Source organism: Aedes aegypti, chromosome 2 (genome assembly GCF_002204515.2).
Source record: "Aedes aegypti strain LVP_AGWG chromosome 2, AaegL5.0 Primary Assembly, whole genome shotgun sequence".
Taxonomy (NCBI): Eukaryota; Metazoa; Arthropoda; class Insecta; order Diptera; family Culicidae; genus Aedes; species Aedes aegypti.
The window spans coordinates 182,191,811-182,263,899 of record NC_035108.1 but is presented as its reverse complement, the minus strand read 5'-3'; the positions used below and the strand labels follow the sequence as shown (position 1 = coordinate 182,263,899).

Here is a 72,089-nt window from a genome sequence, read left to right as displayed (position 1 = left end):
AGAAACCGCAAAATAGTAGTATACGCTACAAGTCGCAGAATGATGATTCGTACATTTATCCAACGAAGCTTGCCGAGTTGAATAATTCCGACGAGTGCTACTAAAATTGAGTTCTGCAACGAGTTGCGTACAACATTTTTTTTTTTGCAATTTTATAGAAGACCACTTGAGGGTATCAGAAATCAGATCGGAATGCCTTCACCATTATTTTACAGTTTCTGGAAACATGTTTTGTAATGATTCATTACGCAACGCAAACTCAGTTGCGTAATGAGAAAGCGTTGCGCAATGAATCAATACAGCACTAGTTTTAGTTGCGTAAATGCTATTACCGCACTGCATAATTCAGTGCAGGAGAATAGGCCATTTCATGACAGATTGGCGTGATAAAAAACAGCCTATTGTGATGAGAAATTGCAAAATAGTAGTTTACGAAACAAGTTGCAGAAAGATGATTTTTACAGCACGAGTCGTAAAGGATAATAACGACGAGTGGTGTAAAAATCGAGTTCTGCAACGAGTTACGTACACATTTTTTTTTTGTAATTTCGTAGAAGACCACTTGAGGGTATCAGAAATAATATCGGAATGCATTCACCATTATTTTACAATATCTGAAAAATGGTTGTGTTATGATTCATTACGCAACTCAAAACAGTTGCATAAGGCGGCGTCCATTTATTACGTAACGCTAAAATTGGAAATTTTTGACCACCTCCCCCTACGTAACGCTTTTTGTATGAAAATTTTTAAATTTTTGTTTGAGCCGTAACGCTTGAGCCTACTTCCCCCCTCCCCTAGAGCGTTACGTAATTTGTGGATGCCGCCTAATGAGAAAGCGTTGAATCATTACAGCACTGGTTTTAGTTGCAAAATTACTATTCCCGCACTGCATACTTCAGTGCCACGCAGAAAATTCTTGCACGATTGACATAACTTTTCCGATAGTTGCTTTAACATGCCTGGATTCAATTGTTACAAGCATATTTTCGGTGCTTCTAAACTGACAGTATGGTTTGCCCAATCGCTTTTGCGTTTGTTTCTGTCTTCCATCACATGATTATTTCAATTATATTACTGTTGAATTAGCTTTCCGCACATTTTTACCTTGAAACATTATGAGCTGTACCGCGAAAAACCGCTGTTTACCAACAAGCGATGTTGTAGTAGATGTAAGTTAATGCGCTCTCACTCTCAAGATAGTTGTTTGAATTCCTGCTGCCATATTTATTTACATTTTGTCGCATTTTTGCAATGTCGATAAAGAAGATTCATGCCGGTTTTGACTCCACAACATCAACAATAATACCATTGTCATGATTGTATATTAATGTTGAGTCAATCATATCTATGGTTGATTCAATTATTTTGTGTAGCTGAACCAATCATACCAAATAGTTAAACCAAGCATAGATATTGTTGAATCAATTTTAATGTATGGTTGACTGAAATCCAATGTAAAATATGATTGCTCTACCAGCAAATATGATTGACCGGACAATTATTTTTTCTCCGTGTGCAGGAAAGTATGCCGTTTCATGACAGATTGACGTGATGAAAAACAGCCTATTACAATGAGAAATTGCAAAAAAATATTTATCAAAACTGAAGGTTCCCAGTAAACTTTTTTACAAATCTTGAGTTTAAATATTTTTTTTATTTTATATATTTATTTATTACCACCCTTCTCGATTGTTCGAAGGTTTATGGGACAAAATCTCAAATAAAAATTCGTATCAGCCGTATTTGATCCTTGAGATACACAAAAAAGTTTTTTTTTTTTGTTACTCTGTGTTTTCATCAGTGTTTACTAACAGAACTTTTATCAGATTCCAAAGCTTATACCTTATCAAAAGCTCAAATCGAATTGGAAGTACAAAAACACTCAGCTCACCTAGAGCAAGGGCAAATTAAGGTTACCGAACCTTCTAGAATCAATAAATCAATATTGGCTCTTCCTCGTTTCAATGTTCCTCGTGCACTTTGACTAGACACCGGAAGAGAGCATTTTCATCCTGGATCACCAGCAACATTTTCGCTCGATTTCGCTCTATATTTTCACACAAACAGTTACAGTCACCACTAGCACAAACATTGCCAATGTATGTTCGCCAACTGCACACATCCGCATGTTTTGTTCTATTTTACGAGGCCTACTCATAAATTACGACGCAATATTGCTTCCTCATACCAGCTGCTCAATATCGAACCAAGTAGGCAATGTCGCCCGTCATTCCGATTTCCCTTTGTGTCTGTGCCATCCGAGCGTCCGTCACGCCGTCGTTATATCGGATCGAGGCGAAAACGACGAAAGCAAAATAAAAGAATCGGCTCTTTTCGCTCGTTTTACGGAGCAACGAGCGTTCACGAGCGCATGCGTCGTGCTTACGCGTAACTTTTCACCGTGCGATGTGTGTTCCTGGCAGCAGCAGCCGCTGTTGAAACGCTGATGTTGTGAAACCACGCGCCCAGCATTGACGGTACTGTACTTTTGAGGTTTTAGTAACGCGGCGTCCGCTGAAGGCGACGAACGCCCGTAAAATGGAGGACGGATGGGAAGTCTTCGCGGCTTGAATCCGAAAAAATCACAGAAATTGCTCTTGGTTCATCATATAAACATAACAGGTTTTTTTTTATTTTCCATAAATGGCATCAACGATAATGTATCGTTTTACTTTGCCAAGTAAACTGATGGCCCTCTAATTTGCCCTGCGTACTAATAAAGGGCTATTATAGAGCTGTTAAAGTTCAAAAAGGCTGCTTATGATTATTGGCTGCATGTTACATAAATACTTATGAAAAGCAATTAGGCTTGTTCTGCAAGACGGACGAATCGAGACTTGTGGGAAAACATAAAATATCGAAACTTTTCTTGCAGTAATCTGTTATTGGCGTTGCAGTCAGTGTAAATCAAAAGCTGATTCGTTTCAATTGTCCGACGTTTCGATGTATTTAACACCTTTTTCAAGGATTAGAAAAAGGTGTTAAATACATCGAAACGTCGGACAATTGAAACGAATCAGCTTTTGATTTACACTGACTGCAACGCCAATAACAGATTACTGCCAGTTTCCCTCAGTCGATAGCATTCCTCCGAAACTTTTCTTGTCATTCGATTACTTTCATCTCAATCAGCTCGCAAAAAAAAAAACAAGTAAGTTTAAGTTGATACTCTATCACTTTGAAATTGCGAGCTGCAAAGCCTTAATGTACTACGGCAATCGATTTAAATCTATTGAAGCCATCAAAACTTCTTGCAAATAGCGATATCCGCGGCGGTGCTATGGTTTCAATTTGGTCAAGGTGTAATAGAATTATGTAAGGCATTTTTTTATTTTTCCACGGTCATTTTGTATACAACTGGGAAAGGGGACGAGAAGTCATTAAAATGTACCTATGTATCCCGAAGACTAGTTCTTCATTTAGTTTCATTAATATTTGAATAAGTTTATGAGTATTTGTTTAACACAATAGCTTAGCGTTTTCTAAACACAACAAAATGTGTTTTTTGCACTTTCAGCACTGTTTTGTAACTCATTTGGGTCAGTTTATTTTGATCGAAAAAAGTTGGTGTCAAATTACAAAGAAATTTTCTATTCTAATTTTCTTTCCATTGATATCATAACATATATGTACTAAAATGTGCTCAGCACCCTTGCCAACCCAAATAATTTATTGTAGACATGTTTACATTTAGAATAAGGTAACCGTTCCTAAGGTAGACTGTGATTGGTAGCGGTAAAAGTGTAGTTATTAAGAGAGATTTTGTTGATTGTGACGGGCAAGGTCGGATTCAGTTTTGTAAGGGGGGAGGGGGTAGTAGGAGACAAAAAGTCTTCCTAGAAATATGAAGATAGGGACCCGGATCTTATTTTTGACACTTCATATTCACTTCGGCAGTGGGTTTTTTGAAAACTACTGAGCTCATGTTTTGCCACAATATGCGTCGTATTGATGTGCTTCTTATTGTAAAGTTTTCAACAATTCGACCAAGAAAAACCCCTCATGCCAAAGTGAATCATGGTTGTGCCCAAGTAGCTCTGCACCCTATGTATCAATTTACGTAGTAGCGAGTCAAAATAAAAAAAACACTCAAACATGAGATGTCAATGTTTTGATCAGTTTCAAATCCAGCCAAGCTGGTAAAGAAAGCGAGCAGTTTATAAATGTGTTAGTACTTAAATTAATGTCAGTATTCATGTTAGGCTAAGAATTTAGTTATTTAGTCCCAGAAGGGACGTAAAGCCAAAAATCAGAAGAGGAAAAAACAAAAGGTTATTCTACCACACACAAATTTTTCAATTTATATAAATTGTAATAACTTCCCAGAGATCCTTTATACATTTAAACAGTGGTCTCCGATGAAACATCTTAGGGTAAAAAAGCCGGTTTCTGACCATGTTCGCATTTTCCATGGTAATTAATTTAGCGACAAAGCTGATTTTCTTATGTTGAGCTTCTTGCTAGTGCATATGACTCCGAAAAAGGGCACTGCTGTTTGTGTTTTTTTTTCGTGGGATTCGTGCCATTCAAGTTTAATACAATATTCATTTTGCATTCTATGATGTGTCACCCGATTTATATTACCTGGTCTTAAAACTAATCTGGTCTTAAAACTAGCCTGGTCCTTAAACAATGAATGCGACGCAATGCTTTGATTAGTTGGTGAAGGAAAACAAGGACCGTAGAGTTCATACCGCACAAACCAGCTTTGGCGCAGGCGACGAAAATATTTTAACGTACATATGATAACTGAAAATTGAATTTACTTATTATAATATACAAATAATAAGAGTAATAATACATAATAGTCAATATATAATAGTCAAATTTCCAAAACTCAATATCAACTTTCAGATGTAAATTTGGCCATGTTTAAAATAACCTCTATGTTACAGTCAGAATTGCTTAAACAACCGAAAGGTTTTGGCTTTAATTACTGTGGTACGTTCATATTGACATATAGTGGTTTGTTTGTATGAATACTGATGTTACGTTATTCGTCAAATAGTTGAAATTACTCAGTATTGCTTTGGGAGCAGAACTTGAATATACTTATCAAGTACCGCAAAGTTCATACAAATAAATGTGCCGTGTATGTTGCAGGCTAAGTTCTTGAGGGTGAGAGATGGTCAGACCAAAGCCAAAAATTTCGAAAACTTTGTGTTGACAAGAGTAGTAGCAGTAAAGACAGTGTCCATTTATTGCGTTCTGCTAAAAGTATGTTTTTTTCTAATTTTGGATGAGACGTCATACAAGAACGTACCCTTATCTTTTTCTGCATTTTGCTAAATGCGGATGCTAATTATATGACAACGAATGGTTATGCCATATTTCAACACCAATTGATACCTAAAATTCCTACCAGTACTTGTTTTGATAATCAGAAATAAAACTCCTTAAACCAGAATGAGGTTCGAATAGGGGGCGCTAAAATGGCGGTGCGCCAAGGCCAGGCGACGGCTTCGCTGAAGAGAGACCATTCTTCATTATACCAAAAAACATAACCAAACTAAGTTTGTTAATACTCAGGTCTATTCGAAAAATTGCACACTAGCAAGAGAGAGAGATGGTATTACTTCTTATCTTTGTCTTGCCTGTGGATGAGCTGTCACTACGACCTGAGAGTGGTTATATTTTTTATGTTTTTGATTAGAAAACAAAACATGACATTTAGGAGTCTATTTTGTATATCAAGTAGATTCATGTGACTCGTCCGAAGCCATAGATCGTTGCACGCTTGACCTAACCTCGAAACTCCATATAAAAAAAATGTCAACAATTCCAGCAGTGAATGTCAAAGAGCAGGACAGTCAATTGAGCGTGATGAAAGAGGGACAGAGAAGGAGAATTTTTCGTGACGTCACCATGCACTCTTCTATTGTCGATCAAAGTAAGCACACGCAAACAAATTTTGTTGTATAATCTACCGAATCCATGGTAGAATTAAGAACTGCACCAACGATTTTCAACCGACTACAAGAATCTGTTAAGTTTACTATAATCTGGTAAAAATCACTGAGCCGTGTAGTAAATGTGACTATGTCCATAGTAGCCGCGACTACAAAGCATTGTATTTCAATCCGTGACACCCACCGTACAACACAGTATGGTGAAAAGTACAATGCCAAACTTGTCAAATCTAGAATGTTTCTAGCCATAAATACTACAACTCTGGTTAAATAAACAGAATATATTTTCTTGTTGACTATGTTATGGTAGAGTTAACAGATTAATGTAGTCGGTTGAAAATCGTTGGTGCAGTTCTTAATTTTACCATCGATTCAGTTGTTTCTACAATAAAATTCATTTCAGTGCATGCATATTTCAGATGTCACCCGTTGACTCCCATACACGGAGAAAATGAAGTACTCAAAAGTGAGTTCATTCCACTGAATTTGGGAGGGGTTAGTGCGTTAACCTAATTTTGAGTTGATGGGTTAGATGTTGTTTTTATTTGATGACATGCGAAAAAATACCTACTGTCTAAGTTCTTTTCACTCTACCGGCAGATTGAATAACACAACTCCCAGTACTATGCCATTTACTCAAATCTGAGGTAACGCACAAAGGTTCGGGTTTTGGGTTGTTTTGCTCTTCGCTTTCTGACAACTATAGAAGGAGCAAATGAAATAGGGAGAGAAAAATAAGTTAAAAAAAATACTCAAATATGGGTTTTCCGTTTGCTCCGTGTGGTAATCCAGTCACACAGAGTGACAACTGTTGAAAAACTCGAGTAACAGAGCCGAGTCGAGCGAATATTTTCGTCGACAATGACTCTACGAATGTATTTAATAGTAGGGGAATACGCCCATAGGGGGCAAAACGCGCCACCCTCGATTTGGACAAACGGTGTGGTTTAGAATACTTTTTTCACCCTAGGTTATAGAAAATGGATTAAAACGCTTTTCTTAATATATTTTTATATGTTTTTCTCAAGAAAATCGTAAAAAAAAACGTATAAAAACGTGTTTTGCTATTTTCGTTGCAATTTTGTGCGATCTTCAAGGTCAAATTTTAGGTCGATATATAACCAAATTTCTGAAACTATCGCCGGGAGCAAACTTGTGCACTGTCATAGTTTGTTTAACATGCAATAAATATGTTGAATTTGTCCTTTCAAAGCTTATTGAAGGACCTAAACTTTAATCAACTCTGGGGGCAAAACGCCCACCCCTATTTCATAACACCAAAACAGCCGTTTGAATTCAAATTCTACCAAACGTAATGCCATATTGAAGTTACGCGTAATTTGGAACCTTACAAATGTACATTTTTCGCATCAGCATGTATACTATTATTGAACAATAACATCTGAACAAACGCCCGGATGTATGCAACCTATAAACAAGCATGATTGTGTGCGTACGTTTACAGCATGAGTAACGCCGAACTGAAGCGGGGCGTTTTACCCCGCAAAACGATACATATGCAGTTAAGTAAGCATTTTTTAAAACATGATTTATAAAACCCAGAAAAGCTAAAATGGATAGCAGTTTCTACTATTTGATAGAAAAAATGTATGTTTATCCGATCATCATTTAAAAAGAGTTTAAGGACATATAGGAAGGAATCCATGTCATGGCAGTAGACATGGCTTCCTCACACATACAAGCACATTTGTGTACTGTGACACAATTTATCTAAATTTATAGCCCTTACCTGTAATTAATCGTCGTCAAACTGCTAACCAAACATAACAGTTTATTCAGATTCCTGTTTTTACTTTTAAATTGATCACTTGCTCCCTGAATCTCCTAAACCGTGCTTGTTTCTTACATGGAGGGCGGAGATTTCTGTGAATGTTTACATTTTCACCCGCGGGACAAACGACACTTTTCATTCAATTCTTACGCTTTTCACTTCACATAGCACATTCAACAGCATTTACTTGAATTCTTTACACAATAGTTATTAGGTGCTTACGAATTTTCCGCGAAAAACTGCATAAATCGCGAAGAACCGTGGTAAAATTATTCGCTCGATCCCAAAATTGGTGTTTTTTTATTTTTCTAAATGATAGTCGAGAGCGCGCTGTTCGATGCACCTGTTGCTGTATGCTTATACTGTACAGTGTTGTTAGAATCGATAGATGGTGCGCATAGCATATTTCTTATGTCGTTTTCATATATCTTGAATAAACAATAAAATGACTGGCAACCAAGGCCTACTGATGTGTTTTTCACTAGCACACATGCATGAAGGCACACATATACTTTAATACTAATATTTTTGGATTCAACGGAGTTTCACCTTAATATAATGTTTTTACATATAAAAGCGCTGTTTTCCTTAACATGGGCAAACTACCCCCAGTCCCCCTATCAGTTTTTAAAATCTTCTTCTGTCACTTTCCATCAAAATGTGTGGAGGGGGGACAATAAATAATAAAATAGGAATTCAGGTAATTTACCATTTTTTATTCTCATATGCTGCAAAACCATGTTTTTGCAACATATACCCGCCAATCCAAAAGTGTTTTGATCTATTATCACCTCATTTTTTTCGAAACATTGATCGTACATATAACATTTTTGATATTGCAATTTTAGGGAAAACTTTCCGTCTTACGGTTTAACGAAAATCTACCGCAAATGTCACATCACTGATTTGCACTGATAATCATCAGTAGGCTTTAAGGGGGCAGGATCCATCATTGATTTCTGAATTTTCAAAAGCAGTTTTTTCGTTCAAAATCAATGAAATTTACAGGAAAATATATTCACTGTATTCTATTCTCCAACAGAAACACAGTGAACACATTTTCATAGAAAATTTGTTAGTGTTGAACATAAAAACTGCTTTTGAAGTTTCAATGATAACGATGATTACGATGACGAAGCGTTGAACGTTAAGGCCGCACGGGACGTCATCATAATCACCCTATCCATTTCAAGAAGCAAATCCCAAGAACCACTCCATATATCGATGCGAAAATGTATCACTATGATTCTATATATGTAGTGCACAACCTGATAAATTTTCAGCTTCATCGGTTCACTAAAACTCGAGAATTGCTTCCACAAAGTTTTGATGATTATTGTTAGAGTGAGACGAAAGATAGGGAAAATAACACGGTCTCCCGTGTCCCCTTAACAACCGTAATAATTTGAATTGTCATAACAACAATCTTTAGTTTTTTGACCCAAAAAATACTTAATTGATAAAATCAACAAAAGCAATCTTGAAATTGTGTTTAGACCAGTTACAATATTAAAAACACTGCAAAAATGTTGCACTTAGAACTTAAAAAAAAGACACGGACACCGTCTTTAGCCATTTAGCTACACAGACTGTAACTTAACACTAGACAACGGACAAGCATGCTCCAATGGTACAGCTGAGAAACATTCCTCACGAAAAGTTTCAATGGCTGCAGCGGGAATCGAACCCACACCCCATGAAACGATGTACTCAATGCCTGACGACACTAACCGCAAGGCCACGTAGCCCACAAGTTGACATTGAATTTAGATTGTTTTAATTTGATATGTACGCCATATTCGTCCGGTTGTAAAAATATATTACTAGTTTTGAATAAAATTGAAGCAAATTGGCAATGTGAGATATGTTGCCCTTCTACGCCCACTTGTGCCATGTTCTTTGCAAACCTTAGCGAATGTGTCTTGAAAAGCAGCTTCGATGGCACTTTGTTTACATTCAGTTTTTATATTTATGGACCCATTTTCCCCATATTTTGATTATATTGTTTAACGAAAAAAAAAAACGATTCATATCATTTACACAACACAATGAAGACAAAGTATAGTAACACATTTGATACGCAGCTTGTGGTTGATGATTACATCCAGGAGAAGAACCCTAGGAAAATATGTATTCAAATAAGTTTTATGGACCAATTGCTGTGTTGATTTAACAAGATGTTCTTTGAAGCTTTATAGAAATGATAATTCATGTGAATCAATGAAATATTCTTCAAGTTAAATCTCAAACCTATTGGCATCAACAAACAGATTTAGGACTTATAGACCAATAACACCTGTTATCTCATGTAATATCGTGAGGACGAAATACAAAACAAGCAAAAACATGAAATATAGTGAAAACCAATACTAAAAATAAAACATTTTATTTATTTCCCCCCTATGACTTTTTGAAAAATTTCAAAAACACTATCACTATCATCCTAATTTGGTAAAACAAATTTAAGATTTTATTAACATTTTGTTAACAACATATAACATTTCATTTGCCGTATCAGTTCAGATTTTTTACAGGTGAGTTGATTTCACCTGCTTATAAGAGAAAAAAAACGCTTTAAATATACTTAACCTAACTTAACCTAAACATATAACGCATTAATCGTGGCAATAGAAGATTGTAACGATTTTTGCCTGAAATTATTTATTATTTTATTTGACATTTGTTCCAATGTTTCTACATTGGATATTCTATGTAACTCATTGGTACTATACCAGGGAGGAAGCCTCAGAATCATTTTCAAAATTTTATTTTGAATTCTCTGCAGAGCTTTCTTCCTGGTATTACAACAGCTAGTCCATATTGGTACAGCATACAACATGGCTGGCCTGAAAATTTGTTTGAATATCAAAAGCTTGTTCTTGAGACAAAGTTTTGATTTTCTATTGATAAGGGGATAGAGACATTTTACATATTTATTACATTTGGCTTGAATGCCCTCAATGTGATTTTTGAAAGTTAAATTCTTATCAAGCATGAGCCCTAGGTACTTAACTTCATCTGACCAATTTATTGGAACCCCTCTCATCGTGACAACATGTCTACTTGAAGGTTTCAAATAAAGAGCTTTTAGTTTATGTGGGAATATTATTAGTTGAGTTTTGGAAGCATTAGGAGAAATCTTCCATTTTTGCAAGTATGAAGAAAAAATATCCAAACTTTTTTGTAATCAACTACAGACGACACGCAGGCTTCGACCTTTAGCGGAGAGGCCTGTGTCATCCGCGAACAAAGATTTTTGACATCCCTGAGGTAACTCAGGTAAGTCAGATGTGAAAATATTGTATAATATTGGTCCCAAAATGCTGCCTTGAGGAACACCAGCTCTTACAGGAAGTCTTTCAGATCTGGAGTTCTGATAATTAACCTGAAGTGTACGATTTGACAGATAACTTTGAATTATTCTAACAATGTATGTTGGAAAATTAAAGTTTTTTAATTTTACAATCAAACCTTCATGCCAAACACTGTCGAATGCTTTTTCTATGTCTAGAAGAGCAAGACCAGTAGAATAGCCTTCAGATTTGTTGAAACGGATCAAATTTGTTACACGTAAAAGTTGATGAGTGGTCGAATGTCCATGGCGGAATCCGAACTGTTCATTGGCAAAAATTGAATTTTCGTTGATGTGGGCCATCATTCTGTTCAAAATAACCTTTTCAAAAAGTTTACTGATGGAGGAAAGCAAACTGATTGGACGATAGCTAGAAGCTTCTGCAGGATTTTTGTCTGGTTTTAAAATTGGAACAACCTTAGCATTTTTCCATTTGTCAGGAAAATATGCTAATTGAAAACATTTGTTAAATATATCAACTAGAAATGATAAGCTACTTTCTGGAAGTTTCTTGATGAGGATGTAGAAAATTCCATCATCGCCAGGAGCTTTCATGTTTTTGATTTTTTTAATAATAGTTCTCACTTCTTCCAAATCAGTCTCCCAGGCATTTTCCAAAACGTTCTCTTGATTGAGAATATTTTCGAACTCCTGAGTAACTTGATTTTCAATTGGACTAGTAAGTCCCAAATTAAAATTGTGCGCACTTTCAAACTGCATAGCAAGTTTTTGAGCTTTTTCGCAATTAGTTAGTAATAATTTGTTTTCCTCTTTCAATGCCGGTATAGGCTTCTGAGGTTTTTTCAAGATTTTAGATAATTTCCAAAAGGGCTTAGAGCCAGGGTCCAATTGAGAAATTTTATTTTCAAAATTTTTGTTTCTTATTTCAGCAAAACGTTTCTTGATTTCTTTCTTCAAATCCTGCCATAGAATTTTCATAGCAGGATCGCGAGTGCGTTGAAATTGCCTTCTCCTCACGTTTTTAAGACGGATCAAGAGTTTAAGATCATCGTCTATAATCACGGATTCAAATTTTACTTCACATTTTGGAATTGCAATGCTTCTGGCTTCAACAATGGAATTTGTTAAAGTTTCAAGAGCATTGTCAATATCAAGTTTAGTTTCTAAAGAAATGTTAACATCAAGATTAGAGTCAACATACGTTTTATATATATTCCAGTCGGCTCGTAAATAATTGAAAGTGGAGCTGATAGGATTGAGAATCGCTTCTTGGGATATTTGAAATGTAACAGGGACATGATCAGAATCAAAATCAGCATGAGTAACTAATTGGCTACAAAGATGACTAGAGTCGGTTAAGACCAAGTCAATCGTAGATGGATTTCTAGAAGAGGAAAAACATGTAGGGCTATCAGGGTATTGAATTGAGAAATATCCTGAAGAGCACTCATCAAATAAAATTCTGCCGTTGGAATTACTTTGAGAATAATTCCATGATCGATGTTTGGCATTAAAGCCACCAATGACAAAACATTTTGACTTATTGCGAGTCAATTTTCGCAAGACAGTTTGGAGCAAATTAACTTGCTGTCTAGAGCATTGAAAAGGCAAATAGGCAGCTATGAAAGTATATTTACCAAACTGTGTTTCAACAGAAACACCCAAAGTTTCAAAAACTTTAGTTTCAAATGATGAAAACAGTTGATGTTTTATACGCCTATGAATGATGATTGCAACTCCCCCACATGCCCCATCAAGTCGATCATTACGATAAACAAAAAAGTTAGGATCTCTTTTGAGTTTAGATCCAGGTTTTAAATACGTTTCGGTAATAACTGCTATATGCACGTTATTTACCGTAAGAAAATTGAACAGCTCGTCCTCTTTACCATTCAGAGAACGAGCATTCCAATTTAAAATATTTAAATTATTATTTTGATCCATTAGAAATCCAATAACAATTTGATTTGTAAATTTTACACCTACTTGGACTGCTTCAGTCATAGTGGTGGCTTTGAACATTGCATCAATCATTAGATTCAATTGTTCAGTTAGAAAATTAAAATCAGAGGCAGACATGTCATGTGATTTCCCATTAGAATTTCCGGTAGACGAAGAAGTGGAGTTACCTGTGGCGGTAGGGTTTTTTTCCATTTGATTTAAAACAAGTAGAATGAGTGCCCATGGATCGAACAGGGGAGGAGTTCGAATTTCCTGCTACGATATCGGCAAAGGATTTACCGTGGGTAGATACATTCGAAATTGAAAGATTCGAACGGCTACACGACGGATTAAAATTAGTTTGTGAATGAGCATGATTATGATCTTCCTGATGGGTATGATTCATGATCAAGCGATCGTTAACTGAAAAATGAGCATTGTTCGATACTCTACCAGGCAAATTGCGGAAACGACCGTTATCGTAACGGATATTATCTTTCATCTGCCTGGCACGAGCCTCAATGACCCTTTTGCGAGAAGGGCATTCCCAAAAGTTAGCTTTATGAGGGCCCTTGCAATTGGCGCATTTAAATTTTCTGGTATCTTCTTTCACAGGACAGACGTCCTTGGCGTGAGAAGAACCTCCGCAAATCATGCATTTAGCATCCATGCGACAATTTTTTGTACCATGACCCCACTTTTGGCACCGACGGCACTGAGTGGGGTTCTGGTAATTTCCACCAGGTTTCTGGAAATGTTCCCATGTCACACGGACATCGAACATAATTCTTGCTTTTTCTAAAGCTTTAATATTATTTAGTTCTTATTTGTTAAAGTGAACTAAATAATATTCTTGAGAAAGCCCTTTCCGAACAATGCCAGATTGGGTTCTCTTTTTCATAATGATTACTTGGACTTGGGAAAATCCAAGTAAATCATTTATTCCATTTTTGATCTCTTCAGGTGACTTATAGAACCTATCGTGGCGCCAACATTGACTCCGACCACTACCTGGTGATGGTGAAACTGCGCCCAAAACTATCCGTCATCAACAATGTACGGTACCGACGCCCGCCCCGGTACAATCTCGAGCGGCTGAAACAACCGGATGTCGCCAATGCGTACGCGCAGCATCTTGAGGCAGCGTTGCCGGATGAGGGCGAGCTCGATAGGGCCCCTCTTGAGGACTGCTGGAGGACAGTCAAAGCAGCCATTAACGACGCTGCCGAAAGCGTTGTCGGATATGTGGAACGGAGCTCAAGAAACGATTGGTTCGACGAGGAGTGCCAAGAGGTTTTAGAGGAGAAGAATGCAGCGCGGGCTGCAATGCTGCAGCATGGTACGCGGCAAAACGTGGAACGATACAGACTGAAGCGGAAACAGCAAACCCGCCTATTCCGGGACAAAAAGCGCCGCCTGGAAGAGGTTGAATGCCAAGAGATGGAGTTGCTGTACCGTTCTCAAGAAACGCGGAAGTTCTATCAGAAGCTCAACACATCCCGCAAAGGCTTCGTGCCGCGAGCTGAGATGTGCCGGGATAAGGATGGGAGCATCTTGACGGACGGACGCGAGGTGATCGAAAGGTGGAAGCAGCACTACGATGAACACCTGAATGGCGCAGAGAACACAGGCACAGAAGGTCAGGACAGCGAAGGCGATGGCTACGTCAGCACAGCGGATAGCGGAAATCAACCAGCTCCCACGATGGGGGAAGTTAAGGATGCCATTCAACAGCTCAAGAACAACAAAGCCGCTGGCAAGGATGGTATCGGAGCCGAACTCATCAAGATGGGCCCGGACAGGTTGGCCGCTTGTCTGCATCGGCTGATAGTCAGAATCTGGGAAACGGAACAGCTACCGGAGGAGTGGAAGCAAGGCGTTATATGCCCTATCTACAAAAAGGGCGACAAACTGGAGTGTGAAAATTATCGTGCAATCACCATCCTAAACGCCGCCTATAAAGTGCTATCCCAGATTCTCTTCCGTCGTCTATCACCTATAGCAAACGAGTTCGTGGGAAGTTATCAAGCAGGTTTCATCGACGGCCGCTCGACAACGGACCAGATCTTTTCCGTGCGGCAAATCCTCCAGAAATGCCGTGAGTACCAGGTCCCTACGCACCATTTGTTCATTGATTTCAAGGCGGCATACGATAGTATCGACCGCATAGAGCTATGGAAAATCATGGACGAGAACAGCTTTCCCGGGAAGCTCACAAGATTGATCAGAGCAACGATGGACGGTGTGCAAAACTGCGTGAAGATCTCGGGCGAACACTCCAGTTCGTTCGAGTCTCGGCGGGGACTACGACAGGGCGACGGACTTTCGTGCCTGTTGTTCAATATTGCGCTTGAAGGTGTCATGCGGAGAGCCGGACTCAACAGTCAAGGCACGATTTTCACGAGATCCGGACAATTTGTTTGCTTCGCGGACGACATGGATATTATTGGGAGAAAATTTGAAACGGTGGCAGATTTGTTCACCCGCCTGAAACGCGAAGCAACAAGAGTCGGGCTAATGGTGAATGCGTCGAAAACAAAGTACATGCTGATTGGCGGAACTGAGCGCGACAGGGCCCGCCTAGGAAGCAGTGTTACGATAGACGGGGATACCTTCGAGGTGGTGGACGAGTTCGTCTACCTCGGATCCTTGTTGACGGCTGACAACAATGTTAGTCGGGAAATACGAAGGCGCATCATCAGCGGAAGTCGTGCCTACTATGGGCTCCAGAAGAAACTGCGGTCAAGAAAGATTCACCCCCGCACCAAATGCACGATGTACAAAACGCTCATAAGACCGGTAGTCCTCTATGGGCATGAGGCGTGGACTATGCTCGAGGAGGACTTGCAAGCTCTTGGGGTTTTCGAACGCCGAGTGCTAAGGACGATCTTCGGCGGCGTGCAGGAGAACGGCGTGTGGCGGCGAAGGATGAACCACGAGCTCGCTCAACTCTACGGCGAACCCAGTATCGTGAAGGTAGCTAAAGCTGGAAGGATACGCTGGGCAGGGCATGTTGCAAGAATGCCGGACAACAACCCTGTAAAGATGGTGTTCGCCACGAATCCGGTCGGAACAAGAAGGCGTGGGGCGCAGCGAGCTAGGTGGATTGATCAGGTACACCAGGACCTGGAGAGCGTGGGTCACAGTCGAGGATGGAGAGAAGCGGCCATGAACCGAGGGAATTGGCGAAATATTGTTGGCGAGGCTTTATCAAGATGATTGATGTAAAGCCAAATAAGTAAGTAAGTAAGGTGACTTATAGTCACCTGAGAGACCTTTCAAGACAACTTTGAACAAACGTTCAGTTTTGTCGTCATAAGTAAAAAATTTGTGCTTCTTCTCTTCAAGATGTCTGAGAAGAAGTTCACGATCTTTAAGAGTTTCCGGCAAAACGCGACAGTCTCCTTTCTTTGCGATTTGGAAGGAAACCTTGATTCCCCTAATGGAGTTCAAGATCTCCTGCCTAAATCCCCCAAATTCGGAACAACTGACCACGATAGGCGGCACTCTTTGTTTCCTCACTTGAATCAAAGAGCCTGAGCTAGAGGCTGCTTCGATTTGGTGTTCGGAAAATTTGTCTAGAGCATCGAACTGATTGCTCATTTCGATACAATTATTCATTTCACCCTTGGAAGAAAGTTCGCATTCCGGGGAAGCGTCCTTTTTTCCATTCTTGCCACGTGTAGTGACAGTTTTAAAACCCACTTTTTTGGAAGGAAGTAGAGAATTCAGAGATTCACCCTTCCTTTTGTTAGTTGTTGATACTATGTTTAGTTAACCCTCTAATACCCAAATTTTTGTACTTGATCTAAATATAATTTTTCGTTATCTAAAATCATTCTAAACACGGTTTGGGCAATGATATATTTTTCTTCGCAAATTTATGAATTTTGGTTTTTGATTTTTATTATTTTTATTTTTTAAAAATCCCTACCCTTTTCAATTTTTTCTTGAAGCCTCTTCTGGTTACTGATTTTTGACAATAATAAAAATTAGAGTTTTTACTACACTTTTGAAAATATGATTTTTTCTATTTTTTTCTGGAACATTTTTTATTTTCCGTGTAACTAACGGAAAAACAGATTTCAAATCATTTCAATACCATCAGGCTCTTCTTCTGTGATAGGTTGATCGTAGAAAAATATAAAAGGTACGATTTTTTATAATACACGTTAAATGAATCCCAGGCATTTGAAGGTTGTATAAGAATACAATTTTTCAAACAATTTTCAATAATACAAAAAAGTTTCAAAAATCATAAAAAACTTTTCTTATATGCATGTTATGAGTCAAGGTTTAAGTCAAAAATAAAATCATTTTAATTTCCGAGCTACGAAAAAAATACACAAAATTCCAAAGTGTACCCCGTCTAAAAGCGGGGTTGGGTATTAGAGGGTTAATAAACGAAAGAAGACGTGACCTTCGAGAGGGTTTTTCCCAAGACGGTGTCCAAGAAGGATTACCACCGCTAGCTTTCGCCAACGGGTCCAACGAAAAATCGAAGGCACGGGTCCAAACAAGGATCGTAAAGGGATCAATAGTAGAAAAAGTAGTACTGAAAAGTACTGTTTTAGTAGCACTGAAAAGTACCGTTTTTAATTTTAGCACTGAAAAGTACTGTTTATGTAGCACTGAAAAGTACTGATTTATTGCTTTAGGTAGTTTTTAAGAAAACTTCCAAGAGCAGAGAGAATTCGTGTACGCACAGCACGAAGGTACGATGTGCACTATCCCCCTATCAGTGTTGTTCTAATTCTCAAGAGCACGCCATTATGATAAATTGAATTCATTGTTCGCTTTTCCCATAGTATTTCCCATACAAACTTTGTAGGGCTTGTGCAGTCTCAATTTTCATCCAAATGAGCTCAAATTTTTGGAGGACACTCAGAATTGATTTAGAATCATATGAGCACTGCGGAGCAAAAACGATTTTTTGAACCACTATAATGATCATTCTATTCCGGAATTAACAATTCCTTAAGGTTTACTTTAACACATTTCTATTATCAAACAGGTGACACACTTGCCCCCAAAGAATAGATTTCAATCAAACAGAACAGATTGTTGTGTATAAAACTATCTGTATCGTTCGGATACCACAGCGTCATCACATTTGAAAAGTTGCACGATATTATATACACAGTATTAAAAATCCATGTAAATTTAATCTATTTCTAATGCACATGAAGGGAATGCCACACATAGCGTGAAATTACGCTCGCAATCAAATTTACAAGCTTTGATTTTGTTGTACACGTGAATTTTAATCAACGCGTAAATTTACATCTTGTTGTGTTTGGGGGCGATCCATTAATTACGTAAGACAATTTTCGGGATTTTTGTAAGATTGTGAAAATCAATTTTCTGTGATTTCCGCAATTCCAATCCGTTTAATATTCAAATTTTTTTTCTGTGTATTAAAAAGTCCATTTATAACCTTAGACCTTATTATTCAAAAAACAGCTTATATCAACACACGAACCTTGAATTTATGAATAAACTCAATTCGGAGACCAATAGATCAATTAACATCAAATAAATTTTGAAGTATATGCGGTAAGTTGATCTTACAATCCTTGAGTGAGACATCTCCTGACCCCTCTCTCTTCTAATGGTAACGGAAAAAGCGTGGACAGGAGGGGTGCAAAATTGGTTTCAAACGGATATCTCAACATCCAAATGAGCTAGAAGGTTGGTGTCTTCGGCAAAGCTATTCAACAGATCCAGGGCTATCTGTCGATAAAAAATCTAATTAAGAATTCACTAGGTGGCACTAGTGACAAGTTTTATTCGATCATCTGTATCTGAAGATTCTTAACAGCTAGAAAGTTGGTGTCTTCGGCAAAGCCATTTAGCATTTCAAAGGCTATCTGGCAATCTGATCTGATCTGATTGGAAATTGATCCGTTTGGTGGCGCTAGTAAAAATAAATCTTCAATCTTCTCTACCTCAAGAGCCTTATCAGCAAGAAGGTTGGTGTCTTCGGCAAGGCTGCTCGGCATATGAAGGGCTATCTTGCGGTGATTCGAAATTCTTTAGATAGAGACAATTGAATACAATGTGATACTACCTTCAATAGGAATAGAAATGGTTTGTGGAGGTCAAAAATCTTTTCGATAATTTATTTATTATATGGGTGATTATGATGATGACGATAGTGGTCCCGCCACATACCCCTACAAAGGTTTTGAACAAGGCAATATATCTTAAAGATAATTCATTCTGATAATTTTAACCAGATTTGCAACACGGTGTGTCAGAAACCGTTATTAACAGAAAAAAATGTCCAAGAATTCGGCACCTACTATTCGAAAGATATAGTATTCAAGCAACTTCTCCGTGAATTTGAAAATATTCTAACGAGAGAATCGAAAGTTATAGTGATTTGAAGGTTTTGAGCTATTTTGCATGGGATATTCACATGCTTATAAATATTCCTCAACGGTGCATCATTATTATTTTTGTAAACAAGCCAAGTATCCATCAGCTTTGCATTAAGCATTCAAAACATGTGATATCGAAGTATTTTCCCTGTAAATTTGAAATCATTACGCTGAGAAAATCAGAAGTTACAGTGATTTGAATATTTACCATTATTTCTATGAAGTTTAAATTAGAGCTTTTTTATAGCTTTGTTATATTAATGCACAGATTTTACAAATAAAAATGTCCATACGACTGCTACTCGGCATTTAAAAGATGTATTATTCAAGCATCTTTGCAGTTAGTTCGAGAATACTTTATCTAGAGACAACATAACTAAAGTACTTTGAAGTTTTGGAAGTATATTTTGATTATTAAATTACCATGTTCAATGTTTCAACCACTACTAATTGCAACAAATTCTTATCAATATGTTGATCAATGTGATTTAATAGCGTGAATGACCGCCTACTGTTGCTTCTCCGTTATTACAAGAGCAACTATACATGCACAAGGAACCAACGGATGCTACTTAGGATTAATCGCACCACTCTTAGTGTGTAAGTAATAAAGTTCTCATTCCTTGTAATAAGCAGGACGCGGTACTGCTGCGTCCGAATACAGGTCAATTGGGGTTATGGAATAAATATTTACGTGTTACTATCTTTGAGGAAGCCGTTGAAATCCTCTGCACTTCCACGATAAGTCAATGTAGTTTGGAAAATTGGAAGACGTTATATTAAAGTTGTCTTGGTAAACAAAACGCTTAATTACAATAGTCCTAGGGATCATCACATCATTTTCTCTGGTTATACCCTGTTATATATCCCTCAAAACATAATGAAGTCAACAACATAATGAATATAATAAAATAAAAAGTAACCCTTTTTATGCCCAAAACATGACTGAAGAATCAATATTAAGATACCTTTGATGACGAACCATTCAAAGATTTTGCATGATGCAAATCATGCAGCATCAATCCAAAAAATAATCTATCAGTATATAAAAGGAAAAGTCGACACTTACAGTACCGATTAATTCAATTAACCAAACAAAATTTATATTGTTGTTGGCTTGTTGCATTTACATATTTTGCAAAACATGAAACAAGGTTAATTTCTACAATAAACTCCTACTGACTATTAATTGAGCAAACACTTATATAAACGTATCCCCTTCGCTGTCATGAATAAAATGTGAACCATCATATTTAGCTTATTTAAAACACTAGAATAAAACGATCTCACCAGTTGATAATCCAAACTCGACTGAGCAAAAAGGTGCCACTTTCAAATTATTCAGTTTCACCAATATGCTTATTTGGGCCATAACGAAACACTGCCCCGCCAAACGCGCGGAAATGAAACAAAATTTACAAAAACGAACCCATTTGCTTGTGATTCAATGAAGCATTGGATTTCTTCAATGAAAGATACAAGTTGAATGCAAATCTGTTAAGCTAATTTGTGACGAAATTATTAAAGTAAATATAATTATTATTTAATCAGACGATTGAAAAAAAAAATCTTAAGTACTCCTAAACATCAAAGTACTCTAGTTATGTTGTCTTTTTATAAAATATTCTCAAACTAACCGCGAAGATAATTGACTACTGTATCTTTTGAATGCCGAGCGTCAGTCCTTTAGACATTGTTATTTGTTAATTATGTACACTTTCATAACAAAGGCATATAAATCAGCTCTTATATAAACATCATAGAAATAATCATAAAAATACAAATCACTGTAACTTCAGATTTTCTCAACCAAATGATTTCAAATTTGCAGAGAAGGTGCTTGGATATCACATGTTTTGAATGCTTAATGCAAAGCTAGAGATAATTCGGCTGGTTTACAAGTTAATAATGATGCACCGTTAGGAAATGTTTATAAGCATGTGAATATCCCATGCAAAATAGCTCAAAACTTTCAAATCACGATAATTTTCGATTCCCTCGTTAGAATATTTTAAAATTCACGGAGAAGATGCTCGAGTGATATATCTTTCGAATGGTGGGTGCCAAATTCTAGGACATTTTTTTCTGTTAATAACGGTTTCTGGCACACCGTGGCAAACAATAAACGGTCTGATTATTTTTACAAATACACTACTGAATTTACGAACTAGATCAGGCGTTTGTAAATTGAGTTGGTGCGTAAATTGAATCAGTGCGTAAAACGAGGAATCTCAGTTCCTTAAACGAGGTTTTGCCGTTTGAAGTCTACTTTTATGAAATTAATTTATATTGTTTAGAAAAAAAATACATATGCTCTTTTAGCTCCATTAACATATTATTAGTACATTGGGTTCTATATCAGGCTAGAATGTGTGCAAGTTAAGGTCTTTCAAGAACCCTTTGGAGTTTGGGCATATGATTTTACATGAGTTAACGGAGATCAATTTATCATTTCTATGTAGAAGAATGTCTCACAAAACTGGACCCTAGAAGATTGTTATATTTTTAAGAAGCGTTTGTATTGTCAGATCCAATTTTTGGTAATTAAGTGAGTACAACAGGTGTTCTAGTTCATCAAAAACTTCCTGGAATATATACCTGCAATGAACTGGCATATTTAGCGATCCTTTGATGTTTTTTTTTTATATGGAACAGGCTCATAGTAGTAAAATAAGTATGTATGTTTATAATTTGTGCCGATGTCCTAGGTCCTCCAAGATCTATATCGAATATAGGTCTTAGGATCTACAAGCGTAACCAATTATCAATAGATGCTTATTTGATATGGCACAGGCCCTTATCTATATGTATCAGTAACATGAGTATTAGAGTGGTTCAAAAAATTGTTTTTGCTCCACACCGCTCATTCGATTCTAGATCAAATTCTTAGTGTCCTCCCAAAATTTGAGCTCATTTGGATGAAAACTGAGACTGCACAAGCCCTTCAAAGTTTATATGGGAATTATGGGAAAAGCAAGCAATTCATTCAATCGGACGCCTCAGTAATTAGTTATTGATTTATATCCTGTCACAAATTCTTCAGCAGTGCTCATTTAACTTCTGAACATGCAACATTGCTGCACCTGGCGTGAAAGATAGTACGCACAAATCGTGGCTACTATGTTTTACTGCATATATCCAGTGGTGCCTGAAGAACACCCCAATAATTATAGCCAAAGTTTTACAACTCATTCCAAAATCAATAACTAATTACTGGGGCGTCCGATTCAAAAACGGTCTTCGGCAAAGTTATAGCTTATTATTGTATCTCACAGTATCAACATAGTTCTAATCCCCAAGAGCACATGGGCAAACACTATGACCGATTGAATGAATTGCTTGCTTTTCCCATAGTAATTCCCATATAAACTTTTAAGGGCTTGTGCAGTCTCAGTTTTCATCCAAATGAGCTCAAATTTTGGGAGGGCACTCAGAATTTGATCTAGAATCGAATGAGCGCTGTGGAGCAAAAACGATTTTTTGAACCACTCTTATGAGTATTGTTATAATTCGTACCGATATCCTAGGTCCTCCAAAGACTTAATTGAATATAGGCCTTTGAATCTACAAACGTGATCAATAGTCTATAGGTATTTTTTTTAATATTGCACAGTCTCTTAACCATTCATTTAAGTCAACGGAATATTTTATTGATTTATACGGATGTTTTTGGTGCTCCAAAGACTCCATTGAATAAAAGCCTTTGGATCTACGGCCATAATAAGTGATTAGAAGATAGTTTTCGAATACTCCCCTTACCATTCCTGTGGGTAAACGGTGTATTATATGAATGTGTGCGGATGTCCTTGGTCCTCTAAGATCTCTATCGAATATGGGCATTAGGATATACAAGCGTAACCAATCATCAATAGATAGTTCTTCAATGTTGCAAAGGCCTTTTACTGTCCATATTAGCAAACGAAGTGTTGTATTGAGTTGTGTCGATGTTTTTGTACTTCCAAAGACTCCACGATATATAGGCCTGAGTATCTACAAACTTAAGTAGTTGAACATTGATGATTTATAGCATAGAATCTAAACTCTTAATATAAGCAAATGGATCAATATACTGATCTGTACTGATGTTCATGAATTTACTTCGTTAAACGAGTGACGTCAATTGAATTTGCGTAAAAACAGACTTCGTTAATTGAGGTTTTGGTGGATTGAATTTAAAAATGGCGTCAGACATCGATTTTCGTCATCAATATTCTCCAACCGGAGGTCGCCATCTTGGATTCCAAAATGGCGTCGGACATTGATTTTCGTCATCCCCTAGTCGTGGCCGTTCCGAAAATACCTATAATGCATGAGTTTCCTACGATTTTTTCAAACCAGGGGTTGCCATCTTGGATTCCAAAATGGCGTCGGACATCGATTTTCGTCATCTCTTCGTCGTGCCCGTTTCGAAAATACCCATATTGTATGGGTTTCCAGTGGTTTTCCCAAACCAGAGGTCGCCATTTTGGATTCCAAAATGGCGTCGGACATCGCTTTTCGTCATCCTTTCGTCGTGCCGGTTTCGAAAATACCCATATTGCATGGGTTTCCAACGATTTTTCCGTACGAGAGGTCGCCATCTTGGATTCCAAAATGGCGTCGGGCATCGATTTTCGTCATGCCCTCATCGTGCCCGTTCCGAAAATCCCCATGTTGTATGGGTTTCCAACGGTTTTCTCCAACCAGAGGTCAATAATTCCCAACAGAATTGTCAAAACTCAATTTACGCACTGCGTAAAAAAGTGACGTAAATTGAGTTTAATTCGTAAAAAAAGTGACTTAAATTGAGGTAGCGTAAAAAAGACTTCGTAAATTGAAGTTTTAGTGTTTAGTTTCTATAGTACAGGTCAGACTCGATTATCCGGAGTATCGATTTTTTTAACTCAAATACTTCGCATAATCGAATCACTAAAATAAAAATTAAAATCTGCGATGAAAGAACTACCGATAGCTTCATTTTTTACCGTCAAAAAAATATTCGAATCGCGATAACTTTTTAGTTTCTTGATAAATTTGCACCATTTTTTTACAAGTTCTCCAACAACTCTTCTAGTCTTGGAATCTGTGTTGAAATTGATCTTTGGTCATTTGGATCCGGAGATATTCCAAAATTCCTTGGGGACCGACGCGTTTACCATAACCCACATGATTTCTCAGGCTACAGATTCTGTATCGTATTCGGATGTCCACTCCTCGGAATGATACATTAATTCGAGTATGTTGTGAAAAAATGAAGCAATTTGGTGCAGCCGTCTTTGAGTAATGAGCATTTCTGTTTCTGGTACCGTAAAATGGGGTGAAGTTGATCACTTTCTAGCGATTTTGTTTTGTGACTCCTAGTAGAATTCATGTATTATTATCCAAATATTCTTAAAACATGTACTGATTGGATATCTATCGAATTATACAAACGAAATTTTGACGAAATGTTGACTTAATTACAAAAACATTTATTTGAAATCAAAAAGTGAAGTTTTTGATTCCGGGGTGAAGTTGATCAATTATTGCGATAAGTTTCCTAAAATAAAGAAATATGCTATTCACTAAATTTGGGGTCACTGAATCTGGAACAAGTCCCAAAAATCTTACAACTTAATGATTTATCGGTCAATTTTGAATTTGAATGTTGGAAATTTCAGAACACACCACATTAAACGCCTAAAGGTATGCAATTTTCCTTGAAATTAGCAACTTGCGCACAAAAAATACAATTTTACTCAGAAAATGATTGTTTATCCACAATGCAAATTTAAAACTGGATTTACAGAACACATCTGCAATGTAAGAAATAGCTTATTTAAATGGTGTCTTTATATAGCCTTGTCAATAGTCGATTGTTTGGAGAAGAACATTTCAACAGTTCATCGAACATTTCATAAAAAATATGTTTTTCCATTGTATTATTATCTTGAATGTCAAACCGAACTTAGGAACATCAAGAGCAGCCATCAGGTAATACGACGTCACAGGAATTGTGCTAATTGAAATCAAATCATAGCTCTATTGACAGTTTATACATGTGGGTACATGAATGATCAACTTCTCCCCACTGATCAACTACACCCCGAATTACGGTACCACGCTGGCCAAATAAAGATCTTGAAAACTCTGCAAAACCTCACATCGTAATTTTAAGATTTCTCCAAGAATACTGAACCAATTTGTATGATCCTTTCAGAGTAGCTCCTTGTTACCTGGCATTATATAGCCCACATTTTATTTTTTTCGGTAAATTGATGTAAAACAAAATGGCCGCCTTAGACATTTTATTTGGAGAATGTCGGTCCCCCAAGGAACAATGGAATATCTTTAAAGCTAGATCACCAATTATCAATATCGACACGGATTCTTGAACTAGAAGAATTTTTTGAGAACTTTTCAAAAAATGGTGCGAAAATATCGGGAAACAAAAAAGTTACCGCGATTTGAATTTTTTTTTCTTGTGGTAAAACTAAAGTTGCCGGTAGAGAGGTTAAATATTACAGTTGACTCTCCACATCTCGATTTCATCAGTCCCTTCATTCTGCATACAATTATCCTCTACATATCACAATACCTCCATATCTCGATGCGATTTTCATTCCCTATTGTTTCTCCATGTGTCGATACGCCCATTATCTAAGGATACTAGACCAAATTTTCGTGAATCTGAATAATGTAGCAAAACGGAATGACGTGTGATTGTTTATTATTTTCCTATTTTCCTGACAACAGAGCGGTTTTCAATCTAGTATTCAATAAACTGTGTTCTATGTCTCGATCTCTCCCTATCTCGATGGTCCCTTCGATATTGGGATGTGGAGAGTCGACTGTATCTTTTTTCGTTGTTTTTTTTATATGATGCAGTGGCGTAGCCAGTTATTATTTTTAGGATCATTAGGGGTCTTGAAGAGAAAAAATAATTTTTGATCAGCATACACAAACATCCCATTCTTAAAACCCCCCTTTTCTTACCTAAGTCCAAAACAGTTAAACCAATATTATTGTATAATGCAATACTAAATTATTTCAAATTTATGCATAAAAACAGAAAAAACCAAAAAACAGAAACAGAAATATATACTTCGGATAATTGAGTGAAAAATTCCGGATAATCGAATTCAATTTGTATGCAACGAAAATAAAAATGGTAAAACATTGCTCGTCTCAACCACAAATTTGCATACATTTAACGAGTAATAATACCAGTTGAACAAAATCGAAAACTTTGCTAGAATTGATAACCCAGACCTGATTTCAAATCTGTAACATTCGCATTTTCAAGAAATTACTGACATTCGACCAGAAAACTTACTACTGATGCATAAAATCATCCAACTGACAGCCTAAATATTCAATTCAAATTATAAGTATACCATAGTATAAGTATATTATAGCCAAATTATTGTTTATATCTGTGTACCGCGCGCTGAACTCAAACCTTTGTAGACTACACACAAAAAGGAATAACTTATAACAACGTCTTCAGTGTCGTGTATTAGTTGAGTCTAGTACACGGCACTGAAGACGGCCTTACAGATGAGGTCGAAATACGCGTATCTGTCAAAGGATACAAACTCTAGTTTAATAAAAATGGTTTAGTACTCAATTTGGTTTTAGTTTATTTATAGACATATCAATCAGCTCTAAGACTAATTATCACGTCAAGATATTTAATCTCGTGCACGCGATCAATTGTTTCCTCATCAATTTGTATTGAAACGTCTACAATGGTCCGATTTCACGAAATCAATATAAATTTAGTTTTACTTATATTCTATTTGAACTGTTTGTACTTCAACCATTTACTTGTAATGAAGCTTGTAACGCATTTTATTCAATTGCCTGTATCACAAGAATTTCGAATCACTGCCAGATAGCCCTTCATATGCTGAACAGCTTTGCCGAAGACACCAACCTTCTAGCAAATAAAGATCTTGAGATACAGACAATTGAAGAAAATTTGCCACTAGTGTCATCTAGCGGATGAATTGTCAGTCCGATTTTTCATCGCCAGATAATCATTGATCTGCTGAATAACTTTGTCGAAGACACCAACCTTCTAGCTCATTTGGATGTTGAGATATCCATTTGAAACCAATTTTGCACCCCTCCTGTTCACACTTTTTCCGTTACCAATAGAAGAGGCAGGGGTCAGGGGGATGTCTCACCCAAGGATTGTAAGACCAACTAACCGCATATACTTCAAAATTTATTCCAAGTAAATTGATCTACTGGTCTCCGAATTGTAGTCATTTAAAATTTCAAGTTCCGTCTCGGGCTTTTAAGGGTTTAAAGAATCCATTTATATTTCGTTAGTTATACAAAAATTAATAAAAATAAGGATAAAATATACCAGTTTTAATAATATTTTGTACAATGTATTCAGACTTATAGAGGCGCATGTAGTTGAACTCAAATAAAAACACACATTTACTCGTTAAAAATGAGGGTGGCCTACTTGCTCCAACTGTCATATATTTTGACAAAAAGTATGTTTGTAGTATTTGCAAGTATCATAACTTTGACAGCTTCAACAAGTGTTTTTGATATTGATTATTAATTTTTCTAATTATTTAAAAAAAAAACGAGGGTAATAACAATAGATAGAATGAGAAAAACAGTAATTTCAAGACCACTTTTTCAATATGGCGAATGTAACATTATGCTCACAACGAGAAAATCGATGCTGAAGTTTCGAGTTTAATTTTTAATTCCTATTTACCAACTAAGCCATTAAATGTTAAGTGGATACATTTGATCAATACAAAACAACAACATTTATCATTGTAGCAGATTCTATATGCATTTTCTTATGTTTAAATTGTGTTTTTGAGTGAAAAACGATTTCAAGTCATTTTTCCGTTTAGAAACGACTATGCGACCTATTGATAAGTCGTTCTGAAAACTATCTTGTTATTTTCGTCGGGTGCGTTACGACGTGTTACCAAAAGTTATGTTGCTTTCGTCAAGTTTGTTACGACGTATTGACAACCGATGTGTTCCTTACGTCAGGATGCATACGTCAGCATAAGCATAAAACAACAGATAGGACAGGTGGAATAATGATGACAAAGATCACGAATACGGATGTTTCACAAAGTTCTGTGTCAAAAAACTTCTGCGCATCTTGACCTTCACAAAACTGTAAGTATTAACTCGGTATATTAAGCATACTAACAACCAAAACATCTTAAAAAATAATATTCACAGATGTTGCGGATTTCATCGAATGGAAGCCCTCAGAAAAAGTGAGAGAGCATAACCGGTAAATGCATTGAGGATATTGTGTGAAAATGCTTTACTTGACATTCTTGCCAATTGACAGCAACAGCAAACGAACGTTGAAATTAATGTGCAAAGTCGCCAGCCAAGATTGCAGTTTCATAACATCGTTATTAAATCTACGCCACCTCCAGCTCGTGGACACCTCCTTCCTACCTCGCAGGCAACCATCACTCACCTGGCCGTGCTCACTGTGCTCCCGCTGCTAATACTGGCCGGATTTGAGGCGACAACCATCTTTGCAAGCTTGTCCGGCATTCTAGCAACATGTATCACCCAATGTATCCTCGTAGCGTTTGTCATTTTTGCAGGCTGGGTTCACCGTAGAGTATAGGCGAGCTCGTAATTTATGTTTCGATGTCACAGAAAAATGTATCAAAATATTTGTTTTACACTTATAACTTGATTATAGGATTATAGCCTCCTTAAGCTTGCCAAATATTTTTATATAAAGTATTTCTAATATAGAAAAACTACAATCCAATGAACAGTAGATTTCTCAATAAAAGTAAAAGAAACGAAAACAAAAGGAAACAAAAGATTACTATATAAATCAAGATGGTAATAATCTATCAAAAAACGGGATTTAACGTGGTGGAAGTGTAAAAACTTGATTCTTGCAAAACTGAAAGCTATAAGCTCAACCCATTTGAAAATATTGTTGTGCACCAGTAGCTGCCATAAAGTGGCCGTTCTTCGTGCCGTTACTGATAGACATATAGGGTGGCTGCTCCAGTGGTAGTGTGTTGCCCAATAATAGTGGTAGTGTGGTTTCAAGCATGACAGCTACTGGTACACAACAATATTTTCAAATGGGTTGAGCTTATAGCTTTCAGTTTTGCAGTTGTTAAAATAATATGAATGTGTATAAAAAATCTTGGAAATAAGTAAGGAAATAGTAGAAAACCAATGGGAAATCAATGTAAACCACTATTATAGGAACACAAGTTAGTAAATACCACTATTACTGGAACATGTTCCAGTATTGGAGAAAATGCTTTTATGAAAAATTCAATAATTTTATCGTTCTTAGATATTTTTTTACGTAAAATAGAATAAAAAAGCTTTCGAATGGTGTATAAAGATATGAAAATCGAGCTTTCGTTATTTCCTGGCATTTTTTTTATTCCTCATACCGTTACTATTGCCTCTATAACTGGTACAGTCGCCCTAGCACAATTTGGTCCATAATTTCATACTTGCAAATAGATAAATGAGTGATGTGTGCTGTAATGATCAATATGCAAACAGTACCACAACGATAACAAACTTTTCTGAATCAATTTTTGAGTATTATCATCGTTTGACATTTAATTTACATCCATGCGACATTTCCCAATGAATATTAAAGGAATACTTACCAAGAAAGTATTACTTTTTGTTTTACAGTTTAGTAAAATCATAGTAATCGTTCCATCAGCTAGCTTCTTAATCCTGGAGTTCGAATGATATTCCAGCTGGGACAAAACCTGGTACTCTCTGTAGTTGTCAAGAATCATAAAAAATTCCTGTATGACATGAAATTTTGCGGATTTATGAGTGAAAAATGTCAATGATATTTACGGATGAATAGATAAAACAATAAAATTCTTCCTTACTGTTATAGTAAAATACATTTAACATAGGTTAATTACGTTTTATTGTTTTATTCGTGTTTTCGATGTATAAACTTAACAATACATTTCTTTAAATTAATTTTGTAGTAGCAATATTCAATTTTTATTTAATATATCAATCAGTTAATTTCAGCTTATTGAACCCTGCTTGGCTGTAACGTACATAGCGAATCATGAATGCGTTCAATCAATATCTTCTTCGTCACTTCCAGGTTTATCGTAAATGTCGGATTCAAAATGGTCTTCTATGTGATTTTTTGGCCTTCTGCCTCGTTTAGGTTCTTGGAGAGTTTTCAAAAATGCGGAATAGTATTCCTTTTGTTTGATGTATGGCATTAAATTTTTCAAATCTTTGAGTTTTGCTTCTGGAAGCATTATAGGATGATCTTCGATTGGATTAAGTACAATATGATCAGCATTGGGGAGATTATCGTCCGTAGCAAGCGACATCGATTGAAAACAATGTTCTGACACATCTTTCTTATATTCGACAATCCGAGGATGATCAGTGGAGTACTTGAACACCATAATTTCTTTAAATTTGATACGTTCACCGGTTGCATTATTTTGAGGAATTCGGTAGCGCTTAGACAGATCACTTATTGATTTAAATTCAGCTTGAGTCATTTCATATACCTTAAAAGGTATTGATCTGCGAACGGATGCAATCAAAAACACCCAATCTCTTGGAGTTTCGATATCAATTGAAGTTTTTCTTTTTGTCCTCTCTATCGCAGCATGGATTGTGTCTACCTCCATATGTGAGTGCCCGGTCCTCATAAACTTGTGCAAGATTGTAAGCGACCGGCCACGCTCCGCGAACAACTCAATCATGTAGCTGAACATAAATACAATATTTTTGTTCAAATTCTGCCCGCCACACCTATCACTATAATAAATCACCTCAGTGATTCCTGATGGGATACCTAACAAATCCTTCATTATGCAGGATCCGATCTCCTGGGACCCTCTTCGGGCTTTCGTTTCATCCCAAATGTAGCATGCGGCAGAGTTTTCACCCAAACAGCTCAAATACATTGTGAGATTCAAGGTATAGAGCTGCCTTGAGTAAAAAGTTCTTCCACACGTTAGATATGGTGTGGGCAGTTGTTTCTGCAAATCAAAGGAAACCACTCGAACAGTAGAATCAGATCTTGATCGTTGAATATCCCGTCGCTTTTCTTCGTACACTTTTTGAGCAGCCTGTTGATGGTCTTCCTGCTGGTTTTCCAAAGCTCTTTTCTCAATAACATCTACTTCCGTTTTAATCTGAATACGCAGCCTGTCACAGATATCACATGTATCTATTTTTGGCTTACGGAAGGAGAGGTTCATCGTGTTGAATATAATTCGGTATGTATTGTAGCAAACCGGAGCGAGACCATCCATACTGCATTGCTCCTGATACAATTGGTGCATTTTGGCCACGCTCAAATCACCGGATAGGTACAGCCGGTCCGATTTTGCACGACCATAATGACTTGTGTATGCTGGGAATGATAACATATGCTTCTTGATATATTCCATATGCTCCGCACATACGGTCAGACGTGATTCGTTTTTCAACCTTCCGTCGTCAGCAGCTATTCCTCCACCAGCGGATTTTTTCGCAGCAATAGTTCGAATTTTTCGGTCACGTATGTCAAAGGTCGCCATGAACATAACTTTGCATACCTTAACCGGTCCTTCAATTGCTGGTAGATAGTACTTCCGTGAATATGCCCGCCGTGAATTGACCACCTGTATGAATATGAAGCATAACATAAAATGGATAGTTTATTAAAATAAGCTTTGTTCTTTTTTGAGAAGGCGTAGGCAAGCAGATATATTACAATTTATTTGGTACTAGTCCAAAGCGCTAAAAGATTTGTAGCACGAAAATGTGCGCGATGTCTCAAGTCTTTCAATGCCATAGGCAATATCAGGCGGATTCTATGGAGGTGTACCGGACCCCATGAAGATCATCACGCATGTACTTTAACCTCTACCGTTATATTAGTAGAAGGTTTAAAGTCTTTTCATTACACTTCACACATATTTTCCGGAATCTATTTGATTTTTCAACAAAAATTTTATTTTTTTCGGTACGGTGTCTAAAACATCAAAAATGGGGGTGAGATTGGGTCAAGCAAGAACGACAGTAAATGAAATTGCAAGTCCACTTTTTTGACATTTTACGGTGCCGGTAGTTTTATTTTTCATTAAGATGTGTTTATTCTTTCTGAATACAGCATCTCTGAAACATCAAACTAGTCTACTTGATGATTCCGTACATTGAATAACAATGCAACGCATTTTGATAACCTTTCAATCCAGCAACTGTGTTTCGTGCGCAGCAACATCGTAAAATTTTATCAAATGGATTGTTTTTTTTTTAATTTAATTATTTATCAGTGTTTTCATATTATAGAAACATCTCCTGGAAGTACAAATTAGTTGGAACACTGAAATATCGTGATTATGACGTCAACATCTGCCTGAAATGTATTGATCGTGGAATGTCGCTCCGAAATTTAACTATTTGCGAAGAATTAAAATAATCACTGTTTCAGTACACCTTTGGGGAAACTGAATAGGCTTCATGGCAATGGGGATGAGACTTTGAAGACATTTCGAGGGAAAAAAATTAGAAAATTTATGTAAACTTGACGATGAATGTTGTGTTTACATATTTTTTCTCATAGCTCTTCAATTTTTTGGTATAATCGTTCTTTTAAGGGGGCAGGATCCGTCATTGATTTCGGAATTTTTAAAAGCAGTTTTTTCGTTCAAAATCAAGAAAAATTACATGAAAATGTGTTCACTGTATTCTATTCTTCAACCGAAACACAGTGAACACATTTTCATTGAATATTTTTTAGACATGGACAGAAAAACTGCTTTTGAAGTTTCGATGATGACGATGATTACGATGACGGAGCGTTGAGCGTTAAGTGGGTTTATCATACTTGTGATACATCTTAGATGTCTTTTCATCTTGTTTGCATCGTATTTCATCAATATTCTTCAGCTGTGAATGGTTTTGCAACCATATTATCAAAAACAAGTTATTTCAATTACAGTGACCCAATGTCACCCCCTCTGTGGGGTGAGATTGGGTCATTTTTCATCCACTTGTGGTGCCGCTGTGAATAAATATTTTTCTTTAATGTTTTGAACAGTTGTTAATGTACCATCAAAGTACATACACACCAAATTTGAAGTTTATTGGAGTTGAATTGCGATAGTTATTCAATAAATAATTCGTACACATCTCTTTTTGACCCATTGTCACCCCCAACGACGGTACTTTGAAATGTATGAATCATGTCAAAATCTACAATATATTTTGTAATATGAAATATGAGCGAATTTGAAATATTAATGCCTTTCCATTGAGATCTATCAATCCCAAGGAGGCACACAAATACAAACACGGCAGTGGGAAAGCAAAACAAGCTACAGTAGTGTTATGTTGTTTTAACAGCGTAGCGTGGTTGCTTGTAGATTGATGACGATAAGCTTTATCAAAGTTTCCGAATAATCTCGGTTATAATCTAGAAAACAGGATTTTAATTTTTTCAGCTCATCGGTTTGCAATGCTCTATATTTAACAGGCAATAGGCAATCATTGCTCTCAAACTCCATAGTGAAAACATCTGATGTCACTACCTTGATCAAACCCTGTGCATTTTTTCGACATTCCAAAGATTCATACAGAACTCCAGCGTAGTTTTTTTTGCTGAGCTCTGTAATCTAGATTAAGATTAAAAATAAGCTCAAACGGCCTAACCAATCACGGAAATATTTTAAGTATTACGTCTGTTTGTCTTAGCCATGTTTCCATGTACATTTAACCGATGCTAAATAGTAAAAGTAAATTGTATATTTGAATAAACAAACCTTTGGACGTGCTGTTTTTGTCACAGAAATATGACTGGCCAAGAACTGGTTCTGTCCTGATGATTTCACTTGTAGAAGACTTGATAAGAGCTTTCTCCGAGTCTCATCTGGATACTTTTTACCACAATCAAGTTTACAGTTGCAAGATGGTTTGATCGATCTAGCGGGAACAATTGTACCGTCCCGACGTTGATATTCCAAACCTTTCTCCTTATTACGCTTGTTTCGATTCCTTATATGTTGTTTAGAAATTTTGATTTGTACAGCTTCCTTTTCTATGTTATCAGTTCCTTGAATGCTTATGTTGTTATCTCGGTTGTTGTTCAATATATTCGATTCACCTAAAGCATAACATAATAAATTCATATAAAGTCAGTGACAGAAAGCTAATTCAATAATAAATATGAACCAACTACATATAGGCACAATGCTAGTATTTTTTCATCATCCTATTGTTTTTGATTTTGCCGATGACTAACAGATGTAGGGGGACATGGGGCAAGAGTGACACCCGGGGCAAAAATGCCACCTCTAATTTCACGTAGTTCAAATCAATTTTTTGATGTTCAACTCAGGATAAGAATGAATTGAGTACTAATTGAGGGTTGTGTAAAAATTACAATTAAAAATGGTAAGTACAAAAAAATAGAAAAATGTCTCTAACACTCCAACGCGAAAAATGCGAAATATTATAAGAATGTAAGCTGGAAAACAAGGTTTGATTCCCAATAAATACAAAACATATTGGTTTTTCCGCACAGTATTGATGATTTTCAATTGTTTAATATAGCTGTGAGGATTTTTTTTTTCGAAAAAGTCCTTTTGACAGTATGTCTTATAGGACAAAAGGGACACCGCAATTTTCTCATATAAAATCAAATGAACTTTTATTTTTCTTGTTTAATATTGCATTAAATCAAATTCCTACTAAATAAAATCAAAATAAACCATCTTGGACATTCAAAATGGTTTCTGAAATTTTTTACTATTATTGTTACAGTCAAATAAGATTAGAACTAAATCAATTTCGTAAAATTACTTTTTAACTATAAGTCAACTTTTATCCCTCAGTTTTTATCCTTACTTACTCTAGAATTTATCGTTTAGGCGGGGAAAAAATAATATACAAACTTTGTGGCATTTTGCTCTGGTGCCATACGAGTGGCACTCTTGCCCCGTGCCTCGTTTAAAAACCTCATAAGAAGGAACATTTTCAAAAAATCTCAAATCATCATGTGTTTCTAATATTTTTGAAATCTATCGATAACATAATTTAGAACAAGAAGTGAGCTTGCCCTTCACTGGAATAATCTTCAAAAATTGTGCTTATCAACCATGATTTGAGCCTATACATCTTAAGGTGTCATTCTTGCCCCAGCCCCCCTAACTCTCTATATGAAAATTACTTTAAAAAATATCGCCGTACGACTTTTAGAAAACACTACCACCATCTATTGGCAGAATCGCAAGACTCACAGTCAATCATATAAATTTCAGATAAATAGGCATTACAAATCGTAAGATAAACGCAAGGACGATGAAAAATTGAAAAATGTTGCGTCTGGTTGCCTGTGGTTTTACATTCGCAACCTATACCCATAAGATTTGATCTTAGACCTTGACAACGTAGAATCAAACTGAATTGATATTGATGTATAGCTTTAGTAAATAGGATTCAGTATGTCTCTTTATATGTAGTTGGACCCTTACGAAAAAATTGGTAAATTTAAAATTTTTGAACTCACCCAATCCAAGGCATAAACGCTTCGACGGTAAAGGATGATTATTAGCTGCTCGTTTTTGTGGTTTATCGATCTCGTCTTCGCCATCAGAATTTTCCTCAAATTCATCTTCACTGACTAATGTTTGGTATTTTTCAAAGTATTCATAAATGGTTAAATCATTTAGGCATGTAGGATCTCCATCTATGCTTTCTTCAGAGTCACTGTTGATGTCAAGATCTTCGTCACCTCTGTCAGTATCTTCGGACTTTGCTTTAGGTGTACGAATCAATCGAGCAGGATCCTCATCTTCGCTATCTTCAATATCGTTTTTATCAGGATGCCAGTCAGCATCTTTGGAGGTTGAATCAGACTCCACAGCTGAACCATCTAGATCGTCGTGATCTGCCTCGCGCGGAAATACTGTGCTTTGATCCTGGTAAACATTCAATTTATGTCGAACAGCAGTTGGTAACTCGCTACATGCCTCGATAGTGGCCTGTTCAGACGGAGTAACATTCCTAGATGTGCGTAGGTCCAGTGGTGAAATGGGAATTTCTTGCTGTGATGTAGCTTTCGGTAAGGCCAGGCAAAGTGCTTGTTCGCAACTTGGCACAGTTAGATCCATTGCCTCATGTTGAGTGGAAGAATTGATTGAATAATCAATCGGGAAAACTCGATTTGGCGTTGATGTTATGACACGACTGAATGATACCTCCAGATTGGTGAAACTTTCGTTGAATGATACAGATTGCTTTGATTGATTGCTGTTCATCTGTATGCTGGGATCGTTCATATTCCGAAATTTTGTACCCATCGAACCGTTGAACACAGCTGAATAATAATTAAAATTAAATTTCGCATTAAACTTGTATTTCATATCAAATCTTAGAGGCTTACCTTTCGGATTACTCGGAGGAATAGTAGAACCATGATGAATGGAATTGTCATATCGACTAGTAGAAGAAGAATGTGCTTCAATAGTCTTCTGCACCCTTGATTCATCAAGACTAGGACGAATAGAGATGGAATGACGTGGAAGGTACGGTCGTTGCTCGAGTTTTGAGATTCCAGACAAACCTTCAAACATCTCGTTAGTCATTGACTCGAAAACTGCAGTTTGAGTGGAGCTCGATAAAGAGGTAGAGTGATCCGATCTGCACAATTCATCAGATGAAACGTTTAGAGTGGCTGAAATATTAGGATAAAGTTGTAATGGACTTGAATGTAATATAGCATATACTCCTACCATGTTTGACTTGCTTGATCATCTCCGAATGCTTACGGGCAGAACCGTTGTCATCAGACTTGACGTGTTGACCAGCTGATGAATGCGCTCTGATTGTACTCGTGTTCTTTGATCCATTAGAGCCATATGAGTTACTCATGGATCCACGAGATATGTTTCTCTTTTCTCCAACGTTCCCAGTACCATGGAATATTTCGCGAGAAGAGTTTGAACGGATGCTCGTCTTCGAGATGCCCAGGTGCATCTTCATTCCAGCTGTCATTCCCAATGAAAGCTTAGGGGGCGCTGAAAATATGTCATGCATGCTAAATATTTACCTTCAACACACAAAGGGAAAATAAGCCTGTCTGGCTGCCCAATTCTCTTCATTTGCATTTCCATATTTTTGCTCTAAAACAAAAAGTTAAACATAGGCGAGGCACGTACGAATGAATGAATTTCAGAAAAAAAGCTACACATTACTCAACCAAATATTAATTATCTTTCATTGTAAGACATTTCGTAGAAAAGACGAATAAACTGGCTAATTAGGTTTAAAGCTGAAAGGTGTCTGGGTTCGATTCCCGGTTGGTCCAGGATCTTTTCGTAATGGAAATTGCCTTGACTTCCCTGGACATAGAGTATTATCGTACCTGCCACACGATATACGAATGCGAAAATGGCAACTTTGGCAAAGAAAGCTCTCAGTTAATAACTGTGGAAGTGCTCATAAGAACACTAAGCTGACAAGCAGGCTCTGTCCCAGTGCACTATGGTCCAGGAATCAGTTTTACGCGGAAAGATGCATTTTGTGCTTTAGAATGAAACATTAGACAAAAACGGTCTTCTACAAAGTTGTTTGTATTAGTTGAGCCCTTTGTTTGGTTTTATTGAAAATTAGGGTGGACCACAGTTTCATAGAAATTGTGTAACTAACTTTCTTATTTGTAGAAATTATATTATACATGCATCAGCAAAATTATAGACCATTCAATTTCAAGCAACTTTGCCAAAAAAAGTTTTTTTGTATCTCTTAAATTGACCGATTTAGAGCTTTTTTCCTACGGTGACATAGGGTGGTCCGAACAAAACTGGTTTTCTGGCTCTAAAGGTTTTCAATTCAAATTTCTCATCAAAGTAGTCTATGAAACACTTTTAGAACTTTGAAAAATGCGTAATTTGGTGAATGAAGATACTCGCTATCTCCTTCCGTTTAGGAGTTATTGTTGTTTTTCTCTCAAAAACATGCCTACTTTGATTGGGAATATCTCTGATTGGGGCAAACATAAAAAATATCTTGGCGTTCAAAAGACAAAATTAAATTGTATATTATATCAAAAAATTACAAAACTTTTTTTTGACAAAGTTGATCAAAATTACAAGTTCTACCGCTTTGCCTAAGAGCATATACCAGTATTTTTGCAAATAAAAAAGTTGATTATATGATATGTGTTATATTGTGGACCACCCTAGTTTCGAATGACACAGTATGAAAGCTTACATTTTGAGAAACAATTTTGTAGAAGATCATTTTTGTCTAAAATTTCATTTTCATGCTCAAAATGCAAAATAATAAAAAAATACTAACTATGAAAATCTTAAAAATAGTTTTAGAGCCCTATCTTTCTTATTTCAGATTTCTCGTCAAAACAGTCTATGAACGACCTTAAGAACTTAACAAAACGCAAATTTTCATGCAAAAATATTGATGATATCTATTTTAGTTCAAAAGTTAGTGAAGTTTTTCTGCTTAAAATCCTCAACTTTAACACATCTGTAATTTTTTGATATAATATACAATTTAATTTTGTCTTTTGAATGCTTTCAAAAGATATTTTTTTATTTTTGCCACAATCAGAAATATTTACAATCAAAGTAGGCATGTTTTTGAAAGAAAAACAACAATAACTCCTAAACGGAGGGAGATAGCGAGTTTCTTCACTCACCAAATTACGCATTTTTTTAAGCTCTAAAAGTGTTTCATAGACTACTTTGATGAGAAATTTGAATTGAAAACTCTAGAGCCAGAAAACCAGTTTTGTTCGGACCACCCTATGTCACCGTAGGAAAAAAGCTCTAAATCGGTCAATTTAAGAGATACAAAACAAATTTTTTTGGCAAAGTTGCTTGAAATTGAATGGTCTATAATTTTGCTGAAGCATGTATAATATAATTTCTACAAATAAGAAAGTTAGTTACACAATTTCTATGAAACTGTGGTCCACCCTAATTTTCAATAACACCAAACAAAGGGCTTAACTAATACAAACAACTTTGTAGAAGACCGTTTTTGTCTAATGTTTCATTCTAAAGCTCAAAATGCATCTTTCCGCGTAAAACTGATTCCTGGACCACTGTGCAGTGGGGACGCTAATACCAAGAAGAAGAAGAAGATTGTCACCGTTTTTATGTAAGGATCTCGCCTATAGTGGAACAAGCACTTTCACTGAGTGGTTCAACGTCATGTGTTGAAATTGTTAGTCATCCAAAAACACTGGCCATAGTCCACGGTTCATATAAATTTTTAAAATTTGATATGAACCAAAGTGTGCGAGAAAGAGGTAGTCTGAAATGCTTAAAATTTGGTCTACGCGGTCATTAACAAACCCTTACAATGACTACACTAAAATGTATTTTATTGTAGTAACTACTGAATCCATGGTAAAATTGAGAACTGCACCAATGATTTTCAACCGACTACATTGATCGGTTAACTTTTCCAAAACATAGTCAATATCACTACACAAGAAAATTTCTTCTGTTGATTTAACCAGAGTTGCAGTATTTTTGACTAGAAACATTCTTGATTTGAGATGTTTAGCATCATACTTTTGATCACACTGTGTTGTACGGTGGGTGTCACGGATTGAAATACAATGCTTTGTAGTGGATGCTACTATGGACACAGTCAAATTTACTGCACTGCTCAGTGATTTTCACCAGATTATAGTAAACTTAACAGATTTTTGTAGTCGGTTGAAAATCGTTGGTGCAGTTCTTAATTCTACCATGGATTCGGTAGATTATAGAACAAAATTTGTTTGCGTGTATGCTTAATACAGTGATACCTCCATGAGTCGATGTTCCATGACTCGATATCGACTCATGGAACCATACTAAAAACAAATTTTCATGGTTACTATGATGGTCCCTAGAAGCAGCTTTCCAAAGGATTGCTATTCCATGACTCGATGTTTCCATGAGTCGATGGTCCCTTCAATATCGACTCATGGAGGCTTCACTGTAGTTTCAAATCAAAGTTAATCATCAGTGGTATGTATTTAACGGCAAAATGCATTTCAAATTTGGTTGAATGATGTGTAAGATATGATTTTAATGAGTGTTTTTGGGAATTCATTCCTTCGCACGAGCCTATTGACCATCTTTACCTAGCTACGCCTATGTTTGACATTTTTTTACGGCAGAAGATTTGAGTTTTGTTATGTTGAAAGAATATTTTAATTTAGATCATCAATGTAAGGGCTATAGTATTTTTAAAAGAGTACATGAGGCATGGTATCTTGAATCACAGACAAACATACGTAACATTCATTTCCATTGTTTCATCGTCCATTGACATTTTGTGTGAGAGTGTGCATGTGTGTGGTAAACGTAATACAGAAATCGATCATGACTAACTGTGGTTTGCGTGATTCTGCCAAAAGATAGCGGTAGTGTTTATTAAAGTTGATGTTTTCAATTAATGTTAATACAGAGAGTTACGTCTGTTTGTCTGTGCCTGAATAGTAATACAGTGATACCTCCATGAGTCGATGTTCCATGACTCGATATCGACTCATGGAATCATACCTAAAACAAAATTTCATGGTTACTATGATGGTCCCTAGAAGCAGCTTTCCAAAGGATTGCTGTTCCATTGCAATATCGACTCATGGAGGTTTCATTGTATGTAAAAAGCTTACCTTTATAAATGTTCTGGTTATCTTTGTACACATCTACGGCCTGTTTATGTGCCACGGAGATATTTTTTAGAAGTACCTGCGCCGGTATATTTTTGCTCTTAACATCCTGGAATCCTCGGTGGGAATTTGCGTCGAATGATGTTCCCTTTGGTCTGGTTTTTGGAGAGTTGCCAATGTTGCGGAGTACTGCACGGTGTATCTGGTTCTGTTTGGATCCAGCAGAATCGTTCACGGATGCTGAAAGTCAAGAAATATCTCTTAGTGCTCAAATTTCTGAAAAAAAAACACCTAAACTTACCGTTCTCAGTTTCACATGGCAGTTTTACTCCTGGTCCTTGTAAGGTTCGCGCTTTCTTGGTCGATGCTGGTATATCGGAGGCTGGGCACTGGGGGCTCGAAATGAACTTTCTAAATTCCGCTCCAAATGACCGCGCTGTTGACATATACAGAATGTTTGAAAAAGGTGCACATCACAAGAGAAAAATGTACTTACATTTCTGTACAACAGCTGTTTTGTTTGTGTCGCCTGATGCCATCGCCGATTGTGAACAATTTCGATGTTACCTGATTGATTTAAGTTTAGTGGAGTACATTTACTTAAATTTTATCACAAAAGTAAAGACAAAAAACTGTGTTTACAATTTGGCTCACACGACGTTGAAACCGATTCGTTAAATAATGTTGTATACGACGTTTGGTCAGTCATTTGACGAAAGCGTATGGCGTTACGAGCGTTACATAAGTCATACCACCGACAAAAAGACGACACTGGAAAAAAAAATATTTTCACTTTGATTGTGACTTAGGCCAATTTTGAAAAATGAATTTTATGAGCTGATTAGTAATAATTTGAATTTTTCATTTGAAAACCATACAAAGCAGTGCACGATCTATCACTTTGTGGAAACAAATGATTTTTGTTGACAATGTTACTTACGTCCTATTGAAAAAGGGGTCTTGATTTTATAAATTTCAAATACCAAAATAAGAAATTTTGCTTGTTCTAGCTCAGTAGTCACAAAACTGAGCGCGGGCCACGCGTGGCTTATGAGAAAATTTTGTACAACTCGCGAACTGATTTCGGGTGTTAATGTGATGTGGCTCTCAACTCGCTAAACTCGGAGCGTCGGAAACACTCACATCTTGGCTGCATTCTTACCTGATAGGTAGAACATTATGCGTGCAATTGGATTCACGTGTATCTAAGCCATTAAGTTCCTGTGGTGTACCTCAGGGTAGTAATTTGGTTACTTTTTACGCTATATTTCAACGATGTTGCGGCATTACTGGGAGCTAAAGTCAAACTTGTATATGCTGATGATTTAAAACTCTACCTTATCGTTCGTACGGTAGAAGTTTGTCGTCGTCTTCAATGTTTACTAAATTTGTTCGTTGATTGGTGTCGTCGGAATAAATTGATCGTTAGTATTACAAAATGCGTGGTAATGACATTCCATCGTAAAGGATCCAATACTGTATAACTACTACATCGATGGCAATTTGCTTCGTAGAGTTGATAGAGTAAATGACCTTGGAGTACTCCTAGACCCGAAGCTCGATTTTCGTCTACACTATTCATCAATCATCGTGAAGGGTAACAGACAGCTTGGCTTTATTTCTAAGATAGCTCGAGACTTCAAGGATCCTCACTGCCTTAAGGCATTGTACTGCTCACTGGTTAGACCTATAATTGAAAAAGGTTCTGTGGTCTGGTGTCCGTACGAGGTTACCTGGATCCTTCGCCTTGAAGGAGTGCAGAAGAGATTCGTGAGACAAGCCTTACGGAATCTTCCATGGCGTAACCCAGTATACCTACCGCCTTACCCGAACAGATGTTTGTTGCTAAGTTTGGAAACTTTGGAACGAAGAAGGAAAATGAAGAAACGTTGGTCGAAAAGTTAATAAATGGCGAGATGGATTGCCCGGAATTACTATCGCAATTAAACTTTCACATTCTGCAATGGACTCTAAGGAGCTACACGTTACTACAGCCAAGGAATCATCGTACGGCATACGGCTACCACGAACCTCTAACGGTGATTATAAGAGTGTTTACTTCGATGGAATCAGCGTTTGAGTTTGGTGAGCCCTCATATAAGTTCCGCAATAGAATAAGAAGAATGTAATGTACCGTCGGACGGGGCTACTTTTGTTTCCGGGGGCTACTTTGGGCACTCACCTTTTGTATTTATTTGCAACGGTAATATTAATCTGAGCAATTTTGTGTCTTCAGCACTTTTATTACCCAAGGTATGCTCTACCACTAGGCATGATTTTTTTTTTTTGAACAACATCAACAATAACAGGATAAACAAGGAAACATTTAAAAAAAGTCCGAATAAATATTCACGAGGTATAAAACATTGGCTATGCAAACATTGTTTGCATTCTTTCCATGTCGTGGAAAGTTATTGGGAGCATCACAAAACTATCGAATTGTCTTGTTTCATTAAAATCTTGTGATTTGTTTTGCTTACAATTGTTGTTCCATTAAAATAATTGATCAAAGGTCTTATTTTACGACTTTTATTTTATTAAAATGTTTTGGTTTGTATATTTTACAAAATAAAAAAATAAAATAAATATTTGAAAAAGCAAATAGACATAAAACGCACATATTTCAATACGTACCAATGACAAGTTCACAACATAATATCTTAACGTTCAACGCTCCGTCATCGTAATCATCGTCATCATTGAAACTTCAAAAGCAGTTTTTCTGTTCATAACTAAAAATTATTCGATTGGTTGGTTTGACTTTATTAACGAGATTTTTAGCCCTGGGCTAGTTCATCTCGGGACCAACGGCTTTACTTCCCTTCCGAAGGAAGTCGTCACTATAACTTTTTATGTCATAAGTGACTATGTCGGGGATGGGATTCGATCCCAGGTCCTCGGCGTGAGAGGCGAGTGTTCTAACCACTACACCAGGTCCGTCCCCAAAAAATTATTCGATGAAAATGTGTTCACTGTGTTTCGGTTGGAGAATAGAACACAGTGAACACATTTTCCTGTAAATTTTCTTGATTTTGAACGGAAAAACTGCTTTTGAAAATTCCGAAATCAATGACGGATTCTGCCCCCTTAAAACAATATTTTACATGAATTTGCAGTACAAAACAATTGCATTCTACAATTGCTTAAATAAACTACTCTTAAGCCAGCTCTAAATTTTTAAGAAGCAAGAAGCATGTTACATAAGCAAACTTTTACTTCTGTTCGATCTTGCAAAACTTAAGTAAATTTATTTCATAGACTGCGTTTTTAATAAAAATTACTTTTTAGTTACAGGTATTAATGTGATCCCTCTACATATCGTTCATATAACAGTAAGGATAGAAAATAAAAACATTTTTTTTTTTACATTTTTTGACAGTTTTTGTACATTGTCATTAATTATTGCTGTACCTATTAGCTCCATCGTTCGTTTATGTCAACTTAAAAATCAAGCATTCGTAACTGATAAATTCTACAGGGTGTTCGCAAATTATCCGTACAAACTTTGAAGCCATGGCTCTATACAATCAAGCATAATAAATTAAATATTCTTGCATGGTTTTAAACATTGGCTTATTCTATTCTTAAGAAATAAGTATGACACATTTCCGACTTCAAATAATTGCAAAAACAAACCAAATGTATTGAGGTGTCTTAAAGGGAGCTGTTTTTCGAGCTTTATGACGGAAGCGAAATGTCCATAGAACTCACTGGATTTGAACCATACAATTTTCTTTTTTCAGTCTAACATGAAGTCACTAACCTGTAGATTACTTCAAACAATAATAAGACATTTGGATTCATCTCTTTTAGGTTTTAGGGATAACACATTTCCAGTATAACTAGCGGCCCTCGGGAAAAACGTCTCCGAAAAATTTAAATTCGCCTATCTCAGTAACAAGCAATCATTTCGAAATTTTTTAATGTTGTTTTTTGTGTTAACATATAGATGCATTATAAAAGGTACATGGACATTGATCTTTCATTGTTTTCAATGCGAGATCATCTTTCCAATATTTTGCTGTTCGGATAATTTGTGAACACCCTGTATTTTAGACGAAGTTAAAAGTTTAAGTTTCATACTGCAAACTGATAATAATGAATAGCATGTTTCGTTGAACTTTGTTTTATATGTGTAATTGTTTCGAGATTTCGAGATTTGCAATTTTCTAAATAATTTTTTATCAATAAAAAAACGTTTAATAACATCACAATGGACGATAATCTATAGAATAAGTTTGAAATTTATAAAGAAAAATTATTTCATTATCAAATTGTGAAAATGTCCAAAGTAGCCCCATTTTTATTTTGGAGGTCACACTTTTTTGGCTATTCAAGCATTTTTGTCATTTCTTGATGGATTTGCCACATATCTTGCACATTTGGGACGTACATATACAACTTAAATATATGCAAGAATTATCAATATCTATCCATAATTCTAAGAGTTACAAATTTTCAAAGATGAAGAATGTGGAAAATATGTCAAAAGAAGCCCCGTTTGACGGTACTGTTTTTAATGTAGTTTTGTGCTGTAGAATGTCTTTGTTAATGAGTTTTTTTATCGATTAACCACATTCAGGTAGACTGTTGCTATCAGATGAATTAAATAAAAAAAAACAATAAAACAATATTGTGGTTTACTTTGTTCAAGAGTTGATAAAAATAGGAAAAAATACGGATTCGATCTTGTTTATCAGCTCAGGATCAGTTCTGAATTGTGTGTTGAAAACCCAATGTTTCCCAATTTTTCGTAGATTTCTGAAATACCAAAAATTAAGCTTGGATTTCCAATGGAATTTAGGGTTTTCTCAAAGTACCTAGCAAAAATTCTTCCGCTAGGCGATGACTCTCAAGTTTAGATTACATTTAGCGTTTCAGTTCTGTTTGACACATACACAGAAAGAAAAATCCATGTAAATTTCAGCGTAAAATCATGCACAATAAAGAGTATGCCAGATTTGTCGCAAATTTAGATGACACATCGTGTAATATCACATCAACATCATGTAAATGACGTGTAAATTAGCGACATATCTGGCATTCCCTTTATGTGCATGATATTACGCTGAAATTTACATGGATTTTTCTTTCTGTGTACACGTTAAGATGTAAAACATGTTTTCAAGTCTTTTAGTGGAATCCAAGTCCTCAGATATTTTCCCAGACATGCAACCATGAAGTAACAAATTCTGTGAGTGTCTCCGACATCATTATTTTTTGCTCGCGCATAGTAAAAGCACATAAAGATCATATCATCAATTATAATGATAGTGATAGATGAATTTTGTTGGTAAACTTTGATTTGAAACTAGTTACTATTACTTTGGGATAAGAAAACTCTATTTGAAGTGCCACCAAGTGTTTCATAGTATCGAACAAGCTCCATTTTCTGCGTGTAGGATTGAACCATGGTACATTGTTAATCAGGGAGCAAAGAGGGGGATATTCGATCAGGAAGTTTTGCCAAGGGTGAAGATGACTATTGGTTACACTATCGAATTTAAAACAAACAAATTTTGAATTAAAGACATCAAGGGGATTACAAAATTTTAATAAACTATTTTATTTAAAAGAATATCACACTGTCCGTAAATTTCTTGATAAAACATGTGTAAGAGAGACTTGGCTGCTTCTTATAGTGGCATTGGTTCGTATAGGCTTGAAGAGGGTTCAATTTAAAAGAAATGACCATAAGTTATTGATTGGTACATCGAAAAATTGATGTTCATGTTGACAAATAATAGGTAGTGTTGTACATGTACTCACTTTCACGGAAAATAATAGATTGACATGCGAAACAAAGCTAAACCCAGTCCATACCTGTTCATATGTAATGCTTTACAAATCATTCTAAATTACTTTTCATTATATACCAGTTTTTCTGCAATTAAGTACGGAAAGCTGAAAAGGAAAGATGTTGAATTCGCTTCGGTCGATGAAGATTTTAACCTGAACCTACACGAGTGAAGTATGTTGCTGATTCTTGGTATATGACTACATAAAAGTGCTATTAAAGTTCATCATCGTCGTCGTCAATCGTATAGAGCGAACAGCGGCCTGGAACCACTCTTGTGACAAGGCAAAGGTATAGCCCAGAAGCAAGCGACAGTAGCAAACGCGATGCTAAAACGACAGCGAGCAAACCAACCGGGACGCTAAAGTTTGATATCGAGCATCCGAGAAGTGCGGAGCATAAAAACGGGGTATGCGCCCCACTTCAGCTCATCGGTCCTTCCATTCGCAGTGCTACCGTTTATCGCACAGTGGTTCAAAACGGTGGAAGTCGTGAACAAATGTAAAACGACGAAATACCTTTGATTGAAGATTTGTGTATAGCGACTACGCTTAGATAGGGTAGGCGTACTAGTTATGACCATATTATTCTTCTCAGCTTCGTGTTCCATAAACACTTCCACAGTTATTAACTGAGAGCTAAAGTTGTCATTTTATCATTCATATATCGTGTGGCAGGCCCGATGATACTTGGAATTTCAGATCTGAAGAAGCCAACATCCACATAACTTCTTTTCTATGGAAAACGGAAATGGGTACTTTAGTCTGTCCAGTACTGTATATCATTTGAGTGTTTTGATAGTTATTGGAGAGTTGATTGTGTATTCTAGAGTTTTTATTTGGTTATTCTAATAATTTGATGTTCTAAAAGATTTGCCACTTGCTCCTCAGGGTCTATCCGGGAGAAATTGAAATTTAGGGCGGACTCACTTCCCAAGCTTTTTGCATCAGTCGAACAACGAATTGAAGATGGCGGAAGAGGGAGATTGCGGTAAGAAAAAAAAAATAAATATTCTAATTCAACAAAGTCATTTAATTCACTTATTTTAATTTAAATAGGATTTCATTCATGAAATGAATAAATGAATGAGGATTGAAAAAAAAATAGGAATAGTTGGAGTAGACAGACCTTTTTGCTCGGGTAACGACGATCCTCGGCGGTAGCTGGCGATGCGACGCCGCGCCTCGATGCTGGATTCGGGCTCAGATTGGCGCAATTTTTGCTGCCTATCGACTTCGACGCACTTTACAAGTTGTCAAATTCAATGAAATTCAATTGCCTTAAATTCTTGTATACAGAAGATATTTACAAAAAAAAACTCAAATTGGTGAGCTATGGTACAAAATATTGTAACTTTTTTGAGAGGTTAAAATTTGAAGAATTAATTCTTCGAAAAGATTTTCAATATAATAACTAACAATATTATGCGAAATCATAGGAATTTATTGAATCGGCAAATGTTTGTTTCTTAAATCTTTATTCTTCACTTAAGAGTAATCATTTAGAAACAAAGGACATGTGGCGTGTTTAAATTATTTCGTTTTTGAAAATTAATCGGAGAAATGCATTTGCATACCCCATGGGGTAAAACTGGAAACACTACACTAGAAATTTCTAAGGCATTTTTGCATGGCCTACTTCACAGCATACTGCTTGGCAAAACAACGTTTGCTGGGACAACTAGTTTAATATACTAGCTTAACCTTATGAATGAGATTTCAGGAAATCTTCATAACATTTTTCTCCAGAATGCAAGAAAAAGATAGACCTGCAATACTATAGATTTGGATAAAATGTAAGAGGCGTTTGCCCATCTTTAACTACAGTCGCTTCTTGATTGCAATACTAAGAAGCATCGGCGTGTTTAAGTTTTATTGTATCGGTCCCGATTGGCATATTGATCTTTGTTATATTTATTATCATCAATCGACTACTACAATAGATGGACACAAGTTCCATTGCTCCCAACCTTGAAGGAATGGTGCTGCGGTGTTGATTACTAAAACAGCTGATTTCACTTCATCGTTTATAGCTAATCAAGGGGCACAACAATTTTAATTATACACTTCTTCTTTCTGGCGTTACGTCCTCACTGGGACAGAGCCTGCTTCTCAGCTTAGTGTTCTTATGAGCACTTCCACAGCAGAGTCTATGAATGAAGAGTTGCGCGAAGAGTGAAACCAAATCTACCTATCGAACTGTCAAACCGTCTACCTATCGAGCAAACCAGCAAAACAGATGGGGGCTATTTTCGAAGACGAAGAAGAACAACCATTCAAAGAAGCCTCTTCGCGCAACTCTCCATTCATAGACTCTGTTCCACAGTTATTAACTGAGAGCTTACTATGCCAATGACCTTTTTTGCATGTGTATATCGTGTGGCAGGTGCCCTGGGAGGTCGAGAAAATTTCCAACCCGAAAAGATTCTCGACCGGTGGGATTCGAACCCACGACCCTCAGCTTGGTCTTGCTGAATAGCTGCGCGTTTACCGCTACGGCTATCTGGGCCCCTAATTATACACAAGGCACTGAAAACAATTCTTTACCATTACCCGGAATAAAAATTTTACCGGAATTTACCGGAAAACTTTAAACCGGAAAGTACCTTCTTCTTATTCATGGCATTACGTCCTAATTGGGACAGAGCCTGCTTCTCAGCTTAGTGTTCTTATGAGCACTTCAGCATTGCATACCAAACGAGTGTGCTTCTAATTCCTTTAGGGAATGATGGGGCAAACACTACTGACTCGAACATGCCAGTTTTTCGTCGTACTGTGTGAACCAGACACGACACGATCTTTACCTTTTTTGCATCGATCATACAGTCAAGGGCAATCCGTGCCATATTGGGTTTTGTGTCGAGTTTCGCGAAACGTTTTTATTTTTCGTTTTGTCATTAACATGATAATAAATCTTCGAGCTGTTTAGTAGAATACCTATAAGTAGATGAAAAAAACGAATTTAGTACTATACCATTTAATTCCACTAGAGTTTGTATCCTTTGACAGATACGCGTATTTACACCTCAACTGTAAGGCCGTCTTCAGTGTCGTGTACTAGACTTGACTAGTCGAATCACTGAAGACGACACTGAAGACGGCCTTATAATTGAGGTCGAAATACGCGTATCTGTCAAAGGATACAAACTCTAGTGTTATTAAATGGTATAGTACTAAATTCGGTTTTTTCATGTACTTGTCATTAACAGTTCAAGAAATTCCGCGTATCGTTTCGTTTTGTATCGACATGAATAAGTCCATATCACATATCCTCAGAAGATTAGCATTCGGAGAATTAACGTTTGTGGAAACGACATTCGGAGAACCGATACTCAGGGAAAAGTAGCACAACCCAAGGATGCATTTTAAACTGAACGCGTTCCAAACTTGCACGAGAACGCAGAAAACATTAAACTCTTGTGCAAGATCATGACACTGCTCATGAACGGCCAGTTCTATTCAAAATGCCCAATGGAGCTCAAAACTCGAAAAAACTACGTCAAACTGTATTGAACTCAAATCACTCAAAATGTATGCAACCTAAAATGTTCTCTAGTATCTTTCTTAAATCTTTCGCATTTAAATATGTTGTCCATCTGCCATGAAATCAATGTTCATTGTGCGTTCAATTTCCAGCTCCCACGCAATGACAAACTGCATAGATAAGTTTAAAAGCAGATTTTTTAAAAGTGCAGTGAATTATCTATGAAAAGCAAACATTGGAGATGGTGCATGTCGTCATGATCATGTATGATCATGAAAGAACCACCCTTATTCGTTATCTTCGCTGCCTTGTTAATTTTGCTATTTTCGTACACAAAATCTCAAAAGCTCGACCACTGTGTATTGTCGTATTAGAGAAGCAGCGAACTTGGAAACATAGCCGGCTATCTGCCCGAGAGCCCGGACAGAGATGCGATGATGAGCTTGGAGTGAGTCGATGGGTGGATGGATGTGGGTAGTGAAGTACGGTGAGCGAGTACGGAGAAACACGGAATGGAATGAGAACACGATCGAAGTTTGAAGAGTGAGATATACTAAAGTCGGCGAAAGAATCCAGCACCGTACGGGGCCACAAAGAAGGGAGCATAAAACTTTTATTACAGCAATTTTATTAATAATGATTCCCGATCAATAATGCTCTACTGCATCTGCGCAGAGTTAAGCTGTGAGTGGGAGCCGATTTTCCTTACAATCAGCCTGTTATGTGAGTGTTGTTTTTTTTATCATGCCGTATTCCAGCTCCAACCAGACCGAACAAGGCAAACCACGATGCTTCGGTATGCTTTTATGTTGTGCTGCAGCTCCCGGGAGTCTGCTGGTTGGCACTCAACATTGCTGGAGCCCCCTTTCCAACATCCGACACAATTCCGCTTATGCTGTCGCTATGATGTTCCAGAGCAAAATAACCTGGAGTAGGGTGGTTGTGTGTGTAAGCCCAGCGAGGAAAGACCACCGACTGACTGTGGAGCACATTTTACTGGGGATGATTTCCACCAAGGCCCCACAAGCACGGAGCTCGGTGTCAATGTATTTGCGAGGATGTACGTGTTCGTTTGGTGCAAGAATGAAGCTTGTGAAAGAGAACTCGAAAAATCGATATTCGCTTCGCATGTCACACCAGTGGGGAGCCTGAAATTGTGGAAATTTAGGATTTTGAAGTGGAAAATTTTCTGGCTGTTAAAGAGAGTTTGCTCGTTAGGTTTGACTTTATTATAAGAAAAGTTTTCATGAAATAAAGAGAAAAAGACATTTCGATTTTCTTCATATGACCGTGTAAATACTCATTTTGTGATTGATTTCAATGTTCAAAATACGTTATTTTGCTGAAAAGACTATTAGCAAAATAACGTCTTTTTAGGTTCAATTATATGTTGTCCTGTTAGCTACTCAGATTTACACAAAGTATGGCGAGCCTGGGATTTGGGTTTTCAAACATTATAACTCTAAGTTTTTTTTATACATAGTAGAGTTTGGTCCACCTATTGTGTCACTTGCTCCAGCGGGAGTAATCGATCCATATCGGGAATCCGGTCAGGCGTGATTACATAATGGATTGCATTACCAACCAAAATTGACTCCTAGACCCTTACCTTATCCCACTAACCCAATATCCTTTCCATGACAACTGTGGGGATGCAGAGGTATATACGGTCTCTAGTAACATTGGTTGTCCAACTAACATGCCTTCCCTTCTCTGATGACCGTATTGGGCATCTTCTTGAAACCTTGAACTCACAATTTGTGCACTTGAAAATGATTAGCTAAGCCCAAGCCCCATTCATTAAATCTCTGAACAACTTTGATTCTTCTGGTCAACCACGGATTCAACTACCGTTTTGACTCTTATTCCGAACACTTAAGGCTAACAGTGACTTCAAATGCATCTGATTGGCATAAATTGGCTGATATTTGTGTAAATTTTAATTTCTTCGCAAAGTCTAACTGTTAGCTGTTGGGTGTACCAAAAATCATGTTGATTTTATAAGTTTTAGTATTGTTTTTACGTAAAAGTATGAAACAACATTTTGATTCAAATGCTGAACACCGTGTTTATTCTGTCTCATATTCCGAACACCTTGGTTCAAATTCCGAACAGCACCAATAAATCATATTCAAATGAATTATTGCGCAAATAAATTGATCCGGGCTTATTCTACTGGTCTCAAACTAGAGAATCATCACTACTCTTCCAATATAAATTATATTGGAATCGTTAAAATTGAATTGCAATTCACTGCCATTTCCTTGTTATTTGGTGACATATTTCAGCGAAACATTTCAACCCAATCGCCATACAAAAACCGAGTGTTCGGAATATGAGTCTGTTCGGAATTTGAGACAAAACGGTACGAAGCGGTCATCCATACTCATTAGACTGGCGCTTAAACAAAAAAGTTGTAAAACTCAACGGGGTACCCTTGAGCCTTGCGCTGCAGCTCGCCCAGCGTCATAGGTGGCTATGATGCGCCTAAAGAATAACATCATGCTATGTTGAAGAAACACAAAGCAGTATTGCAGATCTACTTCGGATAGGTAAAACACAAACTTTACCAATTTCAATCATGATACAACCTTCTACAATATTGTTCGCTATGATATCAAGTAGTGTTTTTGACATTCTGGGTTCAATTGAACGCGATCATCCATTTTCATAGATGATGTACTGTTTCCCATATGTTTGAGCTGGAAATCCCATATTAACTTCAATTCAAATGCGCCAGCTAGCTCATGAAACGACCAAATGAGCTGAAATGTTCAGGAAGTCTTTCTCTAACCCTCTGGCGGGTGCCTCGTGAAATATAAAACTTTATTTTTCTCCCGTACTGAGCTGGGCCAGTCTAATACTCATGCTCATTATTACATGGGGTTACAACCGGAATCTCTGGACCGCCTTCGACACTCTACCGGCCAACAACGGAGTATGAACAACGCGTAACGTTACCGGTTTCGGGAGATATTCCTCCGTCGAAGTACTCTCCATCTGAGTACGCTAGCTTCACCGTCGGGAACTAAGCCGAGTAGTATCGATCACGATGAACCACCGGCTTTGGGTCGTCGGGCGCTTGCGAACCGGAAGTAGCCCCTCAACCGGAATCGCAAGACCGACCTCGGCATCCAACCGGTCCGCCCGTAGAGCATGACGAGAAAAAAAATGGAGTCAAACGCACCAAGAAAACACAGTAGCATCCATCGAAAAATTCTCACATGGCCCAGGCGTGTGGTCAGCCCCAAAATGTGAGTGACGTTGAAGAGACAAACTGCAGCCAGATCGAATAGAGCAAGAGGTGACGCAAAGGCGTAGAGCAGTGGTCACCAAACTGCGGCCCGCAGGCAAGGTGTTGTGCGGCTCGCGAAGTGATTTTGAATATTGAAGCAGTGTGGCCCGCATGTTGTGATTCCAGAAGTAAAAATTTATCTTCTTTAAAATCTCGCAAATGTTTTTCGACGGTGAGCCATTGGATTGATTTTCAGATTTTGTTCTTTCCCATGTGTTGAACAGTGGCATAGCAATCGAGAATCTAATATGATATAATTTCTTGTTTACAGTTTGGCCAATAACCCAATGTTTCTTCAACTCGTGATAAAATCGTTTCTTTACAACTTCAAAGTATTTCTACTCTAGTTCCAAAATTACGCTTGAGTTTTAGCTTCACTGTTGCTAAGGATTTTTTTATAACATAGAAGTTAATTGTTAATAATATTATACTAGTGTTGCAATCATCAAGTTGAAAATAGGGAAAATATTTAAAATTTGTCAAAGGTTGTTTATTGTTTGAAAAAAATATCCACAACTAGATTTTTTGTGACCATGATGTTTTACTTCCGTAAATCGTATAATTTTTTACATGTTTATTTGCACAAAGGACGAACTCTTGACAATCCAGGGACATCGGTGTTATTAAAAGAGATTATTGAAACCGTTAGTAACTGTCGAACACAATAGACATGCTTATTTCAGAAGTCACCTGTCGACCCCGATAGAAACTCAGTCAAATTGAGTGACAACTATCAAAAAACTCGACTGGCAGTTTCGTGCAGAGCGAATGTTTTAGACAACAGAAACTCTAGTTGAGTCGTTTTGATCGGACCTAAAAAAATAGATATTTGAGGCCTTCCTTTGCTGAGTGGTTAGAGTTCGCGGCTACAAATCAAAGTCATGCTGAAGGTGTCTGGGTTCGATTCTCGGTTGGTACAGGATCTTTTCGTTATGGAAATTTTCTTAACTCCCCTGGGCATAGTGTATCATCGTACCTGCCACACGATATACGAAAGCGAAAATTACAACTTTTTCAAAGAAAGCTCTCAGTTAATAACGGTGGAAGCGCTCATAAGAACACTGCTGGCATAAGCTGAGAAGCTGGCTCTGTTCTAGTGGGGACGTAATGCCAATAAGAAGAAGAAAATATATGAGGCCCGCGACGTGTTTTAGGAGTTAACCAGTTAGGCTGAGGACCACTGGCGTAGAGGCATCAACAAGCCCTCTGCCTCTTGAAGTAATACCATGAGGTAGTTCCAGGAGGACATCGGACTTGTAGCCCAAGCTAAAGAAAAGTGACGTGGTACAGAGTGGTTTTCCCCTTTTTTTTCTCTGTTACCGCACTCGAGACGTGCATCCGCAGTAGACCGTAATAGACCGTAATAGACCGTTAAGTGAGAACCACAGAGCCTAAACCCCATGTGCTCCCCAGATAGCCGGGTTAGGTGAAAGTTTCTAGCTTTGCTAAAACTGCAAAAATTCTATTAAAAAAACATGGGGTTACATACCGTGCAAAAATAACGTGCTTTTTCCGGAATCGGTGAAAAAAACATTGTAATTTTGAAATCAATAGGGTCGATGTACCAATAGCCGCATAGCTAAGAACAAAAATTCGTATAAAATCGAAAAATAATGCTAGCGTCATTATTTTTACATCATCTGATAGATTTTTACCTTGGTTTTGTGGGAAAAATATAAAACCTACGAAAACTCAAATGTTTGTTTTTATTATCGCGTGTGCCACTATAGGAATACATATGCCTATAGTAGCACTATTTCTAATTTCTGTTCCTATAGTAGCACTAGCATCACGGCGTCGGCAAAATACTTATCAAAACCGTATTTTTACAAAACTTTTATATTTTAACTACAAAGTGTGGATCTTAAGCTTTCGTTTGATGTAAAAAAAGTTCTTAATTCATCAATTATTTCGTACAATAAAAAATAGTTCCTAGGGGGGTCCGTAGCCATGAGGTTACGCTTTCGCTTCATAAGCGGAAGGTCATGGATTCAATTCCCAGCCCCTCCACAAAAAAAACCGTCCAGCCACCAGAAGACACCGTACGGAGGAGCGTGCTTTGGGGAGCACATTCATCTTCCGTCAGTATCAGATGGTGACTGAGACAAACTGACCCTCTTCGCAGGCAGCTAGCCTCACTAACAGCAGAGCTCTCTCCTACCTGCTCGTTGTGAGAGTGAAAGAGTAGGAGAGAGTGAAAGTTGATGTAAATATATGAGTTAAAAATAGATCTGTATCGATCAACTGATTCCGGCACAGTAGTGGCCACGAGCACAGAGTGCCTTAAAAAAAAAAAAAAAAAAAAAAAAAAAAAAAAAAAAAAAAAAAAAAAAAAAAAAAAAAAAAAAAAAGTTTCTATCAGTAGTGCTACTATAGGAACAATAGGTTTACTATAGGCGGAGCTCAAATTTTAAGCAAAAATATTTTTTTCGATCATTTTTTGAGCAAAATCAAGATGTAAATCAATGGTACTTAGATGAATAGGTCCTGACCTTCATGTCAAAAAAAAGTTTTGAAAAGATTTATAGCTAAACGGCCGTGAAAAGTCACTAGTGCGACTATAGGGAACTGTCCACTAATAAGCGGTTTCTTCACCACCGCTTAGGCCCTAAACCTGGTTTAATCGTATGGATAAACGTGGTTTACGGCTTAAGCGAAGGTGAAGAAATCGGCCCTAAGGGAACACCGACCCTATTTAAAAAAAAATGCGAATTATGATACTATCGAAACGACGCACTGTGGTTCCCCCATAGGTCATAAATCCAAAAATTTGACTTGAAACCGTGATATTTTTTTTTCAATGATAATATGTCAAATACTTATAGAACAAAATCCCATTATTTGTTTTTGCTGAACTCTTACTATTACGTTTCAATATGGGTCACTTACGTGAGATGGGTTGCAAATCGTAAAAATCTAAACATATAACGCTGTCAGAAATGTTTATGATAGGACGCTATCAATGGCACTGGTTTTAAATAAGGTTTAATCGATCTCTATGAAAAATACAATTAAAATTTACATATTTTGTTTGGAAACTACATTGCTGATTTACAGCCAAAATTCGGAAAAACTCGAAATTCTAGAAACATTCACTAAGCTGAAAAGAATGTTTCCCCTAAGAACATGCGTTCTTTTATGAAACTTACTTGTACATAAATGCAGTTGCGACCGTTTGCGACCAGATTGGTGGTAATCGCTTATGTGTCGTATGTCCAGTTTACAAAACATAACTTTATATATAACATATGGTAGCTGTCAAGTATCCTAATTTTGGGTTTTTAATGCATAATCGTAGTAGGCTGCTCAACAATACACGTAGAAAACATCAACTATCATCAACTGTTGTTGTGGAAGTGGTCGTGCCTCTATCGTGCTGCATTAAGATAAGTAAAATTGCTAACAAGAAGGGCTATAATATCGCCAAATGTGTATATTTGAACACAAGATCAGGTGTTGCGTCGCAGGTGGTATTGTCCAACTGAAATATTTTGTGCAAATTGATTAAAACGTCCTTAACTATTTGCCTTGATAGCAGAACGATTCCATTTTGGAACAAAGCCCGTTTCGATTTGGCATACAATACAGAATTGTACCCACCATCGCCTGTTGGTGTAGTGCGTTCTAAATTCACGCCGCGCGATTCTGTGTTGTACGTATATACAACACATCGGTACAGTCAATGATGTCTGCGGAGAATGTTATCATCTGTGTAATATGTGATAAGGAGGAACCAGATGTAAACAAGGTGCTAGAGTGTTTGCACTGCCATAAGTGCTATCACTACAGATGCAAAAAACTCGTCGGTTCTGCTGCGCGTAAAATGCGTAGCCAACAATTCTATTGCACCGTGGAATGCAACGAAATGGGAATGCGGACACAACATGCTGTAGCGTCCGAAAATGCAGTAATTCAGGAGCTTCGCAATGTCATTAAGGAGGTGCACGCTATGAGAGACGAAGCGGCTGCGAGTCGACGTTTCCTTGAAGATTCCATCAAAGAAGTTGAAAAGAGCCAGGATTTTTTATGTACAAAGTTCGATGAGGTCGTCAGTGAGTTGAAGCAGCTGAAAATAGACTACAGCAAGATAGAAAAAGAAATGTTCAGTGTTAGGGAGGATTATAGTCAGCTGAGCGATGCAGTCGTTACCCTTGAGGCCGAAGTAGATCGTTTCAAGCGAGCGGAGTTGGTGAGGAATGTCATCGTACTGGGAGTTCCTATTACCAGAGAGGATAATGCTTCAGCCATAGTCAACGGAATTGCACGTGTCATGGGGTACGCATTGGATGAGAAGATCATCGAAGCCTACAGACTGAAGGCTTCGAAAACGGATGGGAATTATGCGTCAATCAGAGTGGTTTTTGCGGATAGCAACGTAAAAGAGGAGTTTTTTGCTAAGAAGAAGATCTTCGGTCAGATGAAGGTATCAGCTCTTGGAGGTAGCTTTGCTGCTCTTACTGGGAAGATTACGCTCCGCGACGAAATGACATCGTACGGGCTGGCCATGCTGCGAGAAGTTAGGGCAATGCAGGAGCAGCTGAAAGCGAAGTACGTTTGGCCAGGAAGAGACGGAGTTATCTTGATGAAGCGAACAGATACATCGAAGGTGGAATACATTAGAAATCGAATGGATATCAGAGCTCTGGAATGCAGTACGTCCAAACGCGCACGAGGATTATCTGTATCGCCGGAAGGACCACCGGCAAAACGATAAATTTGTTGTTTTATTATTTATTTGAATCAAGATAAACTCAATTTAAAAATGGAATCGATTAATCATTATTATGATACTGTAGAAGATTGTATAAACAATAAAGCTGAATTAATAAAAAATAACGTCTCACTCCGAATTTTTCAATGGAATATAAGAGGAATGAATTCAATGCCTAAATTTGATCTGGTGAAGCAGTTTTTGGACAAATATCAGGATAGAATTGATGTCATTGCGCTAGGCGAAACATGGTTGAAAGAGGGTTGTACTGAACTGTTTGGGGTGCATGGATACAAAAGCATTTTTTCATGTAGACAGGAGTCCCATGGAGGTCTAGCGTTGTACGTTAGAGAAGATTTTGTAGTAAATGTGATCACTAATGAGCATGATGATGGATTCCATTGCATTCATGCAGAAATTGCATCAGCAAGTAATCGATTCAATATTATCTGCGTATATCGTCCACCAAATTTCAGTTACACCGATTTTCAAATCAAAATTGAGTCTAAACTCAGTAGCATTTCTAATCAGAAAAACGTGTTCTTGATAGGAGATACTAACGTTCCCGTGAATCTGTCACAGAACAACGTTGTCAGAGAGTATAGGAGGATTCTACAATCGTATAACCTATCTGTCACCAACACATCAGTGACACGTGCAGCAAGTGGAAATATTCTCGATCATTTGGTGTGCAGCGTAGATCAGATGGGATCGATAATCAACGAAACAATATATTCAGAAATGAGCGACCATTCGATGATACTAACAACCCTAACATCTTCTTCCATGAAAGGGATGCAAACGCTGACGAAACGAATAATCAACCACACTCAACTGAACGAAAGGCTTTCTTCTGCGCTGATGGATATTCCCATGAATTTGTCTGCTAATGAGAAACTCTTAACGGTGATCGAAAAATTCCACGAAATTCAAGCGTCAGCAACAAAGGAAGTAATCATTCAGGTCAAAATTAAGCAACAATGCCCTTGGATGACCTTTGATGCAAGGAAAATGATGAGGATTAAGGATAATATACTCAAATCAAGTAGACGCCACCCAAACGACCAACACCTGCAAAACCTTCTTAAGCACGCATCGAAAAGGCTTCAACAAATTAAGGAACGATGTAAACGTGACTACTATCATCGATTACTCTTGCACTCGTCTAATAAAAAATCATGGCAAATGATGAATGAAATGCTAGGACGCAAGACCAATGTTAATCGCGCTGTATTATTGAGGATCGATGGCAAAGACGTAACCGATGGCTTCCAAGTAAGCAATACTTTTAATGATTTTTTCTGTCGAGTTGGAGAGGATCTAGCTAATGATATAGACAGCGATAAAAATATTTGGAAATTCCGGACCTTACCAATGCAGTCATCCTCCATTCATCTTCGACAAGCTACAGTATCAGAAGTAATTCTACTCATTAAAGAACTCGATTGCAACAAGTCTCCGGGACCTGACAACATATCTGCTGAAGCTATAAAAACCCACCACATTTCGTTTGCCAAGATTTTGACGGAAGTATTCAACGAGATTATAGAAACAGGAGAATTTCCGGAATGCTTGAAAATTGCTCGTGTGGTGCCGATCTACAAGTCTGGAGATTCTGCGAATACCAACAACTATCGTCCCATATCAGTGCTGTCAATCATGAGCAAGTTGCTGGAGCAAATGCTCGCGTCAAGGCTTTCAGACTTTCTTTTTGGGAATAACCTTATATACGAAAGACAATATGGCTTCAGAACAGGCTGTAGTACTTTAACCGCCACATGTGAAATGGTAGACGAAATATACAGTTCTCTTGATAAGCGTAAGTTCTCTGGAGCATTATTCCTGGACCTAAAAAAGGCATTCGACACTATAAACCATGTTCTTTTGCTTCGTAAGCTCGGATGTTACGGCATACGAGGAAAAGCGCTGCTGTTGTTGGAAAATTATCTGGGTAATCGACAACAATTTGTTACCGTCAACGGTGAAAGAAGCTGCTTACGCAATATATCGATTGGTGTCCCACAAGGTAGTAATCTATTGTTCCTTGTATTTATCAACGACCTATCACGCCTTAAACTTCATGGAAGAATGCAGTTCTTTGCTGATGATACGGTACTTCTGTATAGTGCCACAGAAGCCGCTAATATAGCGCGGCTTATTCAAACAGATCTGCAGTGTCTACAAGATTATTTTACATCGAACGTCCTTTCGTTAAACCTACAAAAAACTACCTACATGATATTCCACTCGACTAGACGAATACCTCAAGAATTACCTACCGTTCGAATCGGTACGGTCGAAATTCGTAACGTGGACAGCTTCCAATACTTGGGTCTCACCTTGAATAGCGTTATGAGTTGGGAGAAGCACATCGACAATCTGAAGAACAAACTTGCAGCATTGTGTGGAACGTTCCGAAGGCTATCTTCATTCATTCCATTGAGATGGATGCTACAACTGTATTATTCAATGGTATATTCAAGACTTCAGTACCTAGTTTGCATTTGGGGAAAAGCTAGTGCATCTAGACTACGTGAGCTCCAGGTGTTACAAAACCGTTGTTTAAAAGTCATCTACAAGAAACCCCATTTGTTCCCAACACATCAGTTGTACAACGATCAGAACAGTTCATTGCTTCCAATTCGCGGACTTCAAATTCTTCAAACTTTAATTCACATGCATAATATTATCACTAACGCCAACACACACCACAACGTGCAAATAATCCGGAATACTTCGGCAAGATCATCCAGATATCATGGCAACATTCGTCTAGCCCGGCCCAATAGCGAAATGGGCAAAAAGAGATTTAGCTATCTCGGTAGTAAATCTTACAACGAGCTACCCTCTTCGATCAAGAACCTTTCATCTCCTTATTTGTTCAAGAAAAAACTGAAGCTCCTCCGCCACCCTCAACGCCACCCGCCACCACCCAGCACAACCCGCCACTGCCAGCCACCGCCGCCCAACGCCACATCAAAGCACCACATCGCCAACAAATAATCCCACTTGTTAAATAATTTTAAGTTAGTTACCACTCCACAATTATTGTGAAAACTTAAAATCCCACCTCCTTCAAAGAGTGCACACTCACTGGAGGTGAAAATGTAAATCTTTCTGTTATTGGAATTGTGAAATTGAAAAGATGAGGAGGTTTTATGCCTGTTGGAGGAAAGATAAATGTGGAGAATATTCTACTCCAGCGGGCTTTTCCCTGCTCCGGTAAAAAATAAAAATAAATAAAAAAAAAATAATTAAAAAAAAATAATTAAACCTTTATGGTACAGCTTCTGCAACTTTCATCACTATTCTGGGACATGTAAGTGAATGAAGTTGAAATCGTGTTAAAATCATTCAAGTCAATACGTGGAGGGGGAGGGGGCGAAAACCTTAGTCATTTTGTCAGGTCGTTCGCTAAGCTTTTATCCATACAAATTTCACTTGATTATATGTAAATTTTCACCGAGTAACTTGATTAAAGCCTAAACTGAACGTTGGAATTCCAATTTCAGGTGAGTTACGTTTTTTGAGCTAAATTGAACAAAATTACTTTTTTCCTTCAAGTGGAGTGCACTCCAATACTCGGGACAAAATGAACCCATTGTACATTGGTCCCAAAGCCATATCTAGGAAGACAAAAATGATTGTGCCTAAACCGTCAATTTAAGATATATGGTGTCTTCGGCAAAGTTTCTCCATATTTTTCAGACATTTTTTTCAGAGATGTGAAATTAGGGTGGCCCACATGGTTTACGAGATCAGCACATAAAATATTTTGCTGACGCATTTAGGACTACGCAATGTTCTACAATGTTTTAGAACAACCGATTTGGAGCAACTTTGCCGAAGAACCCAAATTTCTATCTCCTATGGTTCGCGAGTTATGATTTTTTTTTAACAAAAAAGTTAGGGAGGTACTGAAAAATCGGTTTTTTCTTGATAACTTTTTATACGATAATTTCTCGCAAAAACTTTGTTCCGAGCACTTTTAGAACTTTTGATTGCGCAACTTTTTGCCGAAGAAACTTTTGTTCTATCTCTTATGGTTACAGAGTTATCAGAAATTTTCTTCGAAAAAAGTGTTGTTTTCAAATGTTGATATCTCCGAAAGGCGCAAACGGATTTTCAATCTTTTGTCGGAATTAGAAAGATTATCGTTTGCTCTGTTTATGGTGAAAAAACTGTGAGGACGTTTTTTGTTTGAAAAGATTGACAAAATTTTGAAAATAATATGTTTTTTAACCGAAAATTGTCCATAACTTGAAAAATATTCGAGATAGCTCTTTGGTGCCTTCAGCAAAAATGTGCAAAATTGAAAGTTCTGAAAGTGCTTCATACAAAATATTCATAAAAAATCAACGCTTTAAGATATATTCACCATAAACCGAATTTTATATGGTGAAGAAAGCGAACAAAGAGATATTTGCTAGAACAATCGAAATAACTGTATGTAAAGTCATTTAAAATTGAAAAAATATGTAATGAAATAAGATCGATCACAGTAAGCGAAGTTTTAGGAGTTAGGGAAAGTTAGTTGCTGAAGCAGTTTTAAGGGGGCAGGATCCGTCATTGATTTCAGATTTTTTGTTTAAAAAATAATAACTCGCGAACCATAGGAGATAGAAATTTGGGTTCTTCGGCAAAGTTGCTCCAAATCAATTGTTCTAAAACATTGTAGAACATTGCGTAGTCCTAAATGCGTCAGCAAAATATTTTATGTGCTGATCTCGTAAACCATGTGGGCCACCCTAATTTCACATCTCTGAAAAAAATGTCTGAAAAATATGGAGAAACTTTGCCGAAGACACCATATATCTAAAATTGACGGTTTAGGCACAATCATTTTTGTCTTCCTAGATATGGCTTTGGGACCAACACACTTAAACGGTTTCGCCGAGAACCCAACAGCTGATATCTCGGTAATAATTTGACGATTCTCGGTAAAACTTTTACCGAGATCTCGGTAAACATTTACCGAATCTCGGTAATGTTCGCCGAGATCTCGGCAAAAAATTCGGATTACCGAAATGTCGGTAAAATAAGTACCGAGATTCGGCGTTAAAATTTACCGAGCTCTCAGCTGTTGGGTTCTCGGCGAAAAAATTTACTGAGGTCGGTGATATAATTTAAGTGTGAATGTGCATTGGTAAACAAACTTCATTTTTTTGTTCGTATAAATGGTCGGTAACTACGTTCGGAAATCAAACCGCCGTGCGTGGTCAGTGGAAAACTTGCGGTTGGCAATATCTGCAGTGAAGTATGGGATTACGAAAAGTCATGCTTCACGACAATACGGTATCCCGAAGAAAACGCTGCTCCGGTACCTTTCCAAAGAAAGTTGTCCAACGGCTGCTGCACGATTCGGAAGTTTTGCATCGGTGTTCACGAAGGAGCAGGAGGAGGAACTGATGGGATACGTTTTATATATGTGTGAATGTTATTACGGTCTTACACAGAGGGATGTAAGAAGTCTGGCTGAATCCAAAGGAATCCCACACCCTTTCAAAACATCTGAGCGACTATCGGGCTACGACTGCCTCAAGTATTTCCTCAAACGGCATCCGGAACTTACGGTACGCTTACCAGGCTACGGCTACGGTACGCTTACTTCCTTGGCACGGGCAATCGGATTCAATCAATCTAGTGTGAACAAGTATTTTGATCTATTGGAGCGCATCTTTGCCGAGCGGTAATATCCGGCTCACCGAATCTGGAACATCGACAAAACGGGATTTTCTACGGTAAGAAATGCACAAACCCCATATGAAATAGTTGATATAATGAGTGCGTCGTTGTAGGTTCAAACGAAGCCATCGAAAATTATTGCGAAAAAGGGTCAGCATAAAGTAGCGGGAATTTCGTCCAGTGAGCTGATTCGGAACAGCATTTGTTGATCGTTTTTTTTTTTTGAAAACTCGTGGTTGGGCATGACTGTTTTGGCCATGGTTTCTATTAATGTTATCCCCATCGAAACTGCAAATTGTGCTTTTTGAGAAAACCTTCAATGATGACAGCAATCGTAACATTTTGAGCTTCAATAAGATTGCATTCAAACGCCTTCTTGCGATGCATCAAAATATTACAAGACAATTGGAAACATTTTTGTGTCCGTGGTTGTTTCAAATTCCATGGTGTTCAGCAAGCAGGAAAAAGCATGACAAAACTAGAAATATAAAAAATAAATCAGGCAACCTCAAAAGAATCTCTAAATCAGGACGGATGGTAACCCTATTTTCATCGTGAATCTGTCGTGTGGATTGGCAAAGTGAAAAAAACGTGTAAAATCTATGATTCTGTTAAGGATTGACTTTGGTTCGATTGCAAAGACTTTTTCACATTATTTGAACGTGTTTTACAATGGCGATATCCATCACTAGTGGAACTAGCTTGCCTATCATGACGAAGACTCACAGTTGCTAATTACGTGTGACATATTATTTAACATGTTATTTCTGGGGGAATCCGTGTGCCCGTTAAGGGTGCCTGGTATCAGAAAAACACAAAATCGCAACTAAATGCACAGCAACCTTATTCTAGTTTTGATTTGCATTTGAACTGCCCCTAAAATTTAAAACAAAAGTTCATTGTTCAGGAACATGTAGCTCATTACTGGCTTAAACACTAGTTACACCTACCGGAAGCGATGAAAATAAATAAATGCGGCTAATGTTATGCTAAACTAACTAGAATACTATCAAAATATGCGTAAAAACCAAAAAAATATATTTGGCCATCATTTTGTATGAAGCCGCCCCATAGTGCCTTGGCCATGTGGTAAAATTGACAATATTAAGCGTTGATGTAATGCATTTGGTTTTTTTATGGTTTCATGAAACGTCAAATCAAGTAGCCGCATATATAGCTTCGGGTCAAATTATACTAGTTCCTTGGCTTCGGTTTTTATTTGTGAAGTATTTCCGGAACCAGGTTCCGGCATTTGTCCCAAGCAAGAATATAAATATTGGTATCGTTACTAAAGAATTAAAAAGTGTGACTATTGAACACTTATTTCCGCTTCATCTATGTTCGATTACTTGGGAGATAAGTGGACTCGATTTGCTCCAGTGGATGGCAACGAAATAAACACTACGGATTTGAATTTTACTAGCTGATTTATTTCTCCCCTGAGAGGCAGCGTGCCTATTCAGGGAGACGACTATACCCTTATCTATAGACATAGTGGGATCGTTTTTATAGGCAAGCAAGTAGGGTAATTCGCCAATTGTTGAACGGTGAAAATGCTCGAAGGAGTACAAAGTTGTGTGAAGAATTCAGGCGAACATTCCAATTCGTTTGAATTCCGCTGGGGACTACGAATTGATGGAATTTTGTACCTGTTGTTCAAAATCGTGCTTGAAAGTGTTATGCTTCACGGATGATATGATCATTACCGTCCGAAAAATAGAAAAGGTAACAGCCCTGCACAGCTGCCTGAAACGCAAGGCAGCAAAATGTGATGAATGCGTTCAAGACAAAGTACAGTTACCCCACAGTTATGGATCAACTAAGGGTAATTTTTCAGAACAAAATATGATTAAAAAACATGGTGACGCTGTACAAAACAAAATTACTTCCCTGGCACTACTAAATATAGTTGTTTTTGAGAATACACCTCAAAATACCCGGTTATTTACGAAAAAGTGTCGATTTTGATGGAAATTTCAAACGATGTCCACCCCACAGATGTGGATCAGTGGGAGAGAAGGATTCGTATTATGGATCAAACCGACTCATATTATGGATCAAAACACTATAACAGCAATTTATCTGCGAGGTAAACGAATGATGTGCTAGTGAAAGCATACGTTTTGGCGTTTGTTTCGGAATCGTCTTATCTTTGATTCATAACTGTGTTATGGGTTTCAATGTCCCACAATTATGAATCAACGCTTCTGGGAATACGGATGACATTTTATTTCCTACGAACGGAAAAAATATGCTTAAGCATATTATAATTGATTGCGATGCTGTACAGATTTATGTTTCACGTTAGTAAAATGTGTTCTGCGTAATTGCAACTATATTTGATGAGATATTCCCGTTTTAATCCAAATCTTATCCATAACTGTGGGGTGACTGTACATGCTATTAGATGGATTCAAGCGCGACAGGGTTCACCTATGAAGCAATTTGACGATACACGTGGATGCTATTAAGGTCGTCGATGAGTTCATGTACATTGAGGGCTAGAAATAACTTGATGTGACAAATGTGTTAGCTCGACAGTCCTATTTGAAATCCAGTAAACTGAATTCTCCTCGCTCAGACGCTTCGGTCATGGATTTTGACCAACCTTAGTGTACAAGACATCTGACATATGACACGGCAGGGATTATTAAGTCATCAATTCTCTTCATCGGTTGATCATAACGTTAGCCGTAAAATACGGAGGCACATTGCCGGTGTAAGGCATGCCCACTATGAGTTCTAGAAGAACTTGCGATCAAAAAAATAATCGTTGCTTCATCAAATGTACCATTTACAACCGCGGTGGTTATCTACAGGCATGAATCGTGAAATACGCTCAATGAGAACCTGTAAGCTTTTGGTGGTTTCGAATGCTGGGGCTTTGGACGATCATTGGCGGCATCCATGAGTACTATCGTTTTTTGCTAGCGATAAAAATATGTGAAAATTTAGCTATTTCAGTCTGAATTTGTGTCGCTAGATAACATCCCTATTTCTGATGTTGTGCGATAGAATTATACAAACTCCTCGTTCTTCTATCGTTTCGTTTCGGAATCAGTTGGAACAAAAAGGCATGGAGCACAGCTAGCTGGGTGGCTATTCATGTGCAAAATAGTTTGGCGAACGTGGGATAGAAGCGAGTATGGAGATATGTGACCACAAAACTGTTGAATCAGTATTATCTGTTTAGATTTTATTAAATTTAGTTCACTGTGCCTAAAATATTCTTTCTTTTTCACTTTATGTATTTCACTTTTGTCAAACTAAAGTTGAGAATCGTCTAGAAGTATTGCAAAATATTTCATTCACAATTTCGTCCAAGTATTTTTTCATTACCGGTTTGACGAGTGTGAGAATATTCCTTAAAAACTAAATTAAAAAAAGTAGATTGCGTCAGCATCAGAGTAATGACCCCAAAAACAACTCACTATAATCGCAATTTATCGCGTGAACCTGACTAATTGTGTAGCCATAAATATGTCCAACTCCAAGTAAGCCGAGTTCAATTGCCTCGAGGCTCATAATTTTACACTGCATCGTCGAACACCTTCCAATGCCATTAATTTTCGCCACAAAAGTCAAGTCAAACCAGATTTCTCTCCTTTTGTGCAATTTTCATTTGCGCAAATTCAAGTCACATACAGATTTTTCCCCCATTCGCACTCTCCCTCTGTTCGAAAAAAAAACTTGAAAGAAATCGTCGTCGTCGAAGCCAGCGCAGCTCGGCAACAACCACTATCTCTATAGATTACTACCACCACTACTAGCTTTTTATATGCTGGTAGTGGCCCCGAAATGTACGACATCTCTCTCTTTGCAAAACCTCGCTCCACCAAACCAGACCCAGCCACGACGACGGCTATCTATACTAACAGTATATGCAGTGCTGAATTTGGGATTCGGGGGCCCGGTTCAGATCTCATGCAGGGGTTCCTAAAATAGATTCAGATCTCATGAAGGGGGCCTTGAACTTAAGCATTGAACTTAAATTTTGAATGGAAGGTTCGCTACTCATAAAGCTTAACCGTCTCAAATAAATTAATAAAGTATTCACTGTTGGAAAATATTGCGAAAAAATATGAATCCATGCCCGAGCAGAAGGAAACTGCTGCAGAATAGAAAATGTTATACACCAGTTTTTCATTTAAATCATTTCAATAATTTATTTCAGGTGGTAATGAGGTATGGAAGAGCCTTGCATAAGAAGTAAAGTACCTTAAATAATATCTCATGCATATTCTACAAACACCACGCTGATAATTGGATAATAGTTAAATACCTCATGTAGTTCTCAATAGTTTTTGAATATCTTGTAACGTCTGGCTGTGATATACTTTTACGGAGAGGCATCCGCACAGGTTAGGATAGCTTAGTTAGACCAATCTTCAACATAAAATATCAGCAACGATCAATCTATGTAGACTCATGCAAATGGTACAGTTCAAATGGCGCAAAACCCATACTTTTGTGTACTTTTATCTAGGTAACCTTGTGGACCCAGTTTTTGTTACTTTCATAAACATGAAATGGCAAACTCGCGTGCTATACCTTGTGCATGCGTCCTCGTAAATAGCGCTATCGTTGCTACACTCAATTCTGAGTTAACAACCAGAGATGTATGTGCTGTCACAATTGATATTTCTGTTGGTGACCTCAATAGGTTGTGTGGTGTATTTACCACATGATGAACCATCACCAATGGATGATTTCAAACGAGTTGTCGTTCACTGCCTATGAAAAGGCCTTCTGCTGATTTGTGGGTAGTGATGATGATACTCATTACATCACCTGAATCAGCTCAGATATCAATTTGAGAAGCTCCAGTCTGATGGAATGCTTAAGTAGTTCAAATCTTGGATTACTTATTTTAGGGAATCGCCCAAGCTGCATGGTATCTGCTAGAGAAGAAGTGTTAGACATAATGCTCTTCTTGAACAGAATCAGTCACGAGTTGACGAATTGGCATGTATCAGATGATGAATCATTATCTGATCATCGCTACATATCTATATGAACATATACTCCAAAAACTGGGAATTGGTTGTGACCAAATTCTATGAATTCTCTCCGTCCATTGAAAATTCTAGTGATTTGAATGTTTCCACTTCCGGTGCATTGGGACACAATTGTCCTTGCTTCGAGTGAATTCCACAATTGCTTGTCACTTTGTTCCTCACAACTCCCTTCGCGGGACGAGTTGTCGTCTGGCTATTTGTAAAGGAATATGTCAGATAGTCAGGTTGCATTTAAAGCTCTTGCTTAAGCCAACTCAAAGTCTAAGCTTGTTATCGCACGTCGAACTCAATTTGAGGAACTGAATTCAGTGAACTCTGTAAAACTTATATGGGTCCTTGCTATTCTTCCATTGCTGGGAATGAATTGGCTTATGAATTAGCTCGCAATGGAGCATCGCATGACTTCATTGGCCTTCAGGCAGCTATTCCAATTTCGAAGTGCTGGGTGAAAGGTGGCTAAGTATTTAACAAAACTGTCAAAGCAGAATTGCAGTCTCTTGATAAGAACCTTGACTGGCCACAGCCGACTCAATTATCACATGGCAAATATTCAGTGTGTTGATACATTTGTGTGTGATAGTTGTGATTCCGATTATGGAACTTCTTATCACCTGATATGTAACTATCCAATCTTCGCGTAATTGCGATTCCAATTACTTGGTTGACACTTATTAAGCGTGATATTTTTTTTTTCATTCAGTGCGTAATTTGTAATTGTAATTGATGTTTTATTGCTCACTTAGTATTAAGCCATTCAATAAGACTTGTAGTCAGTTGAATTAAACAATAAATAAATAAATAAATAAAAAAATAAATAAATAAATTAAGTGAAACTGATTTCAGAAACCTGAATCTTCAGGACATTCTGTTATTCTTAACCCGCTGTGGTAATGAGCTATAGGCTCTCTTTACGCTCATGCGTTTTGCAGTGTCCTTTTTAGGGCGCTGTTCGAACCCATTGTGGTATGGAGCTACATGCTCTCAATTCGCTTATGCGATTTTCTCTCTTCAAGGGACCCCCCTCCTATTTCCTCCCATCTTTCCCTTCCCTTTCCTCTCCCATCGGGTAGATGATGAAATAGGCTCAAATATGGCGATGGCACAAATCTCCCAAATGGCGGGAACGTGCTTCTGGAGCCGGCCTTCTGATACCTGATACCTGAGGTATGGAAGAGCCTTGCATAAGAAGTAAAGTACCTTAAATAATATCTCATGCATATTCTACAAACACCACGCTGATAATTGGATAATAGTTAAATACCTCATGTAGTTCTGAATAGTTTTTGAATACCTTGTAACGTCTGGCTGTGATATACTTTTACGGAGAGGCATCCGCACAGGTTCGCGTGGTGAATTCGAATGATTTTTATTCATAAAGTATTAACCTACGAAGCTTAACTCTACACAGCTTATTCTAGGAGGAGGTACTTAAGGCGGTTGGTTGGTTGGTTTGGTTTGACTTTATTAACGAGATTTTTAGCCCTAGGCTAGTTCATCTCGGGACCAACGGCTTTACTTCCCTTCCGAAGGAAGTCGTCACTATAACTTTTTACGTCATAAGTGACTATGTCGGGGATGGGATTCGATCCCAGGTCCTCGGCGTGAGAGGCGAGTGTTCTAACCACTACACCAGGTCCGTCCCCTTAAGGCGGTTTACAAAAGATGGTTCAAAACATGGTCAACCAATCGCTTATGTTTTCCGTAAGTGTTGCTGACGAAGGTTATCAAAAGAAGTTGGCAAGAAATGTGGGTAATGTTATTACAACAATCGTGCTGCGTTTGGGTCTTGCATTCTAGACCACCGGAAAAGAAACATGTGGTAACAATAATTTCAAATAAGGCAGTTTTTCTGGGACAGCAAGTGCGGAAGGCACTTGCTATTTGTTGTTATGAGTTTACAGTTTACATGTCAACTTGGAGGGTCTGCGAAAAGCAGCTCTCCATGGAATTTGGGATAGTTGCATGTTTAATTTTAGTTATTGGAAAAAGGTTGAAAGATAATATGCTACAACCTCAATTAGATATTTTTGATTGTTTTAAACAAAACATATTTTCAACACCATTGTAATACCAAATTAATGTTGCAGTCGCCCCACAGTTATGGATAGTACACATATATCGATCAGTGTGGGTTAAAATGGAGAATATCTCATCAAAAACAGCTGCAATTACGCAGAACACATTCGTGAATCATACATCTTTATAGTATCGCAATTAGTTATAATATGCTCAAGTTTGTTTGTTATTCGTCCGTGGAAAATAAAACGTCAACCATATTTCTAGAGTCGTTGATTCATAACGGTGAGGCATTGAAAACCATACCACAGATATGAATCAAATATGAGGCCAGGGTTTCCGTCCTATTACGAAGAACCTATGCACGGTGTTGAAACTTAAATCGTAATTCAGTGTCCAAAGCTTAACAATTATCGTATTACACAATGTAAAGTACTTAAACTATTCTTTATCTGGAGTACGGTAAGTGAAGACGATAATTTTGAAATCAAACTTTGATGTTTTTAAACATAAAATCGAAGCTCTTCCTTCGCTCTATTATTGCAATATACCATAAAACATATAGTTTAATACATTCTGTGTACATTCAATTCCACATATTGTTGGAGCATTAAATTATGTTCCCTCCATGTTAATGGCATAACACGGTACTGTCAGTTTGTATGACATTGGACAAATATAAAAAGAAAATTAATTTATTACTTGATGATGACAAATCTACACAACCGGAGGATTTCTTGGCGGTTTTGTCTCATCGTCCGTCGTAATTGAACAAAGTCAATGTGAATTGACTAGTGTTTACGATTTGAGACCACTAGTAGCTAAGTAGTGAATACGTTGACTTGTGTACACCCTACAGTTGTACATTTTAGATAGTGTTTCCACTATTTTTCACTAATCTGATGCAATTTTGAATACAGTGAAGCTTTTTTTAGGTTTTAACGCATTTTTGGCATGTGTACCGATTTTCACTCAGTTTTCGTCATTTGTCATTTGAACATAGTGTTTTTTTTTTTTTAAACATATTCGTAAATAAAAGAAAATTCTGGAGGACCAAACATGTCGCGCGTCGGTTGAGTGAAGTGAAAAAGTTCCGCGATCGGTTAGTTCTG

At 37.3% G+C, this 72,089-nt stretch overlaps 1 protein-coding gene and 1 long non-coding RNA gene across 2 annotated transcripts; one reads left to right on the top strand and one right to left on the bottom strand.

Moving 5' to 3' along the window:
• The first annotated feature begins 28,111 nt into the window (after positions 1-28,111).
• On the top strand, positions 28,112-28,856 carry LOC110676242. Its single transcript, XR_002500200.1, has 3 exons — positions 28,112-28,467; positions 28,534-28,588; positions 28,649-28,856. It is a non-coding gene; the product is annotated as an uncharacterized LOC110676242 (long non-coding RNA).
• A 5,086-nt stretch (positions 28,857-33,942) lies between these two features.
• On the bottom strand, positions 33,943-41,580 carry LOC110676241. The gene is made up of 7 exons (XM_021843335.1): positions 41,469-41,580; positions 41,274-41,408; positions 40,976-41,212; positions 37,074-37,358; positions 36,725-37,015; positions 35,849-36,658; positions 33,943-34,444 (listed from the first exon to the last, which is right to left on the bottom strand). Exons 1-7 carry the CDS (start codon positions 41,509-41,511, stop codon positions 34,032-34,034), a joined length of 2,214 nt encoding a protein of 737 aa, XP_021699027.1. The 5' UTR covers positions 41,512-41,580; the 3' UTR covers positions 33,943-34,031.
• Positions 41,581-72,089: the final 30,509 nt, after the last annotated feature.

What these genes read in the sequence shown, in the direction of transcription:
- LOC110676241 (XM_021843335.1), bottom strand. Translation starts at nt 41,511, where the DNA reads ATGGCATCAGGCGACACAAACAAAACAGCTGTTGTACAGAAAT. An exon ending in GCCATGTGAAACTGAGAACG is followed by an intron (nt 41,213 to 41,273) that starts GTAAGTTTAGGT and finishes CTTGACTTTCAG; the next exon opens with CATCCGTGAACGATTCTGCT. An exon ending in TCCTCCGAGTAATCCGAAAG is followed by an intron (nt 36,659 to 36,724) that starts GTAAGCCTCTAA and finishes ATTATTATTCAG; the next exon opens with CTGTGTTCAACGGTTCGATG.